The sequence below is a fragment of the Peromyscus californicus genome, unplaced genomic scaffold (genome assembly GCF_007827085.1).
Source record: "Peromyscus californicus insignis strain IS unplaced genomic scaffold, ASM782708v3 Scaffold_5__1_contigs__length_169319896, whole genome shotgun sequence".
NCBI classification, from domain to species: Eukaryota; Metazoa; Chordata; class Mammalia; order Rodentia; family Cricetidae; genus Peromyscus; species Peromyscus californicus.
Window position 1 is genome coordinate 38409627 of NW_026294573.1, and position 71743 is coordinate 38481369.

Sequence of the window (71743 nt, forward strand, 5' to 3'; positions counted from 1 at the left end):
CCCCAGCACTCACAGAGGCAGGCAGGTCTCTGAATTCCAGGCCAACCTAGTCTACATATGGAGTCTCAGGACAGCCAAAACTGCATAGAAAGACCTTGTCTCAAATAAACCTAAATAAAGCCAGGGGTAGCACAGACCTTAATCCCAGCACTCAGGAGGCAGAGGCAGGCAGATCTTTGTGAGTTCGAGGCCAGTCTGGTCTACAGAGAGGTCCCGGGATGCCAAAGCTACACAGAGAAACTCGTGTGTGTGTGTGTGTGTGTGTGTGTGTGTGTGTGTGTGTGTGTGTGTGTGTGTCTAACTAAATAAATAATATTTTAAATTATATATATATATCATGACAAAAATAATTTTAGAAGCAGGTGGTTGGGAGCTAATGTGACATCATATGCATTTATCTGGCTGTCATACAGAAATTAAGGACATTAAAGGAAATTAAGAGGCAGAGAGATGTGACTTGACCAAACATACAGCTAGAGAAAAGCCAGCATCTAAGCTCTGTTGTCCAATTCCCAATTCATGGCCCCACTCAGCACACCAGACTGTGTTGACCTTCCAGTGGTTTTGAATGTAAAAGCCCCTGGTCATAGACTGAAGACCCAGTCAAGAACTGATCCAAAGTGTGGCCCCTGTTCTGTCCCTCCTAGACTTCAGTGCCAATAAACGAAATGGAGTGTAGTCCAGTATACCTGTCTGTGCTGCCTGCTCTGGGGTCCTTTGATGAAAGTCCAGCTGCTATGTATATACAGGCAACTTGCATGGAATCTCCTAGCAAAAGGGCCACCTGCGTCCTGAGAAAAATATCCATTCCTCCCCCACCCCTCCCCACAAAGCCCTTGCCTTTGTTTGACTGTTTGGTTTAGAAAGAGTAACCGGCATGTGGCTGAGATTGAACCCATTCTGCCTGTGCTGTAGGACAAGTCACTCAACAGCTCCTAACAGGGTCGAAGGACCATTTCACAGGGGTCACCTAAGACCATTGGGAAACAGATACTTGCATTGCAATTCATAACAGTAGCAAAATTGCAGTTATGAAGTAGCAACGAACATAATTTTATGGCTTTCCCGGAGAAAGCCAGTCCTGGACCAATGGCTAAAGCCGGAGAGTTCATGTAAGAAACGGAAAACCGGTACAGTATGGGTGGAGGAACTGAAGGTTCTGTTTTTACCATTTTGTTTGTTTAAGTAAGGGCTTGGTGTCCTATGTAAGATCAGATTTGCTTTTTTAGGAAACGCTTGGGTTGAAATGGCGTCGAGGGTTGGGGGGAGGCGGGGAAGTGAAGGCTGAGTGTTTGGGAGCCAGTACAGAGACCAGAGGAGGGAGTTGGAGCTTGTTCTAATCCTTCTTAGAGGAAGAGGGTGGAAGAGAGGATGTGAGGGTGGATGTTTTGTACGTGGTATATAGACTGAGTTTGGAAAAACTGGGGTGGAGAGTAAGGTAAATGGGAGAATCCAGGCAACCTTGGGTTTCGGGACACAGACTCCGGGGCAGTTTAGTTACTTCAGGAGAGGGGGTGGGGCCGGGGATGTCTAGAGGCCTAGGGACTTGGAAAGGTTATGTATTTTGTCTTGAACTCGATGACCGATGACCGCTAGATCCTTTTCCAGGGTGTGAAACAGCGTTCTCCAGTACTTCCAAGGTCGGTTAAGGAAGGAGTAGGGTTGGATGGAAGGTACGGGGAGCGGGGAGCGCGGGTGCAGCATCTGCCCATTCCTGGTTTCTCTGGCCTATGTGGAGCTCAGTAGCCTTGCCCCTCCAGGTCCCGGGACCCCCGCCTGAGGCTGGGGGCTCGTGACGTGTGCAGGCTCCGCGTTCCCTGTTTCCGACGGTGGAAAAACGGAAATTGAACTAAGCCGGGCGCCGCCCGAAATAGCATCTGGTGCCTGTCGGTCAGCGCTTTGTCCGAACGCCCCTGAGCCAGTGACTCCGCAGCCAGGAAATGCCAGCCCTCAGCCTAGGTCGGGCAGGAAACTCAAAGCGTCTCGGTGGGGGTGGCGCGGGTGTGGGGAGGTGCAGACCCAGGGAGTGAGTCTGGAGTCTGGTCCCCGGTAGGCAAAAGCGTGTTGGGTACAGAATTCTCTGGGTTGTGTGCACTCCAAAGCCTAGGGTTTGCAATGTTTTCAGGTGTTTCTGCTACCCTATAGCTGGGTGCTGGACCATCTCTGAGCTCCCACTCCTGGAGGGATTCGGTATGCCAGCACTCTGATGGGCAGCTGGGTTTATCTCCAACAAATTTGTATCTTGAGTGCTATGGGCCAGGCCTCAAGACTTCATAATATTAATTTTGTGAATTCTGACACAGCTCGAAGAGGTAGAGAGATCCAAGACTTCCCTTTGGTAGATGGCACAGACAGTCTGAGCAACTTGCTGAGAATGCCCATCTGGTAAGTGGTGGAGGCAGAATTCCCACCCAGGGCAGTCTGGAGCCTCTAAGCAGGATGCAAACAGGGCCGTTGCACAGTACCCGAGCCCTTATTCCTGCTTCCTCATTGGTGGGCTGCATGAGTCTAGGCAAGACAGCCTCTTCCATTTTCCTCCTAGGTGATAACAGTCCAAACTGACACTGGGTTTTTATAAGGATTATTGTTGATGGTAAAAATGTCCACTTAACGAGATGTCATAACCATCCCCCCACTTCATTTCCATGAAACTGTTTTCTATTTTTGTCTTTGTCCCTTACTGGAGAAGAACCCCTTCCGTGCCAGTTTGCAGGCCTGAGTCCAGAACCCCACATGTGAAATCGTTTCCACTCTCATACCCAGCCTCACCATGGGCACTTGCAGGGATGGAAAGGGCTTTGTCTAATGTATAACTTTCAGAGGAGGGTTTGGTGTCACCTATGCTCCATACAAAAGTCGGACTCTACGATCCTCTAGAAGACAGGCCAGGAGCGTTTGAACCAGCCTCCAGGGTGGTGTCTGCAGCACACAGCTTAAGAACCAGACCAGTCTTCCACCATTTGTAACCAAGTCCAAAGCAAAATGAATGAGTGGATGCAGAAGGCAGTGGACTCTCCAGGATTTCTAGCCCCTCATCCAACCCATGCTTCTTCTAGAAGTATACATAGGACCAAAGGCATGTGCCCCCAGCTTGTGTACCCAATCTTGTCTGTCCTCAGGACATATCCTGGATAGAACATCCAGGAAAGAACATTTGCCATCAATGGTTTTCCTTCTCAGGCCATTAGGAGGGATAACGTACGCACAACCACCAACTCTCTGTAGCAAATGGTTGTTGATGGTCACCAAGACAGTGCCCAGGCTCATGATACACATCAAGACAGTAGATATGGGGGCTGGAGAGATGGCTCAGTGGTTAAGAGCACCGACTGCTCTTCCAGAGGACCGGGGTTCAATTCCCAGCACCAATATGGCAGCTCACAATTGTCTGTAATTCCAGTTCCAGGGGATCCGATACCATCACAAAACAGCAATGCACATAAAATAAAAATAAATAATTTTAAAAAAGACAGTAGCTATGACTCCAGGCACTGAGGGTGCATGCACTGAACACCTACTGTGTGTACCTGTTTTTGCACATGTCTCCTGTCATCTGACTGTGCATAATGACCCTGTCATGCTGCTGGGGTGATGTTACTTTGGAGGTGAGAAAACAGTCTCACCTTTGGTCACTTAGCTGGTATGATCTTAGGACAGCATGGACTTATTGTTCCCTCCACTCTTGTTAGCTATATGACATTTCTTCCTGTGTGAGAACTACTTTAAAATCCTCAGCTGGTCGGGTGGTGGTGGTGCAAGCCTTTAATCCCAGCACTCAGGAGGCAGAGGTAGGCGGATCTCTGTGAGTTCGAGGCCAGCCTGGTCTCCAAAGTGAGTTCCAGGAAAGGCGCAAAGCTACACAGAGAAACCCTGTCTCGAAAAACAAAAAACAAAACAAAACAAAAAAATCTTCAGCTGAACGTTGCATGTGATTGTAATGTGCCTGAGTTTAAATTCCTTGTGAATTTAGAAGACAAATTTTTTCATGAAGTTACACCAGAGAAGAAGAAATTAAGGCTACAAGGAGCTGCCATGGCACAGCCATCAAAATGACTCAAATGTGAAGGGATGACAACACCAAGTGTTGATAGGGATGGAGGTCAACTGAGATTCTTTGCTTTTTTAATACTGCACTCTTTTTAAAAGTTTTTATGTTCTATGTGCATTGGTATCTCACCTTCATGTAAGTCAGATCCCCTGGAATGGAGTTACAGACAGTTGTGAGCTGCTATGTGGGTGCTGGGAATTGAACCTGGGTCCTCTGAAAGAGCAGCCAGTGCTCTTAACTGCTGAGCCATCTCTTCAGCCCCTCAACTGGGATTCTTGTACATTGAGGGATTGTAAAAATTACTCAGCCATCTTGGAGAAGACTTTGGTAGCCCCTTATAAACTTATGGTTAATACACACATACTTACTGAGAGAAATAAAAGCATATCCACATGAAAGCCTTATTCACAGTAGCCAAAAAGAAATAAGCTGGGAGTAATGGCACACAGCTTTAATCCCAGTGCTTGGGAGGCAGCAGGTGGATCTCTGTGAGTTCAAGGCCAGCCTGGCCTATATTGTGAGTTCCAGGACAGTCAGAGCTACATAGTGAGACCTTGTCTCAAAAAACCCAAACAAAACAAAAGCAAAAAAAAAAAAAGTAGAAATAATTTAAAAGTGTATCAACAGGTGGGCACACAAATCGGTACAGGCATGAAACTGAATACTGCTAAGCAATAAAAACTTCAGATATATGTTAAAGCCTAGAACCCCCTTCCCCATGCATACTCAGTGAAAGAGGCCAGACAGCGTCTATAGTATCTGCCTAGATTTACATAAAACTCCAGAAAAAGCAAAATGAGGCTATGATGGCAGAATTCAGAAGGGTAAGAGGCAATGGTGGAGGGGTACAACCTCAAAGACACACAAGGAACATTCCATCAGAGACATAGTCTACAGGTTGACTGCGGTAATGACTATACAAGTGTGTGTTTGTCAATCCTCAGCCAACTGGATACTGAAATGGTACACCTTAAAGGCACGTCTTAACACAGCTGTTTACAAACATTCTTTGTGCCTTTTCTCAAGCTTACCTCGTCTAGAAAAACATCCCTGTCAACCTGCACTGTCTGTGCTGTCCCCTCCTCTCCCTCTTCCTGGTTGACTTGTCCAGGAGCCTTCCACCCAGTGTCACTTGTGCTGCTCAGTCCTAGTGCACAAGGACAAGAGGGAAGCTCTGGAGATAAGAGAGGACCTGAACTGATGGTGTTTGGAAGAGAGGTGTGCACGTCTGTAGGAGGTAGGGCCACTTCTTCCTCTGACCTTCAGTCCTCCTATCGGTACCAAGGATGCAGTGGGGGAACCCAGGATCCATTTCTTTCATCTCTTATCTTGTTCACTCTGCTTTTCATCTCTCCAGTCTCTATCTTGTTCGGGCAAACTCGGGATCTGCTCCTCTTTCCTGTATAAAGCCCTTGTCTCTGCATCTGTCTTTAATCTGTCATCCCTGTTTCTTTCCTCCACAGCCTCTGCTTGGGCTTTCAGTAAGAACTTCTGTTCTGCAGAGGCACCTGAGAAAGCAGCATCCATATCCCCTCTTCACATTCCTCACAGACTGAGACAGTCATCAGCTGGATGGGGTGGGGAAGAAGACCAAATGAAAAGGTGTGTAGGAGGAATGGCAGGGTTTTTTAAAAAGTATCTTTAAGGAGACTCATAGGTGCCCGGCAGACTGGACTCTGCCAGGCAGCTTTGGATCACCAGAAGTTGTGGCAGAAGACATCTATCTCCTCCACATAGCCCCGGGTACCTGGCCCTGAACCCTTAACCCCAGGACATGACCTCCTAGCATAGTTAAGGGTGAATAACTGATCACCAGGGAACCCTGAGCTAGAGATTCTCAACTACTCTGTGCCTCAGTTTCTTCATCTCTAAAAACACCATTTACAGGGCTGCTGAGAAGACTGATTGATAGTTGTGTAAAAAGCACCATGTCTAGGGCATTTAAGGAACAGATCAGTGGTCTTTTTGTTTGTTTGTTTTGTTTTGTTTTAAATGAGGCTTACTCTGTTCAGACCCTGTATTTAGGTGTAGAGACACTTTCACGGAGGAAACAAGCAGAGGCAAAGAGTAACCATGCAGCCAAATGTGTGTTCTGCTAGGGAGGGTCATTAAGAAGCACTGAGAATGCAGGAGAGGCTGTGTATCAGGCAGGGCTTCACACTGGGGCCCTTTGCTTTGGACTGTAATAGGGACAGACTATGTATTGAAGAAATCAATGGAGGATGGAGCCGCAGAGAGAAATGGAGAGGGTAAACACCCAGCAGGAACCTGGGCTTCACTTGGAGGAAGTGGAACTGTCTAGTTGTCTTGGCTCTAAAACCAGCCAAGACACAGGGCTGTCTGAAAGGGCACACTGTCTGGCCTGGAAAGACAGAGAAATGATCTCGGATTGTGGTAACACTAACCCTGAGTGGTGCCCCCACCTGGTGCAGTGGGGAAACGCAGGTTTCCATGGAGTCGCATAGCGACTTACTCCACAGTCAGTTTTGTGCAGGCCTGAAATCTGAAGTCACTCATCAGGAGTGAGTGACTCAACTGTGGCCCACTCCCAACCTCAGCTAAGGCCTGATGCCACTTTATCAAGGTAGGGCATGAGCTTTAGGGAACTCATGCCTACCTCGGCCCTCCACCCTGAGGGAGGAAGATGTTTTTACTTGTGGCTCTTCACTGGACAAGGGGTCATACACCAGAGTGCTTATAGCCTTGGGTACACATGCAAGATGGTTTAAGGGGACACGAGAATCAGAGAAAGAGCTATGGAGTTTCAACAAAGGGAAAAACAGCCCTCCCATGCGAGGTCTCCAGGTCTCCTGTAGGATGGAGAGGAGGATGCAAGGGGACCATATAAGCTGGATACAAGTCTGGAAGCGTGTGTGGGCACTGCCTTTATTCCCTTTCTGGAAAGTCAGGCTTCAGTTGGGGACCTGGGTTTGACGGCTTGATTGCTAACTTGTTCAGACCCTGAGACAGATGAAGGCATGCACCCTGCACTGTGATCCAGACCAAGTCCCTGTGCTCCTCTGGCTGTATCCTCAGGGGTACTTTTTAGGACCCCACAACCATAACTCCCATGAATGCCTGATGTCATCCTTCCTGTTGTTTTTGATAAGCACCTTGTCCTGGCCCCAGACCTCCCATGAAGAGGCAGGACACAGCTCTCTCCAATCCATCCTTTTCCTGGAGTTCAGCCTCTGGCCAGGAAATGGGAAAGCAGGATTTCCTCTGAGGATGTTCTCCCCTGACCCAGACGGCTCCGGTTAGGAGAGATGGGGATGTAGGGGGCATCACCCAGGTCCCCACACTCCCAGGCACCTTTTAGGGGGGCTTTCTTTCACTTAGAGGGTAATGTGTAAGTCAGATGTGGAAACAATATAATGGCCTTCTTTCAGCCAACACTCCTCCACAATTTCTGTTGAGGGAAACAACTCATCTTTTTCTATTGTGAAGTATACTAAACATTTTTTTTTTAAAGAGGGAAATCTTTCCTTATCTACACCTGGGGAAATCATCCAGGATCTTTCAAGTGAGGCTTGACACCAGCTTGCTCATACAGAGTCTTCCCTCCCTCAGGACCTTCATAGCTCTGCTCATGCCTTCTTTCTTTTTCTTTTCTTTTTTTTTTTTTTTTTTTTTTGAGACAGGGTCTGTCTAGTAAGTAGTTCTGGCTGTCCTGGAATTCCCTATGTAAACCAAACTGGTCTCAAACTTAGAGATCCACCTGCCTCTGCCTTCCAGAGGCTAGGGTTCAAGGAGTGCACTACCATGCCTGGCTCATGTCTTATCATTGTACCAACATTTCATGCAGTGTGTCACACAGGGTTACCTTGTCATCTCCAAAATCGGGGATCTAAAACCTCTAAGTTACCTACCTAGTGTTGAGTTTGGGCCACAGGGACAAGAACCCAGTGGCTGCAGCCTTTCCTACTGTCGGTTCCCCATCCTAAATCCTTTCCTCCTAAGCAGTGCCCCCACCTCCACACATTAGCACAGAAAATATTCTATTTTCCCCTTCTCTTTCTTATGGATACGGAAAGATTCCAGAAAAAGGTCACTTTTCGAGAATACTCTGAAAAACAGCTTCTCTCTGTTTCCTACTGTGCTGACATCTTCCTAGTTTTAGTATAAGTGCTTGCTTACCTGACTGCATCAGTCCCTCATCAGACTGAGCTCTGACAAGGCATGGTTGCCTTGTTCATTAAGTTCAACATCTCGATCAGTACCTAGCAGGATCCACATACTTGTTGAGTACTGAGGGGAAAGGTGCTGGTGTAGAGGAAGGGTAGAGGGGGTAGTTGCCACAGGGTAGAGGCTGTTAAGTTTGGCTCAGTTTTAGCTGGTACGTTTTATCTTTTGTAAAGAAGTGTTAAATATGCCTGCTGTAAGGCTTTTAATATGGGGGAAATACCTGGGAAAACACTTTGACAGTAGAAAGTCTGCAAGTTCCAGGCAGTATCCTGAGACTGTGTAGATATAAAGGCCCCTCTACCTGGGAGACTGGTAAAGGTCCTGCCTGCCCTTGTGAGAACCCCTGGAGAGCAGGGATAGTTAGTGCACAGACTCTGCTAACCTGGGGCCCCTCAACAGGTTCAGTGCTAGCTCAACACTGTGTAGTCATTAGTGGAACCCTGACCAAAGCTGGAGGTGCCTCCTTCAGGACACTCAGTAAAGGGTGGCTACTGCTCTTGGCTAAAGGGTAAGAAATCCTCTCAGAAGGAAAGTGGAGTGGGGCAGCTTGGACAGTGCAGTATTAGATAGTAGTATTTGAATCCAGCTCCAGATCCATGTCCAGTAGGAAGCTAGCTCCTCCTGGATTTCTCCGGCTTCAGGGACACTTTCTTTCTCCATGGCTTCAGAACACCTAGATCTCTGACAGTAATTTACATGGGTAAGTAAGATTATCTCATTCTTGTAACAATACGGATCGCCAGGAAGCATCAAAGAACTACTCCGTGCTGAGTGCTCTGTGCTAAGCGTTCAGTGCTGTGCCATGAGCACACAGCAAGTTCTAAAAAGACAGAAGCTATCAGCACGCCATGGTGGCACATGCCTTTAATCCCAGCACTCAGCAAGTGGATTTCTGTGAGTTCAAGGCTAGCTGGTCTACAAAGCAAGTTCCAGGACAGCTAGGGCTGTTACACAGAGAAACTTCTCGAAAAACAAAACAAGAAAAAAGCAGTCAGTGGCTTTTCATCATATACTCTTTTTCTTTAGAATCTTTGCAGCTTTGCCAGGAGGTAGTGGCGCACTCCTTTAATCCTAGTCCTTAGGAAGCAGAGGCAGGCAGAACTCTGTGAGTTCAAGGCCAGCCTGGTCTACAGAGTGAGATCCAGGACAGCCAGGCCTACAGAGAAACCCTGTCTTGAAAAAACAAAAAGAATCTTTGCAGTTTTTACAAGACGTATTTAACATGTCTATACCTACTTCCATGGGACTGAACACTGGGTAGGGTGATAAAGACAAGTTAAAAGAACAGTTTATAATCAACAAGCAGGGCTCTTGAGAGGTTGAGGGATGGACATTTCAAGAGGGACAATGGGCCAATTGGCCAGAACTCAGACTAATGGGTTTATTTTCCAGAAGCCGGATAATCTAAATTCCACCATTTTCTTATTCCAATTGAAATAGCACCCATGATCTTATAGATAGTATGCCATGGGGCTAGGAGATAGAAATTCTGAGAAATGCCACTCAATGGGCAAACATCTCCAGTCTTTTAATCCAGTTTCCCCTGTACTAATGCTTCTGCCAAATACACCCAAGGGCAACTAACTTCCCTTGCTTGCTCACAGAACTTTCTGGCATAGGCTTTATTGATGGTCCTTCTTAGCAAGCACTAAGTAGAAAGATGTTTTGTTGAATTAATCTGTGGTCGAAACTCAGTTTGAAAACGCTTAAACATCTTACCAGAAGCATTCAATCAGGTGGTGAGATTAAATTCTTCCTAACTCAGGCTGTTTGCACAGTCCTAACAAACAGCTTCTTGTTTGGCATAAAAAAGAGAGATTCACAGGAAGAGTTGTTGAGGCTGTTGGCTAGTCCATTAACATTATCTTTTCTTTTTCTTTGTTCTTTTTTTCCCTCCTTGAGACAAGGTCTCTCTTTGTAGCTCTGGCTGTCCTAAGATTTGCTCTGTAGACCAGGCTGGCTTAGAACCTGTAGAGAACCTGCCTTTGCCCCCTGAATGCTGGGATTAAAGGCATGGGCCACCATACCTGGCTTAGTATTCTGTTTTCCAAGTGTAATACAAATGGCACCCACATTCACTTTTTGGGTGAACCTTGGAGGGCTCCATTTAAAGAGAGCACCGACAATTCTACTACTCACTGGGAATGTAAGGAACACGTGGGAAACGGCGCTGTCACTTGTGTCTAACTGTGACTTCAAACTGCGGCAATGAAGGAGGGAAAGGGATGCCAACTGGTCCCCGGCTCCCTGACCCTGCTAACCAGCAATAGTTCTCTACAAGTACCGTCTCAGGAAGCCAGAGCTAGGTTAGAAAGACATTCACGAGCCAAACTTTAACACAAGACACCACATTATAACCTTAGCAGAGACCTGCATCTTTCAAGTGAATGCGGATAGTTTTATTTTATATTTAGAAATAACAATTTAAAACAACTTGAGGGGAGCGGAAGTAGAGAATTATTGACACACTCAACACCTGGACAGATCTCAGGACATTATTGAGAGAAAGGCAGTAAATTTCAAAAGGTATAATGCCAAATAAAAAAAAGACATTTTAAAAGTACAGTTCTATTTATGAAACACTTTTTTTAATGACAAAAAACATTCTGCTGATGGTAAAAAGATCATGGACTATCAAGGGTAGGGATTGGAGGGAGGATGCGTTTTAGGTTAATGGAAGCTATGTGATATAATTTCATGTCTCTATACACAAACAATGCAAATCAGCGGTACACCTCATGGAATGAAGTATGAAGTTCAGTGCTAGAACACTTGATATGAGGTCCTGGGTTCAAGCACCAGCACTGCCTCTTCCCACCAAATAACCAAAGACAACAGAGAGTTCTGTGGTTTACTCAGTATTGTGCCTATAGTAATATCTTGGTTTTGAAACTTACTATGATCATGTAAGAAATTGTCTTTGGGAGATACTAGGTAAAGTGCATACCTGAGCCAGATGTGGAAGGCAGAAGGATTCTAAGTCTGAAGCCAGCCTAGGTCTCACAAAAACCTACCTAGCTGAGGATGTAGCTCAGAGTGGGGCTCAGTAACAGAGCCCATTAGTACATGCGAGGTCCTGGGGTGTAGGGAGCACATCTGAACTTGATTTGCTGCAATACCTGATCTTGGGGTTGTTGTTTTACTTCTGCTTTAGGCTCAGTGATGCAGAACAAACCCAGCCTTCCCACTAACCAGGCATTTCACAAGTGGGTCACCTGCTGACCAAGGTTACTATAATTAGCTGCAAACAGGAAACAGATGCTTAGTTATTAGAAATCCCAAAGGTCATGGCCAGGCAATGGTGGTGCAAACCTTTAATCTTATCTAGCACTTGGCGGGTAGAGGCAGGCAGATCTCTGTGAGTTCGAGGCCAGCTTGGTCTACAGAGCAAGTTCCAGGACAGCCAGGACTACAGAGAGAAACCCTGTCTCAAAAACAAACCAAAAAAGAGATCCCAAAGGTCTGGCCTCCTTAAGTGCCGTCAGTACACACCTAGTCCTCACATCACAAAGGAGGAGTAAAGAGTTAAAACAGCTTCGGTAACTGTCTGAGACGTTTCACATCTAAGAAGGTGCCCACTGAATTCATGCTATTCATTTGTTTTAAAGTCTCAGGAGGCTGCAAGGTTCCAGGAAAAATTTCACTTTCATTTTCCTTCTCAGGATGTCGAGTAAACTCTGCTTTTCCAGTTCGGAGGTTCACTGCAGGATCTGGTTTAAGATTCCTTAAGGAAAAAGCATGGTCTTCATTCACCTGCTCTGTTGCTCTAGGCTGCACAGCCTCATTTGTGATATTTCTCAATACTGGCATATCTGTATGCATGTCCTTGGAGTCACAGTTAGTTAGAGCTTTTTCACAGGCATTCTGAGAAGGCGCTTTCTGATGACCGAGTTGCACAGCTCTGCATGCAGGGTTTCTGTTCAACACATGGCCCATCTCACTGTCTGCATGGCTGGAGGACTCCTCATCCTCACTGTTGTCATTGCTTTCCAAGAGACCATATCTCTTCATGTATTTTTTGGTTGCAAATGACATGTTGCTTGGTGAAACTAAGCTAAGCCCCACTGTGCTTCTGTCTGAATTAATATGTAGAAGGCCAAAAGATGAGTCACAGTTATTTTGGTTTGATCGAGCAAAAGACAGTTGTGACAGCTGATTTTCATTCAAGTATTTCAGAGCTATAGCATTTGCCTCCATGCTCAAATCCACACCAGTGGGACTTAAGCCGCTCATGCCAACATTAGCAAATGACATGTAGTTTAATCCAGAGACCACTGCTTCTGGGCTGATACATGCCAAAACACTGCAAGACACAAAAAAAATAAGGCAGCTTTTAACCTTATTTTAAGTAGTAAGAGTTTCGTTCTGTGAAAGTAACAAAGGTTTCAGCTTTAAGCTTACTGGGGCTTTTTAACTGACTCCTCAGACTTAAGTCCTCATGGGCAGACACACATTCAGGGTATACACTATAACTGGGAGGTAATCTGTATTCACAGACTGAATGCAGATTACTGGCTTGCCAGTTTCAATGTTTTACACTGACAGCATGCACATAAGATGGCCATCGTGAAGAAACACATTACGAGGCTGGGAGTGGTGCTGCAGGCCTGCTATCCCAGTCCTTGGGAATCTGAGGCAGGATAATCAGTTCAAGACCAACTTGGGCTACACAAGAACCTTTCAAAAAGCATAACAAAACAGAAAACAAAAAAAGAAAAGAAGGAAGGAAGGAAGGGAGGAAGGGAGGGAGGGAGGGAGGGAGGGAGGGAGGGAAGAAGGAAGAAAAGAAGGGAGAAAATACATTATTGCATTATCTAACAGTTACTCCCTAATGGGAGTCTTAATCATGTCTGTAATCAGCAAGAGGCTGAGACAAGAGAACAATGAACCTGGGCTATATAATGAGTTGCTCAAATAAACACAGTTCTGCATAGAAAGCATGGAGAACTTGTGAATTCCAACAGGTATATGTAGTTCTTTCTCATGCTTTTTTTCTTCAAGATTTGTTTTAATTTTATGTGTATGAATGTTTTGCCTGTGTGTATATATGTGCATCACATATGTGCCTGGCACCTATAGGCCAGAAGAGAGCACTGGATCTCCTACAACTGGAGAAACCATCACGTGGTCACAGATGTCACAGGGTCTCTGTCTTTCAGTTCAGAAATAAAACTGTCAGGGCCTTTGAGATGGCTCCTTGGTAAAGGTACTTGCTGCTAAAACTAATGACCCCATGGTAGAAGGAGAGAACAGACTCCAATCTTTTCCCTGATCACTTACACACCAATACCCACACACATACACACACAGAGAGAGAGAGAGAAAGAGAGAGAGAGAGAGAGAGAGAGAGAGAGAGAGAGAGAGAGAGAAGAGAGTGAAACAAGCAAATAAATAATGAGTATAAATAATAAATATTTGGCAAGCAATAGTAAAACACCTATTATAACTTTAATTTGAACAAGTACTTGTGGAATGACATTTGCTTAATATTGACTTAAATGGTACATAAGAGATTTGGCCTAAATGTTCAGTGAGAGAGGATGAGGATTCAAAACACATTATAGTGCACGGGTACAACAGAATATTATACAGCTATCAAAAACAGGAGAAGGGCTGGCTGGGAAATGGCTCAGAAGTCAAGAGCATTTGCTGCTCTTTCAGGGTCCCAGTTCAGTTCCCAGCCCTGACCCAAATAACCTTTTTAGAAGAATATGAAAGAAATGATTAAAGCAGCCATTAATGAGACAGATTGAAGAGTTTGGGGGAACAGGAGCTTTTGTATTTTATCTTATATTGCCTCATACTGTCTGTTTTTTAAAATAGGAAATTTTGTTAGGTTTCTAACAACAAAAGCAATTATCAGAAAACTTACCAGCTTAATAATTTCCAGATTTTATCTTTGTTGTGGAATATTACTTTAACTAGACAAAGATGTGTTACATTTGTTTATGCTACATTTGTTTAACTATGTGAGTATGTGCTGCTGTTTTTATCTTGCCTGCCTAAGTGTGGGGTGTTTACCCACCAACCCCACAGCTCCCCAGAGTTTTCTTGAGTGTGAGCAGCAGGAAATATTAGATAGAAGGATTTATTGCAGAGAATCTTGCGGAGATAAACAGATAGAAAATAAAGGATAGCCTCCAGAGGGCCTGGAACCTTTTCCAACAGGCCCCAACTGTCTCTGCCCCAGGGTTTTTATAGAGACGCCAAGGGGTGGAGCAAAAGACCTCCTCCCCCAGCACAGCCAAGTGCAGACCATCTCAGACACCTGCACTCAGGTCTGTGGTCCTAATCATTCTCTATGCGGACCTGCTGGGTAAAGCCACGAGGAACCCGAGAACGGGCTCCCACACCTAAGGCACCTGATGGATCTAATAAAAAGCTGAACAGCAAACAGCTAGGCAGTAGAGGGATAGGTGGGGCTGGCAGGCAAAGAGAATAAGTAGAAGAGAGCGAGAGAGAACAAGAGAGAAAGAAAGGGAGATGCCCGGGGCCAGCCAGCCAGGCAGCCCCAGCCAGCCAGACATGGAGTAGGACATACAGAATGAAAGAAAGGTAAAAAGGTATAAGGCAAAATGTAGATGAAGAGAAACAGGTTAATTTAAGTTATAAGAGCTAGTGGGACAAGCACAAGACAAGGTCAAGCATTCATAACTAATAAATCTCCATGTCATAATGGTTGGTGGCCCAAGAGAAAACATGCTGCACATTCTCTTTTTAACAGGTGTATATATGCTGAGGTCATCTTTGGCACAGAGGAATCTAAACAGAAGGGATCTAATAGTTGGCTGCACACTGCCAAAAGGAATGCCCATGCTTTCTAACAGCAGTGTGTACGACTGAACACTGGGAACTGGTGCATCTCAACTACCTCCAGAGACACTTCCAGATACTGCCAATAAAACTCATTTCTCTTTTCCAGTGTTTTGTTGGCAACTTTATCTAGGAAAGATACCAATAAAAGAATAAATCAATAGAGCAACCACCCTCAGGTGACTTTTTTATGTAGCTTCATCCCACTAGAAGACTGAAAATGTAAACATGATATTTGCTTCCATATAGAGCAGGCCCTCATAAATGACATATCTGCAGGCCTGAGGTGCAGGCACACTCCTTCAGGAGTGCTGAAACATACCTACCATTTATTCATCTTTTAAAACCAAAGTTACCTGGCATGATCCACTTTCTGTGCATTTCTCTTCACTTTAGTGGGAGAATCAATTTTCACTCCTAGGCTCCTTAGCTGTTTAATAGTTGCACTGAGTACACAGTCTTTGTCTACCAGTCCTGAATTGGGCTTTTTTTTTCTTATATGGTGAATATTTTGGGTTTTGGTGCATTCATGGTTGATAACTACTGCTTTGGTAGGTGGTTGATCAATTTCTTGGGAGGAGTTATTTAGTAGGTGGTTCACTTTACCCTATGGAAAGAAAAAGAATGCATTTAAAAATCACTAACAATCCTAAGGGTTTTTTTTGATTTGTTTTTTAAGATTTACTCATTATTTATTTATGTGTATGTTTGTGTGCATGTGGGTGCCTTTGAAGGTAGAGTGTAAGTGGTTGTGAGCCACCTGACCTGGGTGCTGGGAATCAACCTCCAGTCCTCTTAGAGAGTAAGCTTTCTGAATGGCCGAGCCCCCTTTCTAGCCCTCAACCTTAAGATTTTAGGAGAATGCCACAAGGTAGGCTAAATATTATCTTGTCAAATTCTATAAAGTATCTAGTATACTTGCAATTATACAGCTTTCTTTCTTTCTTTCCTTCTCTGCTTTGTTGGCTTTTTTTTTTTTTTGAGACAAAATTTCAAGGCCGACCTTGAGCTCACAGAGACCCACCCCCTCTGCCCACTGAGTGCTGAGATTAGAAAAATGAGCTACCACAGCAGCTAGATTATTGTTTACTTTTAAATAGGAGCCCATCTTAATGATTTCATCAGACCCTACAGGAAAGAGAAGATGTCACTTTAAAAAGCCAACAAGTAAAAAAGGCAGTGAGGGATGAACATGAACCTATATGAAGTTCTTATCTATCTATCTATCTATCTATCTATCTATCTATCTATCTATCTATTTATTTAGAGACAACTATGTAACTCTGGCTGTCCTGGAACTCACTATATAGACCAAGCTGGCCTCAAACCCACAGAGATCCACCTGACTCTGTCTCCCAAGTGCTGGGATTAAAGGTGTGCGCCACCACATTTGGTTTGTATGAAATTCTTGAAGAATAAAATAAAAGTATTATTATTAACAAATAACAGGTCTAGGCATACACACCTATAATCTCAGCCCTCAGGAGGCCGAGATAGGAGTCACAAGTTCAAGAACAGCTTGCAGTACATAGTAAAACCCTGTCCTTGCCTCAAACCTTACAATAAAACAAAAAGCAAAATTAAAAAAAATTACCAATATATTTAAATCATGCATTTGCAAGTTGGCAATATGCTTCCTCAGATTATAAAACAAACTTTGTTATTTTTGCAATTAGACTCTTTTTCACATTTTCTAAAACACCAACAATTTAAGGTACTCTGAATTCATGACATTCAGCAATATTTCACTCCCTGAGCATACAAGCTAGCACTAGTCTCGGACCTATCAGGCAAATAACAAATACTATTTGCTGATGAATACATAGAACTCCATTCATGTATGTTTAACTAATTGCCAACTGCAAATAGGGAAACAAGGCATTCCAAGTCTTCCCATTGATAGAAGTGAACCTTAAGCACCCATTCACATTCTCAGCTGGCCAAGAAGATCTAGTCTGCTCATTCTGGGTTGTTGCTTTTCTGCACCTCTCAGCCTGTCCTGTCTGTCACTGGTGCCCCCTCTTCTCAAAGGCACAGACTAGCGCAGTCATTGCTACATTATCTACTTAGCTTGGTCTCCTTTCTTAAACTAAGCTAAATCTTTATTAATTATCTGCCTACCTAAACTGAAATCAGTTCACTGTATCATAAATATTCCACTATTTTCAAATTCCTCACAAACTCAAGTTGCTTGTCTTTCCCCCCTAGTTCCAACTATAGAATGAATTTGGCAGAATAGTAACATTTTTACTTTTAAAAGAAATATTGTTTGTTCTGGCTAAGTATCTGATGACTAGAAAGCTAACAATTTAGGTTATCAAAATTTATGAAAAGCTAAAAAATTATATTGTTAAATAGTCGAAAAGTGATTCTGTTTCAAGATCTCAATCAGTTTAAACCTAGGGAAAGTTTAACTAGTATTTCCTATATTAAATAACCACCTCACAAAAGATGAAATGGTCTACACTTACTTACCAACAAGTCCTGGTAAATTTTCTGGTCATCTGCTGGCCAATTAGGCTCAACTTTTGGTCCCCCTGGTGATTCAGTGCTGTTACTGGCGCCCTCTGTTGGCTCAGCCTGTAAGCACATGCTCACACTCTCAGCCAGCAAAGCATTCGGGAAGAACACAGGCACATCAGGTTCTTTTCTCTGTTCTGAAGAGCTGCTTGAAAGGACATGCAGGGTTAGCATTAGTTATCAAGACACTTTTAACATATACTGGAAGTACAGTAATTTTGGAAGAAAGTAGTAAGACCCAAGCAGCACTTGGTTTGTATATTCAATTTTTTTTTTTTTTTTTTGATTTTTTGAGACAGGGATCAAAGGTGTGCACCACCAACCACTCCTATCACTGCCCGGCTGTACATTTAACTCTTAGCAAGGTAAATAAATACCATCTTGACAGGCTGCTCATAAACCAGACTATAGTACTGTTTTATTAAGCTATCTGTCATTAATTTATTAAGTTATCTGTTGTCCCATTTAAGACAACTTTCACTGAAGGCTAGAAACAAGGTGATATCAACTACATTCGATACAGCAAAACCTTTTAGGATATCTAAACATTTTAAATATATAATTTGCTCACTTCAAGTTTTAAAATAGAATTGATCCTTGCCAATTCAAGGTTCGCAAGCCACAATTATTAATCACATTATTTAGTTGATGGCATTTCTTCTTTATGTTTTTATTTTTTCAACTTTATTTAGAGCATTTATTACTTTCAAATTAAAAAAAAATAAAACGACTGGGAGAAGTAGCATTATAAGCTCATTTCTTGTTAGAACACTAACTCGGGGCTCTTATAGAAAAGAGAAAAGTGGCTAGATATGGTGGCACAGGACTGGAATCTTTTAGTTATTTATGTGTTTGTATGCCTGTGCAAGTTTATATGCACCAAGTGAATGCAGGGGCCCAATGAGGCCAAAGGAAGTCAGGCTCCCTGGAACTGGAATTCTAGGTGTTTGTTAGATGTCTCAGCTAGGAAAAGAACCAGGAACCTCTGCAAGAAGAGTTAGTGCTCTTAACCCCTGAGCCACCAAATTATTTTTACATTATGTGTATATGTGTGTATTGGTATGTGCATGTGTGGGGGGCACCTGCGGAGGTCAAAACCATTGGGTTCTCCTGGGGCTGGAGTTACAGGCTGTTACGAACCACCTGACCTGGGTGCTGAACCAAATTCAGATCCTCTAGAAAGCAGTAAGCATTCTTAACTGCTTAGCCATCTCTCCAACCCCACTGGCTGTAGTCTAGTCACTTAGGAGGCAGAAACAGGAGGATCTTGAGTTCTAGGCAGCTAACAACCATTCCAAGAAAAAATCAGAGTTGTTTCTGGCAGTGTTTGTCCATATTGCATCAACTGACTTCACTGAAGCCTTTGTTCTGAACACACAATGCGCGCGCGCGCGCGCACACGCACACACACACACACTGCATTGTGCATGCTCATCACACCTTGAAATTTCAAGGGAAGCTGTTGAAAATGCTGTGACTCAGATTCAAGATTACTGTATGTTATGAACTACAGTGTTTCTTTGTATACACAAAGTTTTCTGTTCTTATAGAAACATAATGGTTTAAACAAAGACTTTTAATATTTTATTATCCTTCTTCAATGTGTAAGTATTAAATTAGTTTATTAATAATTTTATAGTGTTAGAAGATTTGATTTTGAAATGACCCTAAATATACTTGTCATTTTGTATTATGTGTTTATGTGCAGTGGTGTTCTCAGTATTGACCATTAAAAATCAAAACACTCAACTCTTAAAAATGTTGAAGATAAGGCTGGGCATGGTGGTGCACACCTTAATCCCAGTGGATCTCTGAGTTTGAGGCCAGTCTGGTCTATAAACTGAGTTCCAGGACAGCCAGGGCTACATAGAGAAAACCTGCCTCAAAAAACCAAACCAAACACCAAAACTCAAAAACCATGTCATCCAAAAGCCAGGCATGTTGGCTCACACCTGCCACAAGATGAAGGATGGCCTGGCTTATGCTGTACTTTCTAGAGCATCCGGGGCCACACTGTTTTTATTCTGATGGAGAGGCCATGCCAATTATCAAACTTGTCTTATTCCATTTTTAGCTAAATGGCCAACATGATTAAATTTTGTAATGATTAATAGTCTCGCCTGCCAATTGGCCTGAAGGACCACTAGGAGATTCCTAAAGCACATTTCTAGGTGTGTCTGTGAGGGCATTTTCAGAGAGGAACAGCAACTGAGAGAAGAGCTGCCCTGAATGGGGACAGCACCATCTAGGCAGCCGGGGGTCAGGGTGCAGAAAATCAGGATAGAGTCCACTCATGAGCTCAGGTTCTCTGTGTCCCGCTGCATTCCACTTGCCATGAGGTGAGCAGCTGGGCCCTTCCATAGGTGTCAAAATGGCCCACAGCAATGGAGCCAGCTTCAAGGACTGGAACCTCTGAAGTGGTGAGCCACACAACTTCTCCTTAACGGCTTCTCAGTATTCACCTTCCACTAAACGATGGCTACAGAGCTGCAGACACTGTTCTGACCATTTACATACATCAACATTTAATTCTCATAATCATCTCAGAATAGGTGCCTTTATTATTCCCATCTTACAGATGAGAAAACAGTCAACTAGAGATTGTGAGAGCAGTCCATGGTCATACTGTCATGACTCATATTGGAAGCTTGAGCCAGAGAGTGTGCTCTTAACACTGGGCTACACTGTGTGCTCAAGAATTTAAAAAGATTTATCTGGGTGTCTAAACTAGTAAATAAGAACAAAAGCTGGAAAAGATGACATGAAAGATTTTAAACCTCAAAAAAAGTAAGATTAAAACACACATGTAAAGGATGACTCCAATATGTCAGTACATCCAAAGCATGGCTTCTTAAAATCTGCTTTAAAGAATGTCTCTACAGAAGTCTTATACCATCACTATTCATTGCAAAAGAGTAATCAATAACCAATTAAGCTGCACAGCCAATAAACTTATCTTCAGACACTGCTCCAACACCACAAAGACTGATCTAGCAGATGTCCAAGGGGGACCAGAGCATGGGGAGCTATGTGCCACCAATGGATACTCAGCAGTGAAGTCACAGCATGAGTCAGCAGTCAGCCAGGGGGCAGAGAAGTACCAACCCACCGTGCACAGATCTGGAAATGACTTTTTTTTTTTTAAGGACAGGGTCTTTCTATAGTGTTTGTGCTGGCCTCATGACTGTCCTGCCTTCATATTCTAAGTCCACATCTGGCCTAGAGATAGTATTGATTCTAAATATGCTTTAAAAAAAAGTGGGGGGAGACTAGATTTACATCTTGTTAGGTGTTACAATCAATAAAGCCGATTAATTGTTCTGAAAAAGCAATTAGCTTCATTCTGTCAGTTAAATTAGGTCCTTTTCTGAAGTTATAAACTGCCAAAGGATTGGAGATTTTCACAGATTTAAAAACCTTAATTCTAGAAAGTATTCTTTAGTTTACAGAATTAAGTCAAGGAAAAGGCTGGAGAGATGGCTCAATGGTTAAGAGCACTGGCTGCTCTTCCAGGGGACCTGGGTTTGGTTCCTATCATCAACATAACAGCTCACAATCATCTGTAATTTAAATTCCAGGGGACTCAATGCCCTCTTCTAACCTCTGCAAGTACATGGTGCACAGATATATATGCAGGTAAAATATTCACACTCATAAAAATTAATTAATTAAAAAAGAATTAATTCAGGGAAGATAAAAGGTAAATCATGGTTCTTTTTTGAGTTTCTGATATTATTCTAAATAAAATGTATAAAGACTTGGGGCTCCTTCTGTCAGTAAACATTTATTTAGACGCTAACATGAGCTGGACATGGTAGTGCATACCTATAATCCCAGCCCTCAGGAGGCTGAGGCAAGAAGATCAAGAATTCAAAGCCAGCTTGTGCTACATATCAAGTTCTAGGACAGCTGGACTGTCTAAATGAATGAATGAATGAGCTAACGTGGGGAGATACTGTGTCAAAGATAGAGAAAGAAATATGATCACCACCCTGCTCCAGGAACTCAATTTTGCTGGGGAGATGTACACATGTACACAAAAGGTTTTTAAATTAACTAGTACTCACATGAACATTTAATTGAATCTGTGATCAAAACAGTATTATAAAATAAAAGACGTGTTTCTCTTAGTTTTTTAGAGGTACAAATTCATTGTTTTAACTATTATATAATCAAATAATTTAAAATATCAGTTAGTATCACAAGGCTTTTAATCTGAAAAAAAAAAATCTACTGCTTGTCTCATGCTATTTTAAAGAACACTTGCTAAATTTTGCCAGCCAGATTTACTGAGGATCTAAATAGATCATTTGGAATCATTAATAGAAAATTTCATAATGGAAAAACTTCAAACATAAGTGTAAAGTGTTTAACAAGACATCATATGCAATGTTTCAAAATTTACCATTTTGTTAATTTTGTTTTGTTTCTATATTTAGTCAGTTCATTTATTATTTTGAAGCAAACATATAAAATGGCATTTTAAATGTGAGTAGTTGTCTCTTTCAAATATAATTGCATGGTCCCTTGGAACTCTGTACTATGAGAATCTCGAAGGTGAGGTCTGAGCACAGAGAATGCTGAAGGTTTTTTCAGATGTTGGGATTCATTCAGATTAACACATCCAACAGTTGACTGAGAGGACAGCTGAAGAGAGTTGAGAATTCTCCATTATACTGACACTTACTTTGTCAAGACATTAATGAAAATGCAGTAAGTATATCAATGTCTCAAAGAGGAAGAAAATGTGTACATTGGTGACTGTAATAAATAATAGTGCATGCTATACTTCAGAATTACAGAGCAGATTTTAAATGTTTTCACCACAAAAAGTATATGAGGTCATAATTTTGATTGCCAGATTTAATTATTCTGTACTATGTATATAAATGTAAAAATCACATTCTAAGCTGGGCAAAGGGCATGCACCTTTAATTCCAAGAGGCAGAGAAAGGTAGATCTTTGTGAGTTCAAGGCCAGTCTATACAAAGTGAGGTCCAGGACTGCCAGAACTACATAGAGCCCAGTCTCAAATAAACAACAAACAACCCCCCCACAAAACAAAACACAGCCCCCAAATATAAAATATATTCAATTCTTAGCACAGCAAAGAAAGAAAATGTTAAAAAACAAAAACAAAAAAAAAAAGGTAGGTGAAACAATGAATGGAAGACTCTTACTTGGATTCAGGAAGTGGATGATTAAATTCTTCCACAGCAAGATTGCTTTCTTCAAAACTGGGAATGTCAACTGCTTTTAATGAAGATGCACTACCTGGTGGACTTGTCACTTCGTTATTAATATCAACAGAAAAATTCATGTCTTCACTGGAAATCTTGGTGTCATCTTGCTTTTGCTGTGGGTCAGGCTCTTGGTCATTACCCGCTGCATTCCAAAACAAGCTAGCACCTAGAGGTTAAATGAATTCAGATACTAAAACAAAGAGTCAACTAGAGAAAGGACAAGTGTAAAAGCTTGTAAAGACCATCTACATGGTCTTAACAAAATTACACTGTTTCAAATGACCTTAAGAAAATGTCACAAAGAGAAATAGATGAAAGAGAGAAAACCAGTGGCAAGGAAAGGGGACATCCTGTGTCCTGCTTGCTCAAGAGCAGTCTCTGCTCCTCCAATTAAGGTACAGTGGCATGCCTGTAATTCAGCACTCAAGAAGCTGAGGATATGTATTGAGTTTAAGGCCAATCTGGGTTACATCAGTGGGAGTCTGTCTCAAAATAAATTGGAAATACCCCAGGAGAAAAATATACATGAAAAAAAAATCAAAGATCTGTAAATTCATAGGTTCTCTGGTTTTGATCCTTAAGTAGAGTGTTCTAGGAAACTGTCCACAAGGCACACACACTATCAGGTGGGTATTTAAAAATTCAAGTGCTCTGGGGATAAGGAGATAGCTCAGTGTGCGAACTGCTTGCACAAGGACCTGAATTTGGGTCCCTAGCACCTATTTAAATGCCACCCGCTGGCCAGCAGCCTAGCTGAAACAGCAAGTTCCAGGTTTAAGAAAGACTCTGTCTCAAAAAATAAAGCAGAGATGCAAATGAGAAGGCAGACTGATATCAACTTCTGGCATCTATTCATACCTACAAGGTTCAGCACACCTGAACACACATGTGCACACATGCATATAAAACACATACACATTTAAAAAAAAACAACAAAAATCCAGTGCTTCTCTAATGTCATGAGCCATTTGTACATGCTTTCAGAGCCAATCTACATCCTATTTATTTATACTTTCTGTTACATAAACTCACTTTATTTTTACCTAGCTTCACCACTTCTGTGAAGTCACCAGTTTGATAGGCTAGTCTGACCTTTTCCATTACACATAAGAAAAATTAATTGGGCTGGAAAGAAGTCTCACTGGTTAAGAGCAATTGTTCTTGCAGAAGACCTGGGATTGGCTGCCAACACTCATATGGTTATTCACAACCATCCTTAACTCCAGTTCCACAGGATCTAACGACCTCTTCTGACCTCTGCTAGCATCAAACATACAGCTGGTGGACATACATACATATACGCAGGTAAAAAACTCATACACATAAAGCTAGAAGAAAAACAGATTTACAAAAACAAGACACTCATCTGTATACTACCTCAAATAATCTCTTGTACCACAACCCATGTATATTTTCCACCCTGGGCAACACTGTTAACGTAATGGTTTGAAGAAGCAAAGAATATAAGTTGAAATGGTTTTTTCTTCCTTTCCTTTTATTTTTTATTTATTTATTTATTTTTTTTTTGGTGTTTTTCGAGACAGGGTTTCTCTGTGCAGTTTTGGCGCCTGTCCTGGATCTCGTTCTGTAGACCAGGCTGGCCTTGAACTTATAGAGATTCACTTGCTTTTGCCTCCCGAGTGCTGGGATTAAAGGCGTGCACCTGCACCACCACCACCACCACCACCACCACCCAGCTTTTTATTTGTTTTTGAGACAAGGTATAGAGCCCAACTTGGCCGCAAACTCAAGACGCTCCAGAGCACTGGGACTACAGACATGCACCACATGAAAAAATTTTGTTTTGAGTGATTTTATGATAATAAATCAATAACATCAAGGTTTAACTTTGCATTCATATTTTTTTAGGAAAAAAAAGAATTTAAAAAGTTGTAATAGGTCCTGCCTACTCTATACCTTTAGAGAAAGTTAAGTATATATAAAATAAATATGCTTCTAAAAGTTTCTTAGTTCAAATGACTATTAATAATTTGCTTTGGAACTTGGCAGTGGTGGTGCATGCCTTTAATCCCAGCACTCGAGAGGCAGAAGCAGGCAGCTCTCTGTGAGTTCGAGGCCAAAGTGGTCTACTGAGTGTTCCAGGATAGCTAGGGATACACAAAACCAAAACCAAACCAACCAACCAATCAACCAAACACAACTACAATATAGTAAATACAGAATTTTATAAGACAGAAAACCACTATACTTCCCCTCACTTTGTGTGTGTTCTGTATGAGTGTGTACATGTGTGTATGCTGGTGTGAACACACACGTACATACACATATGGATAGCAGAGGTCACTGTCAGGTGTCTTTCTCTACCACTCTCCACCCTATATTTTGAGAACTGAACCCACAGCTCACTGGCTGGGCAAGACGTGATAGCCAGACTGTCTCATTCTTCCCAGGATTATATATAGATGCTCATTACTGCACCTGGCTTTTCACATGGGTGCTGCAGATCTGAACTTGGATCCTTAAGTTGTGTGGCAGGCACTGTACTAAACCATCTCCTCATCCCCTCCTCCATTCCTTTCTTTTAAAAGGCAAACATGAGAAGCATTAAAAACTAATTTCTTACAGTTGAAATCAAGTTACCTGTGCTCACTGCAATGCTTACACTTTTTCTCATGTGCAAGCCGGGCGAAGGCTGGACTTCCATGGAAACCAGCTCCACTTGTCTTGCTGTTTTCCCAGTGTCTTCCACAGTGCTTGTCTTAGGGGAGCCAGGATTTAGAGACTGTGCTTCCAATAAGCGCTGAATCTGTATCAATTAAAAACATGCATTAAGCAGACAAAGGCAATCAACAAGACTGGTAGCAGAGTTTAGTAACAAATTACAAATACTCCAGTTATTAGAGATGACTTTTAACTTGTGTTTTCTCACAATATAATTAAATCATACCATGAGACTTAGTGCAGACAGCCGTTACCCTTAGTTACTAAGACCCACTTTCATTAAGTATAAATTTAAAAGTGAAGCATACAGGTGGTTAGATTAGGATCCATAAATTGACACTTATGCAGAAAAGTCTGAATGGCTTCAAATCATACTTTTTATTCAAATACTTCAAATCAATGCATTTTATTCCTACTTCACTTGTAAGTCAAATACCAATGGAGATGGAGGTACACCCTGAGCTTCATTTACCAAATATTGAACATTTTACACAAGATTCTTTTTATAAAGGTTAGTCAAAACTGCTCGTGTTTGGCCACATTGAAATAAAATCCTAACAAACAACAGCTAACACTGTCTGGTTCTTTCTTGTCTGCGAGACACTTGTACCACAGTTATTTATTTTAGGTGTATGAGTGTGCTGTCTGCATATATGTCTGAACACCTACATGCCTGATGTCCATGGAGGCCAGAAGAGAGCACTGGATTCCCTGCGGCTTGAGTTACAAGCAGTTAACACGGCTGTGCGCCACCATGTGGATGCTGGGAACTGAACCTGGGTCCTTTAGGAGAGCAGCCAGTGCTCTTAACCACTGAGCCATCTCTCCAGCCCTATGCCACAGGGTTGTGACAATTCCATGAAGAGGACACTAATAAAATTCATTTTACGGGTTAGAAACTTGAAACATGACAGTTACCTGTTGAGATTGTATGACAAGTAGCAACACTGAGGTCTCAACATTAAGAGCCTTCCCTCCCGCCTTTTCAAACAGAGATGTAATTTATAAACATCAGAATTCACCAGTTCTGAAGTTTATAGTATATTCACAAAATGTGAAACAATAATCACTATTAATTTAAGATCATTTTTTCAAATTATAAAAATCTCAGTATGATTCATTCCATTCCTTACCACTACCCTCTCCTGCCCTTTGTACCCACTAACACACCTAGCTCTCTAGTATGTTGATTCTGGACATTTCATGTAGACAGAACTAACTAAGCCTTGCGTCTAGCTTCTTTCTCTTTACATAAAGCTTTTAAGATTAACTGCAGCATTTATCAATGCTTTTGACTGTTGAATATTCCACTGTGTGGATATGCTCACTGAGTTAATCCATCGAGCAAGCTGATGGACAACCAGGCTGTTTATAATTTGGCCTATTGTGAATGATGATGCTATGGACATTTATACACAGGGTTTTTTGTTTTATTTTGATTTTTGTCCTGTTGTTTTAAGATGGGGTCTTGCTAAGTAGTCCCAGTGACCTAAGCCTCACTCTATTGCTCAGGCTGGCTCCAGCTTGATTCCTCTCTCTCTGCATCTCCTGGCTGTCCCACCACAGCAGTGTATGTACAGGGTTTTAATTTTTCTTGAATATATACTGGAGTGAGGGACATCCCCCTTTATTTGTTGTATTGTTGATTATTTTTGTTTTTTTTTCCCTAAAAAATGGTACTATATGGTAATAATTTTAGGATTCATGCAACAGTACTATTATGATTGACTAGTCTATTTCATTTTAGTGAACTAATATAATTTCAATAAGGTTGCTTTTCCATGGCTACACAACCTATATTGGCTGGAAACTGAATTATAATCTAAGGAATCTGTCTGTTCAATTCATTTGCCCATTCCATTAAGTATCATACCAAAAACTACTGTGAATACTAGAGGAGGAGCAACCTTGGGGACCCTTTTGTAAACTGGGAAAGTGCTCCACCTCTGAGCTACAGCTCTATCTACCCAAGGCTGGGTATCTCTGAACTTTTTAGATAAACATTTCCTTTGACTTCACAATTTACTTCTGCCAAGCCCCAGGACCTGAGTCTGGTCTCCGGGACCCATATGGTGAAAGGAGAGAACTGGATCCTGTAAACTCTTGACTTCCACATGCATACCATGGTTAACATGAACACGAACACACACACACACACACACACACACACACACACACACACACACACAAAACGTAATAAAAAATTTTTAAGTTTACTTCTAGAGATCTATGGCACATTGATATTAGCATATATGCAGCTGAAAATGTGAATAAAAGATGCAAGTCAGTGGGCTGGAAAGACAGTTCAGCTGCTAAAGTATTACAACTGAAAGATGCAAAAATGTAAAAAAAATACATAAAATTAAATGCACTGAAACAAAACAAAACAAAACAAAATTAAAAAAAACCCTACAAGTACAGGGACGTCCACTGATTGCAATAGAAGAAAGTTCAAAGTATTGACAGAACAGAACAAAACAATTAATTAGAAAGCTCATGTGTACATACTCTTAGAAAATGACCCAAAGCCGGCCGGTGGTGGTGCATGCCTTCAATCCCAGTACTCGGGAGGCAGAGGCAGGAAGATTTCTGTGAGTTCCAGGCCAGCCTGGGCTACAGAGTGAGTTCCAGGACAGGCTCCAAAGCTACACAGAGAAACTCTGTCTTGAAAAAAAAACAACAACAACAACGCCTGTGCGCCTGTCATGGGAGCATCGGGGAGGTGGGGACACCGGGGAGGTGGGGACAGGTTGATCCCTCAGGCTCACTGAGCAGACTAAGTCCCAGGTCCCACTGAGAGACTGTCTCCAAAACATTTTTAAACACACAAAGAACCACTGGGTTGTACACTTTAAACAGGTAAATTGCGTTATATGTGAATTACGCATCAATAACATCAAAATATACCTATTTGCCATCTCATTATCCTGAGATCTCTCAAATCCTCTATCTGGAACTACTATCAGTAGTTCCATGTTTCTTTTGTATGTTTCCTGTTCTTTCAATGCATATGTAGATATCTGTATATTTAATCCACTCAAATATGTATTACTCTGAAATTGCTATCATCTACAAAATATTTCTTGTTCTTCTTGGTCAATAATAAGAATAATAGTAATAATTAATAATAATGATAAACACAAGGTGAACAACTCCTGAGGAACAACATGTAAGGCTGACCCTAGGCCCCCAGATGCACGCACACACATGTGCACCCATGCCTAGAGTTCCTTAAAAAAGGAAAAAAATTATGAGGAAAATATAGTGTTTACAGAAAAAAATTTCTATGTCATATTTTATGTAATGCTAATCTAGATGAGAACTCACAGTCTATAAATACACATTATAAGTAGCTAATATTTTTAAATAGCTTAACAAATCTCTTTAGGTTGATTAGCCTTTTCTCAAACAAGACAGAAAATAAATGATAATTCTTTTCAATGTAAATAGTTTATTACTTAACTATATTAACATTTTTGGTTTAAGTATTTAATGATTTATTAAAATCCAAATTTATGTAAATCTCAAAGAACGGACCTCTATTTAAAAAATGGAAAAGCTGGGGCTGGAGAGATGGCTCCCAGCACCTGCACCAGGTGGCACACAACCACCTCTAACTCTAGTTCCAGGGGACATAGTGCCCTCTGCCGCCTCTGGCACAGGCATGCAGATGGTGCACATAAACTCATGCAGGTACACACATACACTTACAAAGTCACTTAAAAATGAAATGAAGGCCGGGCGGTGGTGGCGCACGCCTTTAATCCCAGCACTCGGGAGGCAGAGCCAGGCGGATCTCTGTGAGTTCGAGGCCAGCCTGGACTACAGAGTGAGTTCCAGGAAAGGCGCAACACTACACAGAGAAACCCTGTCTCGAAAAACCAAAAAAAAAAAAAAAAAAAAAAATGAAATGAAGCAGAATTTTCTCAGGTGTTCCTACCCAAAGAATTTAAAGCAGAATTTGAAAATCTTTGTCTTTTTTGGTAAAATGCAATTTTATTAAAGATTTTAAAATGTTATTTATTTTTACTTTAACCACTGAACCATCTCTCCATCCACCCTCCTTTTTTAAAAGATAGGGTATTATAGAGCCTGGGATGGCCTCAAAAAAAACTTTAAAACAAAGATTTTTCTAAATAACACATTACACAGAGTAGTCACCTATTTGTATAGTTATAGGACAAGAAAAACATGAGCCCACATTGCAAGTTATTTTCACTAGCATTGGTCGCAAAGAGAACAACGGGTTTGGTTTATGCATGTGGAAAAAGGATGTTGATGAAATGAGGGGAAAGGCAAACCCAGACTAAACTTTGAATGAGGCTATATTAAAAGATTAAGAACCCTGCAATAAAAGTCCTGAAGAAAGGTAACACTGCGGAATAAAATGAGTGGAACGAGACTTACACAGACACAGAGACAGCTAAATATGGTGATGCACATCTGTAATTCCAGTCTAGGCCCCATGAGACCATGTCTCAAAAACCAACACAAATAAAAACAAGCAGATACAGAGGTTCTTAACTGGTCTCTTATGTAGTAACTGGTCTCAAATACAGTAGCAATAAAGACTCACTGGCTAAAGTGAGTATACATAAAGACTGACAAACTAGAGACATGCCAGCCTTTGTATTCAGCTGTATAAAAAGGCTTATAGACGCCGGGCGGTGGTGGCGCACGCCTTTAATCCCAGCACTCGGGAGGCAGAGCCAGGCGGATCTCTGTGAGTTCGAGGCCAGCCTGGACTACCAAGTGAGTTCCAGGAAAGGCGCAAAGCTACACAGAGAAACCCTGTCTCGAAAAACCAAAAAAAAAAAAAAAAAAAAAACCAAAAAAAAAAAAAAAAAAAAAGGCTTATAGACAATGGAAAGAAAATGCAGTTTTGTTATAGGTTAGGAGCCACAGAGAGAAGGCTTGCTCTCTTGTCCTAGCCCTACTAACCAGCAAAATGGAGCAGGGTTAAATTATTCTCTCTGATCCTCACTTTATCTGTAAAACAAGAGGGACTAGAATTCAGCTTCTAAGGCCTCTCTGGTTCTAGAATTCTATAGTGCTATAAAGCACAATCACTGTAGAGTCGCCAGATATTAAGGAAATATATTAAGAATTTAAGAGTATCAAGAAAGTTTCACACAAACCTGTGCCTGAAGTAGTCTCAGCTGCCTGTCCTGCTCTGTGACAAAGCGATATGCATCAGGAGACAGTCCCATCATGCCATTGTCTGGCACCTTGCTGGGTGTGTGCATGCACATGGCACAAGTCTGTGGTACACATGAGTCCATATGTGAAGGTCCTGCTATAGGGGACGGCTCTGCATTGTTGTGGGGAGAATAGCCAGCCATGCCTCCCTGAGGTTTCATGGCCACAGGGCTACTCGAAGAGTAGATGGCATTATGACACAGAGATGGACATCCACTTGAATGAAATAATGCATGTTTTGGAAGGGCTTCATTTCGGAGGTCTTGAATGGACCCTGCTGTATTTCCCTGCCAAGAATTTATTGTATTATACTGAATATGGCCATGATGTTGACAACAGTTGCAGATATTTGTGGGATAGTAAGATGGTAGCGAAGGAGTAGGTACTTGAAGCTCCATTGGTCTTGCTGAATTATGAGGTGAAAAAACAAAATTGTGTGGGTGGGCTTGTGGAGCAAGTGAGGGCTGCCTAGAATTCATTGTGGAAGGTCTCATAGGACAGTCTTCTTTCTGCATGCTCCCAGCAGAAACTGCTTGAAGTTTCTCAGATACAGCAGGAGAAGGTGCATTAAGAAATGGTTTAGCATTAGTGTTCCTGAAATGGGGCCTTTCTTTCTTACAGGTAGGTGACTGCTTCCCTCTGCATTGTCTCAGAGCGGAGTCCTGGCTTAACTGATTAGGTGTTCCCTTCAGGGACGGCTCCCCAGCGTCAGCCTCTGAGCTGTGTTTGTCATCACAAAGCTCAGGCTGCAGCGGCTTCATCAACAAAGGATTCTCCACAGTCATCATTTCCAACGGGTCAGACTGATGACTTGAGTCTGTGAAGTTGCTGTCTAACACAAGCGAAAGTTCAGGGACGGACGGCTGGATCTGAGAAATCTACAAATGGAAGCACAGAGGAAATTCTTAGGAAACTTGCTTGCTCTATTTTCCTTAGACAAGTATTTCCCAAGTAATGTCCAGTTACATATTAAGATTTGGGCCGGGCGGTGGTGGCGCACGCCTTTAATCCCAGCACTCGGGAGGCAGAGCCAGGTGGATCTCTGTGAGTTCGAGGCCAGCCTGAGCTACCAAGTGAGTTCCAGAGAGGCGCAAAGCTACACAGAGAAACCCTGTCTCGAAAAACCAAAAAAATAAAAAAAAAATAAAAAAAAAAATAAAAAAAAAAAAGATTTGTCCATTATTTAGACTATCAACAAATATTTTCTGGGTCCATAGCAGGCAGCAGAAATATCATTGTGAGCACAGTAAATGAGGTTGTTGCCCTCAAATATAGGTAATTATCCCCCAACTTATTTAGTTTTTTGAGAGTAGGTGTGGTAGTTTGAGGGTATTTGGCCCCCAAAGTCTCATAGGGAGTGGCACTATTAGGAGGTGTGACTTTGTTGGAGTGGGTATGGCCTTGTTGGAGGAAGTGTTTCACTGTGGAGGCCAGATCTGAGGTCTCCTATGCTCAGGATACCACCCAGTATCAGTCAACTTCCTGTTCCCTGAAAGCCAAGACACAGCCAGCCCAAAGTCAGCCTGCATGCCGCCATGCTCCCTGCCATGATGATAATGGACTGAACCTCTGAAACTTATAAGTGAGCCGCCCCAATTAAATGTTTTCCTTTTAAGAGCTGCCATAGTCATGGTATCTCTTCACAGCAATAAAAACCCTGATTAAGACACTAGGTTTCTCTACATAGCCTTGGCTGTCCTCAAACTCACTGTGTAGACCAGTCTGGCCTCTAACTCAGAGATCCGCCTGCCTTTGCCTCCCGCTGGAATTAAAGGTGTGTAGCTACCCCCCACTACTCCACCCCAGGATCCCAGATTTATTTAAAATGGAAGTCCTTTTATTATGACATGATTAACATTGTCTAGATTACAGAACAAAAAAATGGGAAAGTGTATTATACTATAGTTTCTTACCCTCACTGCCAAAAAAATTTACCAGGTAGGATGCTTCAACAATTGCAACTGCCCATGTTAATGTTCCTCTAAGAAATAACACTCTGCCAGGTGGTAGTGGCATATGCCTGTAATCCCAGCACTTGGGAGTTAGAAGCCAGCCTAGTCTACAGAGTGAGTTCCAGGATAGCCAAGGCTACACAGAGAAACCCTATCTTGAAAAACCAAACCAAAAAAAAAACCAAAAAACAAACAACAACAACAACAACAAAAAACCCACTTCAATAAACACTTCAAAATATTTTTCCACTAATGTCACCCAGCTATTTCTTTTACTTATATTAAATAAAAGAGATGGCGGGCGGTGGTGGCACACGCCTTTAATCCCAGCACTCGGGAGGCAGAGCCAGGCAGATTTCTGTGAGTTCAAGGCCAGCCTGGTCTCCAAAGCGAGTTCCAGGAAAGGCGCAAAGCTACACAGAGAAACCCTGCCTCGAAAAACCAAAAAAAAAAAAAATAAAAAAAATAAAAATAAAATAAAAGAGATGGGAATGAACATAAAATCCATTGTACTATACTACACTCTATAGTATTGTATAATATAGTTCCAGGGGATCTGACATAATACAGGCAAAATATCAGTGTACATTAAATAAATAAATCTTAGAAAAAGAGAGAGAGAGAGAGAAAGATGCTCGGGAAATTTAAAATACCCAACACAAACAGACTTTTCAAGGGAAAGTTGCCAACCATACTAATTTTTAAAAGTCTTCCGTTGGTTTTCCTTTCAATTAAGTCCAATTAAGGTAAACATTTCTCAAATTATTTACTAGTTGGTAGCAATTTTTAAAAAAGCATGACAAGCAAAGGTCATTGGCAACTAACCTCTAATGCAAGCAGGATGTTTTCTGAGTACAGTACCAAAACTAATGTCAGGCGCGGGTGACAGAACGCTGAGTCCATGTGAGTGCTGGAACCACCAAATTCTGAAGCCAAAGCCCCAGGACTGGAGTCCCACAACTGTTTACTAGTTGTGTGATCGCAAACAGCTAAGCAACTGAAACCTTGGTTTCCTTATACCTCTGTATACATTCCTACCTATATGTGAACTACGCATATACTGTTACTTCATTATATGCACCTGTGAGATATATACATATATTCCTACATAGAGATATAATCTTATAATAGCTAGAATGACTTATCCAAGCATGAGGTGGTGCTTTACTATATAAGATTTCTAGCTGAAGGTGAGTTCATTTTTTAGAGCACTACCTTCTCACTCACTGGGTGAGGACTGGGCATCGGTCTTGGAGAAAAATCTTCATCTTCAAAGTCAGCGTCATGTTTATTTATTGGTGTTTTCCCAGGAGATACTTTTTGGGGAGATCTAAAGAGTAGAAGAAGAGACAAGAAAAACCTTCAGTAAACCAGGGTTTTTTCCTATTTGAAATGTGCTGATGTCATTTAGTAAATACTGAAACATATAATTTAGTACCTGACAGCTACAGATGATTTTCTTAGGTCAGTTTAGTTTACCAGGAAAGGTGGTCTATTCAGGTTTAGTTAAGTAACTGCCCCATTTACCCAATCACTCAAAGTTTAACCCTACTTTATGAAATGCTACAGTCCATCAATAGTCACTGAACACCTTCTGGTTGACCACACTGACCAATGCAGAAAGAAAGCTTAGCACTTATGGGAAATGTGTTATAGTGTGACAGATACGCACTCTGCAATGGTTAAACTCTGAAATGTGTTCCATAGGCTCAGGTTTTGAAAACTCAAAACCTGACCCCAGCTTGTAGCAGTCTTTTGAAGGTCATGGAACCTTCAGGAGGTAGGGCCTGGCTGTTGGAAGTAGGTCAGTTAGAGCGGATCTTTAAATGTTACATTTGCTCCTGACTCCATCCTGCTGTATTCGTCCTGGCTCCCACATGTGAAGAGGCTACCGCCACTCAAGTCCCATCACTGCTGGGTGGAACAGCTTCTGTCACCATGCCTTCCCACCAAGAACTGCAATCATTCTGAAACAGTGAGCCATGCTAGCCTTTTCCTCCTTAGGATGTTCTGTCGGCTATTTTATCTGTTATAGCAATAACAGATGTAAAACTAAGACACATTCCAACAATACTCAACACTAAATACTAAATACCTGTATACTAAAAATAAACCTTGGCCGGGCGGTGGTGGCGCACGCCTTTAATCCCAGCACTCGGGAGGCAGAGCCAGGCGGATCTCTGTGAGTTCGAGGCCAGCCTGGGCTACCAAGTGAGTTCCAGGAAAAGGCGCAAAGCTACACAGAGAAACCCTGTCTCGAAAAACCAAAAAAAAAAAAAATAAATAAACCTTAAAAAAATATATCTGTGGTTGGTATGTAAAAATGAATAAAAACTTCTTAATAATAAAAAAATATAGTGACAATTAAAAAAATACTTAAAAATGGGCTGGAGAGATGGCTCAGAGGTTAAGAGCACTGACTGCTCTTCCAGAGGTCCTGAGTTCAATTCCCAGCAACCACATGATGGCTCACAACCATCTGTAATGATATCTGGTGCCCTCTTCTGGCCTGCAGACAGAACATTGTATACTAAATAAATAAATCTTTAAAAAAAAAAAAAAAAAAAAACTTAAAAAAATAACTTACATCAACTTGTCAAAGATTAGCTATAAATGGACACATCTCAGCCAACAGCACCACAAACAGATGAGAATTATGCTGCCTTTTATTACCAGTAATGATACACCATCAATCTCCTCTACATAAAATCTCAGAGGAAAGGAGATAAAAAGATGGTGAATTAACCGTAATCCTGAACAGAATAAAAGAACAAGTAGAGGCTTAAGGTAGACAAGTCAGTTCAATTATGGAGGAAAAATGGTACATAGCTTTGCACACTTGAGTTACTCTGTGGAATACTGGCTATTACTACATTTCTTTTCTCTCTCTCTCTCTCTCTCTCTCTCTTTTTGGTTTTTTGAGACAGGGTTTTACTGTGTAGCCCTGGCTGTCCTGGAACTCACTCTGTAGACCAGGATGGCCTCAGACTCAGAGATCTGCCTGCCTAAATCTGATGTCCTCTGACCTCTGAAGGCACTGCATGCACATGGTGCACATAAATACATGCACACAAAACACTCATACACATACAATAAATAAATCTTTTAAATTAAAAAAAAGTTAAAAAAAAAAAAAAGCTTAGGGATGTAGCTCAATAGTGGACCACTTGCCTAGCATCTAAGAGGCCCAGGGTTTGATCTCTGGCACTGCATCATCATCATCACCACCACCATCATCATCATCATCATCATCATCATCATCATCAAAACCAAAACCAAAACTTATTGTAGCAATATTAACAACAGTCAAGATATGAAGCAACCTAAATGTCTATCAACAGAAGAATGAATAAAGAAAATGAGTTTACTCAGCCACAAAGAGTGGGGTAATGAAATTTTCAGGAAAATGGATAGAACAGAGGATAATTTAACTGAAATAAACCAGATTCAAAATGATTAATGCTATATATGTTCTCTGATATGTGTGTGTGTGCCTGAAAACCAAGTAGGAACTATTTAAGGGCAAGAGAGAAGGGAGGAAGAAAGTGAAGTGTAAATATGAGCAAAGCACACTATGTATTTGTGAAAATACCATAGCAAATCTCATTATTTTGTATTCCTTCTAAACAAATGAATATAAAACCCGAAAAACAGACAAGACAGCGTTAGGATGATTTAAAAATAAAAATAATCTAACTAAAGAGTCAATGGGCAAACTTAAGATTTCAACAAACAAACAACCCCAGCATTCAAAGGCAGCTTTGAACTGAGTTTATCAAATAAGTTTACCAAAAATAATTGGAGGTCTTTAAAGAAAGCTATGCTTCTTTAATTTGGGGTGGGAGGGATGCATGCCTCCACATGTAGAGGTCAGAGGAACAACTCTGGGGTCGCTTCTCTCCTTCCACCTACACTTGGGATCCAGGGATCAAACTCAGGTCAACAGCAAGTGACTTTACCCAGTGAGTAAATAATATTTTAATCACTCAATAAAAACTAATAAGGAGTAAAGAAAATATACATGGTAATAAAGATTATCTTTTACCTCTTAACGGAAAGATTCTTGGAAATCTTGCTGAAAAACTCTGCTTCTGCATCTTGACTTTCGGCACTCAGTTCGAAATGGATTAGATTTTTGTCAGAAGGTTCAACGTTCTGAAATGAAGTAGGCTATAGTTTGAGATCTGACTTCCAATACCAAAGAATTCTATTTATCCAAACAGTGGCTCTGGATCATGCCAGAAGGAGCAGTTCTGACTTTTGTAACCTGCTTCTGTAGAATGCCTAGTTCCCTGCTTTGTATGTGAAAATGAAAACCTGACCCTGTATTAAGAAACTCACTCAGTAACCAGGGATTCAGTGAACATAACAATTATGTAAAAACACTTAAAAAAAAAAACATACTCATGAAATGATACAATCCATAAATGGATTCAAAGAAAACAAGTTGAGCTGAGTGAAACCTCACAGTTATGTGGAGCTATTCAGTACTCTTATAATAAAATAATGAATATATATTTTTATTACTTATCTTGAGACCTAGGATAAATAGTAATTAATGAAAAAGTAGTGTTTAAACCAGAAACAATGCAGACACATGTAGTCCTAGGTACTCAAGGAGGCTGAGATAGGAGGATTATTTGAGCCAAGGAGTTTGAAGCCAACCTGGGCAAAAAGAAGAGGGTGTCCTTTACCTTTTATTTCATTTATTTATTTGTTTGTTTGCTTGTTTAGTTAGTTTGTTAGTTGTTTTTTTTTGTTTTGTTTTGTTTTTTTAGATAGGGACCCTCTACATAGTCCTGGCTACCCTAGAACTCACTATGTAGACCAGGCTGGCCTATAACTCATAGAGATCCTTCTGCCTCTGCCAAGTGCTAGGATTAAAGGCATGTGTCACCACACCTGGCTTATCCTTAAAATTTAGTTTATATATGACAGTTTCAAAGACCTGCTTTCTCTGTAATGACCACCTAGATGCATCATTTATTTTTAGAAACAAGGTCTTAAAATGCAGGCCTGGCTCTTCTGGAACTCACTATGTAGACCAGGCTAGCTGCTGAACTCACAGATAACCACCTGCCTCTGTCTACTGAGTACTGGGATCAAAAGCCTGTGCCACTAGGCTTGGCTCCTAGATGCATTTTTATGTACTTCGTTGGATCTTCTGAGATTGGAGTTACAGATGGTTGTGAGTCACCGTGGGGATGCTGGGAACTGAACACAGGTCCTCTGGAAAAGCAGCCAGTGTTCTTAACCACTAAGTCATGTTTCCAGCTCCCATGAAAAATCTTTTATATAATATTAATTATATCCACATATTTTAAAAATAAGTGGTAACAAGGAAAACATTAACAAAATTAATCCTCAACACTACAGAATAATACAATGTATAAGCTACTGACAAAATGACTAGAAAAACAGGAAATGATGGTTAATCTTCACTATCAACTTGACTAGACTTACATTCACCTACATGGTCAAGGCATGTCTACATATTATTGGTGAAGGTGTTTTGGGAGAGGGCTAACTGATGAAGACACACCCAGAATGTGGATGGTACCATCCATGGGGTGAACCCTGACTGAAGCAAGGGTGTAAAAAAGATACAGTGGAGTGTCTGTATCCTGCGGCCCTGTTTCCAGGTTAGAAGAGGAGCTCTCTTCTCCCATAGTCCTACCTCCAGGATGGTCTGCTCTAGCACATGAGGACAACCTACCGTGGCCCGAACTCTGAAACTGCCAGCCCTAAGAAATCTCTCATTCCCTGTTTATCTCAGACACTTTGGTCAGAGTGATGAGCAAAATAACACACACACAGGCAAGTCTAAGCACTTACATTGAAAAGATGTAAAGTCTCCTTGTTGGTTAGTAACTGAAACTGAAGGCCAGGCGTCTTACTGTCACATGGAAGGCACTCATAAAATTCAGGTTCCTTATGCGTCAATGAATAAAGAACTACGATGAAATTTCCAGATTCTGAAAAAACCCTGAACAAAAAAATGGCATTGAATTAAAACTTAGTGCTAATAAGATTATATGGCACTGGGCGGGGGTGGTGCACACCTTTAATCCCAGCAGATCTCTGTGAGTTCAAGGCCAGCCTGGTCTACAGGGCAAGTTCCAGGACAGACTTCAAAGCTACACAGAGAAACTCTGCCTTGAAAACAACAACAACAACAACAACAACAACAACAACAACAACAAAAATTATATGGAAAGATCTTCCAGGTAAGTTTCTCAATCTAGTCAACAGACTGTTTAAAGTATGCATGTTTACTTTGTTATTTTTTAAAAAATTTGTTTATTTCTACTTTTAAAATAATTTATTTAATTTTATGTGCATTGGTATGAAGGTGTCAGATCCTCTAGAACTGGAGTTGTGAGACAGACAGTTGTGAGCTGCCATGTGGGTGCTGGAAATTGAAACCAGGTCCTCTGGAAGAACAGCCAGTGCTCTTAACTGCTAAGCCATCTCTCCAGTCCCCAAAGATTTATTTTTGTTTTATGTGAGTAAGTGTTTGTGTGCATGTATGTATCTGCACAATGTGCATGTCTGGTGCCCTTGGAGGCACAGAGCCAGTATGTGAGTCCTGGGAATCAAACCCGGGTCCTCTGCAAGTGCACTCAGTGCTCTTAACCCTGAGCCATCTTCCCAAAGTTCTTAACTTTCAATTAAGAAATATATTCTATAATAAATATATAAACACTCCTTATAAAGCATCAAAACAGGAATGTATAAAATGGAAAATGAAAGCTTCCATTTCAAAAATGAATATCTATACATATACAGATACACACACACACACACACACACACACACACACACACACACACAGAGAATATGCACACAATGGTATACACCTGTAGCTAAGTGGAAGCGTGAAAAAGGATCATTTGAGTCCCGGAGTTCAACACCCACCTGAGCTTTCACTGAACATTTACTGTCTATAGAAACTTAAAACAAGGTGAGTAATTGATAGCAGGGTCATGGTGGTGCACACCTTTAATCCTAGCACTAGAGAGGCAGAGGCAGGTAGATCTTGAGGCCAGCCTGGTCTACAGAGTTAGTCCAAGTTAGCCAGGACTACACAGAGAAACCCTGTCTTGAAAACCTGGAGGGGAAAAAAAAAAAAGACGAGTAATTGATAATAAAGCTTAACTGTACTAAACTACAGAAATGAACAACAATGAATATTCAGCACCCTGCGACTAAAGGGATAGTTTGGTAGTTGAACAGCCCTTCCTCCTCTTCCAGAAGACCAGGTTCAATTCCCAGCACCCACATGGTGCCTCACAACCATCTGTAACTCCAGTCCCATGGGACAGCATGTCCTCTTCTAGCCTCCATGAATAGTGGGAATGCACGTGATGTATAGACATACATGTAGATCAAACACCCATACACATAAAATTAGTAATAATACAAATTTTAAAAAGAAAAAAACACTTAGCACCCTTCCTCTCTTTTTGTTTGTTTGTCTGTGACAAGAACTCACATAATGTAGGCTGGCTTGGAACTCGCTCTGTAGCCCAGGCTGGCCTCAACAAACTGGTCCTCCTGCCTTAGCCTTCCAGTGCTAGGATTATAGGTAAGGTAGGCCTTATTATGTCTGGCTTGTTCACTTGGAAAGGTGAATAAAATATAAAGAGTATAACTATAAAAGCATCTAAAAAAAATTACAGGGATTCTTCTATTTTAGTAATACTCCCAGAGTGGGAAAAGCCTAAGCAAGAAAGAAAAATGATAAATTTGACTTAAAATAAAATATCTTGGGGTTGGGGCTAGAAAGATGGCTCAGCCATTAAGAGCACCTGCTGTTCTTCTAGAGGACCTGAGCTTGATTCCCAGCACCCACTTGTTATAAGCACCTGTAACTCCAGTTCTGCTATGGGATGTCTTTCTGTATGCTGTGAATGTGTGTTGCTCTGATTGGTTAATAAATAAAGCCATTTGCCTATGGCAGGGCAGGATGGAGCCGGACAGAAAAATCCAAGGGAGATAATAAAGGAGAAAGGAGAGGAGACGGAGAGGAGGAGGAGACGCCATCCCGCTGTCAGGGAGCAGCATGTAATGACTCACAGGTGAAGCCACAGAGCACGAGGGGACATATAGATTAATAGAAATGGGCTGAGTTTAGTTATAAGAGCTAGCTAGCAAGAAAATTGAGCCATAGGCCATGGCCATGCAATTCATAATTGATATAAGCCTCCATGTGTTTATTTGGGACTGAGCAGCTGCAGGACTGGGTGGAACACAGGAAAACTTCCAGCTACACAGTTCTGGGGCTTTCTTCTGGCCTCTCCGGGCACCAAGTATGCAAATAGTACACAGACATACCTGCAGGCAAAACACACTTAGAACAAAATAAACAACACAACACAACAAAATAAAATAATTTTTTTTTTAAAAGCTTGGGGTGTAGGTCAGAGACATACAAAGCTTTGACTTGGAGACCCAGCACCATCAGGAAATAGAATACAGTCTAGGAAAAATATTGTAACTAAAATTAAATGAAGTAACAATCCCAGTGAAGAAAGTTTTGTTCTAAGTATGTATTATATGGGCAAAGAGAAATAGGGAAAGAGAAAAAGGAGGGAAGTGCATGGCCTTACAAATTAATATGAGAAAGATGCACAATCCAAGAGAAAATAGCCAAAGACAGCACCCAGAAGAGGTCATAGATGCTGCAAAAGACCATGCTGCTTCTATTAGATTAGCAAAGATTATCAAAGGCATTTGTAACCCAAAACAGCAGCTCATGCCTATAGTTCTAACACTCAGAGGCTAGGGCAGCAAGATTGCCCCTGAGTTCAAATTCAATCTGGGCTACACAGTGAGTTCAAGGCCATTTTGGCTAGAGATTAAGACCTTGTCTCAAAAGACTGTAGAGAAAGCAAACAAAGGCTTTCCACTCACCTGTTTTGAGCTTATATCCTTCTTCTCTGCCTTTCTGTCTAGCCACACTAGCATCCTTACTGTGTGATCTTTCACTCAGAGCCTATGCCTACCCATGATAGCTACACAGCTTACCTTCTTAAGGATTCTTTTTCTTTTAAAGATCTATTTATTGATTATGTATACAGTGTTCTGTCTGCATGTTTGCCTGTATACCAGAAGAAGAAATCAGATCTTATTATAGATGGTTGTGAGCCACCATGTGGTTGCTGGGAATTGAACTCAGGACCTCTGGAAGAACAGTTAATGCTCTTAACCTCTGAGCCATCTCTCCAGTCCAAGGTTTATTTTTCTTAAAGTATGCATTTATTAAGTATTGTAAGATATTAAAACAGTATATGTATTATACAATTCACTATATTATAAACCAATACAATATAAACAGGGAAACAATCAAACTAAAATACTATAGAGTGAAATATCACTTGCCTTTCCTGAATAGAAGAACTGAACACGTATCTCAAGCAGCAAGCCCATACCTGAGGGCTATAGATATGTATAATTCCAGAGAGCCAACTAAAAGAAGAAGACAGAAAGTATATAATAATCAGCCAAGTATGGTGGCACATCTGTGGTCCCAACACCTGGAAGCTGAGACAAATTCTAGGGTAGCATGGGCTATAATAGGGAGATTTTACCTCAAAATAAAAACAAAAATAAAAGGAAAACCCCTACAGTTAATTAGAAATCACATTGATAATTCAGAGGCAGACTACATCAATATCTACGTTTATATAAATATATCACATCTACAGACAGAAAGATAAGTGCATGCCCTTTGTTCTCTTTCACTTGGATGTAGGAGAGAAAAATGGTTTGTGGAGATAAAAGTAGGATATCCAAATAAATTAGCCTGGACTGGAAATGAGCTGAATTAGAGGAAACTAAAGCTTGTGGCTTAAAACTAGAATTGTGAAAAGAATCAAATGCTATAATATATACATATAGGTAGCCCAAAATATAGAGATACTTTATAAAAAACAAACAAATGCCACCATCATTTTTTTCTTTCTTTCTTTCTTTTTTAAAGACAGGATTTCTCTGTGTAGCCTTGGCTGTCCTGGAACTCTATAGACTAGGCTGGCCTTGAATTCACAGAGATTCGCCTGCCTCTGCCTCCCAAGTGCTGGGATTAAAGGTTTGCCGCTGCCGCCGCCGCCGCCGCCGCCGCCACCACCACCACCACCCAGCCACAATTACTTCTTTTTCACTGTGTTTATTTTTTATAGTGCCCATTTCACAGGTAAGTCATATATTTCATTATTGTCTATTTTTTCTACTTGTAAATATCATAGCACTTCAGTTTGAGTATAAATTCCTTGAGAAGGGATTTTAAGCCCTAACACAGAACTAAACATGCTATACATATAGAAAGCATGTGATAGATAGAAATATTGAGTTTCTGAATCATCTTCTCAATGTCACTAACCACTAACTATAAAGAAAAAACCATTAACACTAAAGGGAACGTCTGTACAAGTGCATGTCAAGAGATTTTAATTCTATTATGTTGAGCCCTAGATTCTAGACACCATAAAGACAAAGGTAATGAGAGGGCTGGAGACCTTCAACTTCAGCTAGGATTCAGAAATCGTATTTTAGCTGACTGTTCTAATAGTAAAACACAGAAGCTTAAGAATCACCAGCTTTTGTGGCTTTATAAAATGAGCTAAGCCAGGCATGGTGGCACACTGCTTTAGGTCCAGAACTCTGGAAACAGAGGCAGGAGGATCTCCATGAATTCCAGGCCAGCCTGGGCTATATAGAAAGGTCCTGCCTCAAAAAGAAAAAAACCAACCAAACAAACACAAAAAAACAACAACAAAAGATGAGCTCAGTACTCATATCTAATTTTCTTGATTATCTGGATACACACTAGGCTGAAAGGATTTCTTAAGTAGAATAATACTTACATTCCCACTAATGGTAGAGAATAAACTTTGGGATCAGATTCCAGCAAAAGTAACAATTTTCGTGTTTCATCCATGGTAATATATCTAAATAGAAGAAACTTACATAAGAATAATTTTAAGTATGTGCTTTTAACCCAAAAAAGGCAAACTGAGTCTTGAAACAGATTTTAGGTAGTAGATGCAAAGGAGACCACAGAGACAATATGTAAAACTTTTCATCTATTAAAGGTCTTTTATGATTACATACTTAAAATATTTTACTCCTCAACTTTACTTACATGCTACTTTTAAACAATGTTAACATTAAAGAGGAGAATTTCAGAACCAATTAAGTTACTGGAAAAAGTGAATTTCCTGTTACTGGAAGTGTGCAAATATCCAGCAACTCGTTAAGACAAAAGTGACTTAGAGACAGCACTAAGGACGGTATAATTAATCCTCCATACACACTCCTCCAACCTCTACCAAAGAGTATGATAACAAAACCCAAACACCATTTTCTCTAAAAGGACATTATAAAACCTTGGGCTGGATACGACACTAAGCGAGGGGCTGATGAGAAGGCTCAGTGATTAAGAGCTGATACTGCTCTTGCAGAGGGCCCAAGTTTGGTTCCCAGCACCCATGTTGGGCAGCTCATAACCACCTGGAACTTCAGAGGATCCAACATCTTTGGCTTCTTCAAGCACCCCCACTGACTTGTACAAACCTATTCTTAGATACACATACATACACAATTAAAAACAAAAACAAAAACCAACAAACTAAAACCGAATATCCCCATGTCTTGCTCACTACCAGAACACCAAAGGATCACAGATAGATAATACAAAGACAATTCATTCTGTGTGAGCAAATGGGCATGAACACAAATAAATCATTTGTTGGTTAATTTTAAAAGAAAAAAAAATCTCATGTCCCAGTTAAGGAACACTTTATTATTCCAAAAGATATAAATGCTTCATTCAAATAGTTTTTGGTCATTGTGGCTTTTGATCATTTGTAATATAATAAATACATTTCCTTCTCTGTCATTTTAACCAGCAGGCATCACTCTGGTCAGAGTGTGAAATTCAAAATGGGGCTTCCTTGCTACTCCAAGGAAAAAGTCCTTTTTTGCTTCTCTTTCTGTTTGAGTACGGCATACCATGGCAAATGTTTTTGGCTCTAGAGACCTAACAGGAACTAGGGTGGAGTCAGTGGGAAATGAAGCCAAAAGTGTAATGCTTACAGCCCCTTCTGCTGAAACTTTCAAGATGGGTACTTCCACTGTTAAACCCAGTCCAGTAGATGTAAAGTAAGTGACAAGCCAGGGAAGCAGTCCTGTGGTAGATCAGAAAGCACGCATCTTGACCTGAGAAACTCAGGGAAGGTGAGCCGGAGATGAGTCTGCTCCTGCTACGTAAGGGAACTCCACCCTTAAGCAGTTGACCATGTGGTGAGCAAGAGCATTGCAAATCTTTAATTGGGGTCACTACGTAGTCCCAGTTATTTCTGGAGCTCACTATGTAGAACAGGTTGACCTCAAACTCACAGAACTCTGCCTGCCGCTGCTTGCTAAGTGCTGATATTAAAGGTGTCTGACATCATGCCCTGAAATCTATTTTAATATAATTTTCTACCACCAACTATTTTGCAATATGAAGCACAACTTTACAACAAAAATTAATAGGCTGTGTTATACTGCAACAGCTGAGTGTATGCTTAGCATGTGCAAGACCATGGGTTCAATCCCCAGCAACAAATATTTAGAAATAAGTAATTTCATCTCCCCTGATTACTGATCAAATGGCCAGATCTCTGACATAAAACTGACCATATAGTATTTGGTACTATGAGGGTATCCTGAAAAATATATTAATTCAACCAATATTTATGAGCTTAGACTAATGGATCTTTTACTTACCCATGTTTATAGGTTCCTTGAACTTGAGAAATATTCAGATTACTACTTAAGTTTCTTGCCAGAGCTGTAGGAATAATGGGAATAGGCTTCACAGGTACACATTTGAAAGAATTTGCTAGAGTTATTGCTGCCCAATGGAAGTCAAAATCCACACCATCCAAACTCTCCCTGGGGGTGATTTGAGCTTGTAGGGAAAGCAGCTTTCCACAGTCCAAGAAATCTTTGCTACACACATGGTACTGTAAAGCCTGAGGAACCAATGTTACACAATTATAACTTTGAAATGCATCCATAGCTTTAAAGTTCATTTAACATTGTTACAGATATTTCTATAATATCTTACAATGACAAAATTAAATTAGTTCTAATTCACAATATTTCAATTTTTATTTATTCCACATGATCAAAAGAGTATGTGAGCCGGGCAGTGGTGGTGCACGCCTTTAATCCCAGCACTCGGGAGGCAGAGTCAGGTGGAGCTCTGTGAGTTCGAGGCCAGCCTGGGCTACCAAGTGAGTTCCAGGAAAGGCGCAAAGCTACACAGAGAAACCCTGTCTCGAAAAAACCAAAAAAAAAAAAAAAAAGAGTATGTGAATAATTTAATCAACAGTCCTAAGCTCCATTACAAGCTTCCAACATGGATGTCCTAGAAGTTCTTCAAAATCTTTTTTTTTTTGGTTTTTGAGACAGGGTTTCTCTGTGTAGTCCTGGCTGTCCTGGAACTCATTCTGTAGATCAGGCTGGCCTCGAACACAGAGATCTGGCTACCTCTGCCTCTCAAGTGCTGGGATGAAAGGCATGTGTCAATACTGCCCAGCTACTCTTCAAATTCTTGCTGGGCAATTATCACCCCTAATGAGTTTTACTATACTGGGGTTGGGTGGTGGTGGAGCATGTAAATCAATTATAACTCAGCCTTAGAGAATCTCAATTATTCCTTTTTGGTTCCTTTCTCATTATCTAAATTGTTAGGGTAACTCTTCTTCCATATTTATGCATATCTACTGTGTCTTTTCTATTCTTATGTGAGATATACGTATATATGTATGTACACACACACACACACACACACACACCTCCCTAATACACATCCAATCTAGTGGACCATTCTCTCTGACTTCAGTCAGCCTGCTTGATCAGATTTGACAGAATTGTTTCTTTTCAGAAATCTCTACAAACTAAACACACAAAAGAAATTTCTTTACCTAATAAAGCTCTCTATAATCTGACTAAACTAATATTCCAGTCTAAAAGCCCTTAGCAAAAGTTTATATACTACTAGCAACCTTGAGCACTTCCTGAACTTTCCTGTCTTGGTCACACCAATTCTTCTGGAATATTACCCATATCCCCAACCTATAATCTGGCCTCAGAAACCACATCACCTTGGATTTTTACGTCCACAATAATCCAATCACAGATCATTATAAATAATTCTCAAATACAGGCTTATTAAAATACTACAAACTACACACAGTATGACTCTTTTATTTCTTATTTATTTATTTATTTATTTTTTGGTTTTCCAAGACAGGGTTTCTCTGTGTAGTTTTGGTGCCTGTCCTGGAACTTACTCTGTAGCCCAGGCTGGTCTCGAACTCACAGAGATCTGCCTGCCTCTGCCTCCCCAGTGCTGGGATTAAAGGCATGTGCCAACACTGCCCAGCACACATGGTATGACTCTTATATGTAATTAAAAATGTCATCTGCACTTCAGACACAGGACTCAGACGATCTGAGTTGGATCTGACCAAAGCCTCCTCCCTGAGGACTAGCTCTCACACTAGAAGGTGCCATGCAAACTTCCAAGGGAGGCGAGCAATTAGTCCTAGCCAGGTATAACACCTATGAACCTAAACAAGGACCAGTATGGCACAATAACCCTAAGGGAGCAACAGCGAACACATACCTTGGTGGTAACCAACAGCTTTCTAATTGAACTTCAGGCCCACTCAAGAGGGAAATCATGCCTGGTACTAGAAACCTGGCTAACTACCCAGGGCTCGAACAGTCATCGATTCTGGAAAACCTTCAACTGCAAGTTTACTGAACTGCGTAATTCCTAAGTACAATCTAAATATTTATCCTTCTACACACAGATAAGTGTAGTTCTCACCCTCATCAAACAAACTTCTCTTTGTAACAGAAGACCATTACAGAAAACCACAACCAATCAAAAGAGAGTAAGTCCCAACTGTACACCTATAACCCAACTCCTGAACTTAAGGCCTAGGAATCATTGCTGAAGAGGACAGAAAGATTGCAAGAGTCAGATAATAGGATGTTTGCTGTTGAGACTGTCTCTACTAGAAATGTCAGAGAGGCTACTCAAATGAAGTCTCATCAACAAGGCTGCCTAAATAAGCCCCAAAGAATGATAACACCATCAATGAACATGCTAACATGGAAAGGGGGATTCTTGTGAGTCTTCAACCTTAGACAAAGAGCTATGGGCAACTGAGAAATGTTGAGAAAGGGAGAAAGTCTTCCCCGGGAAGAGCACACTACTGGGTTGGCCCTGAGATAACATACAGACTGAGTATGCTGAAGTTATGTGTGTATATGTGTATCTATACCAACTTTTTTTTTAATGCCATAAATTTGGGAGAGTTAAGAGGTGTATCAGGCGGTGGTGACACACACCTTTAATCCCATCACTCGGGAGGCAGAGGCAGGCAGATCTCTGTGAGTTCTAGGCCAACCTGGTCTACAGAGTGAGTTCCAGAACAGCAGGATTGCTTCACAGAGAAACCCTGTCTCGAAAAACCAAAAAACAAAACAAAACAAGAAACAAAAAACAACACCCCCCCCCCCGAAAAAAAAAAAAAAAAAAAACAAGAAAGAAGGGGAGGGAGGAAAGGAGGAGATGATGCAATTATAATTTCAAAAAATAAAAATTGTTATAAAAAAGAATGTTAATAATGAATTTCACCTTTAAAGTTGAACTGAAATCATCTGCATTATGAACTATCATATCTCTTGAACCAAGTCCTTGAGTATGAACTTTACAGGGGATCAAAAAATCTCCAGGAAGAGAAGCAGTGGGGGTTCTTTCTAAGCATTCGGGGACTTCTCGACCACGATCAAAGCGATCTACTGTCAATGTCACACCTTCTTCATCTGCAGAACAAAAGTATCAACTATTATGTACCGTACTAATTAAAAACATAAACCACCACACAAAACTACATTTTAGCAAAGTATTTTGATCATAATGGTAGTATACTAAAATCTTACATTAAAAAAATGATTTGTTTATAGTCTATAGATGACTACACCGTGAATTCTGTAATGGGTAGTTTTACTCATATTCATATCTATGGTGTAGAGCAAAGAAATTAGCAAAAGCACATACAATAGCTGGCTGAAACAAATGTACATTCTACAACAGCCATACACCATTTTTTACAACATATTACCTTCATCCACTGTGAGAGAACCAAGTAAGAAGCATGGCACATTTCTTTTATTCTGCTTAGCATGACGATAAGCAAGTCGGATGGCCTTTTCAGTTACCACAAGCTTTGGCTTTCTGAAAAATAAGAAAGTCTTTTATGAATGTGATATACCTGATGTCCTAAAAAGAAAAGCCTTCTATAGAAGGACTAAGATATAACACAGAATTTAAAAAATATACACAAAGATTACCATTAGGAGATCCCTAGTTATTGTAAAGTAACTCCGTAAAAGACAAGGCCACCTGGAAACCATATTGGCCATAAGCTGACAAGAAAGGTACAAATATCCTCCAGACTCTGGCCTAACCTGGACCAGAGCAAAAACTGACAAACTAGGAGGCCAACATGATCCTGTAAATAAAGTTTGATAGAAATAGTCACATTCACTTGTTTACATATCACTTATGTCCAATAACAGCATTCCTGAACACAAAACATAAATAAATATATTTAAAACAAAAGAGCTGGTCATGGTGGCATGCACCCTTAATCTCAGAGCTCAGGAGGTGCAGGCAGATCTCTGTGAGTTTGAGGCCAACCTGGTCTACATAGTGAGTTCAAGCCAGTCAGAGCTATGTAGTGAGTCCCCATTTTAAAAAAGGTGGGGTGGGGTAATGGCTCACAGGTAAGAGCTCATACTGCTCTTCCAGAGGTTCTGCATTCAATCCCAGCACTGTCAGGTGGCTAACAATCACTTGTAATTCCAGTTCCCGGGGGATCTGGATTCTTTTGGCAACAGCACTAACATGATTAAAAATAAACACTAACATGATTAAAAATAAAATAAATCTCCAGGCGGTATTGGTGCACACCTTTGATCACAACACTAGGGAGACAAAGGCAGGCAGATCTCTGAATTCAAGGATAGCCTGGTCTACAGAGAGAGTTCTAGGATAGCTAGGGCTACACAGAGAAACCCTATCTCAAACAAACATACTCTAGTGTTTATTTTACTTTCTCCGTCTCACTTTTCAATTTTTTGAGATAGGTTATCTACACCTCCGGCTGGCCTCAAACTCCCTGTGTAGCCAAGGGTGACCTTAAACTTCTGGTCCTGCCTCTACCTCCTGAGATTAAGGCATGAACCAGCAGGTGGTTCATGTGGTGCTACAGAAAGACCACAGAGCTTCATGTAGCAAGGAAAGCACCCTACCAATGAGCAACACCCTAGCCAAGGTTAGACCTGCTTGAAAGAGAATCATTCAGAACTTACAGGAATAGAAGATCAAATCGATTAAAAATTCAATGGATTACATAATCAACTGGAAATGAGCATACATTATTATCTGATAAACTGTTTATTATCTGATAAACTATACATATACATCACAAACATTCTTTCATCTATCTGGTATGTCTATTTCCATATTTAAAAAGCAACCTAAATGGATGGTATAACCCAATGGTGGAACACTTGCTTAGCCTGTGCAGGCTCTGGGTTGGATACTCAAGATGCCAAGAAAAACAAAACAAAAACTAAAACACAAAAACCCATGAATATATAAGCACAGCTAAGGAGAAAAATCAGGAGAACTAAAAAACAAATTATTCAAAATACATTAGCAAAGAAAGCCGACAAAAGAAAGGTTAAGAAATGCGGGGAGCTGGGCCGGGCGGTGGTGACACACCTTTAATCCCAGCACTCAGGGGCAGAGGCAGGCGGATTTCTGTGAGTTCGAGGCCAGCCTGGTCTACAGAGTGAGTTCCAGGACAGCCAGGGCTACACAGAGAAACCCTGTCTTGAAAAGACAAAAAGAAACAGAAATTGGGAAAAAATGAACAAGCATAACAAATACTTAAACTTCTACAGGTCGTTTTCATGTATGTGTGGGAGTGCCTGTGTGTATATGTGAGCCATGTGTGCTTGGTACCCATGGCGGCCAGAATAAGGCAACAGATGCCCTGGAACTGAAGCTATGGATGGCTATCAACTGCCAATATGAGTACTAGGGATCAAACAGGGTCCTCTGTAAGAGCAGCAAGTACTCTTAACCACTGAGCTATCTTTCAAGCCCCAAGACTCTCCTTAAATTTTTTATTACACTTATTTATTTGTGGAGTTGGAGAAGGGGTGGTCCTGCATATCTAACATAATGTGTGAGGAGGGGAAAAGAAAGACAATTTGCAGGAATTGGCTCTCTCCCATCACCATGTGGGTCCAAGGGATCTAACTTAGGTCATCAGGCTTGGTGGCAAAAGCCCTTATATTGAGCCATCCCACTGGATCAAAACTCTTCTTTTCTTGTCAATGGTAGCATTCTTCTCTGCAAACTACTTTAGAATTTGAATATTTCGACTTGTATATCTTCTTCCGTTCTCTATTTAATCAATCATCAAATGCCATAAAATGTTTTCAAAATACCTGGTTTTAGCCAGGTATGGTGACATATGCCTGTCCCAGCATTTGGCAGACAGACAGGAGACTCCTAAGTTCAAAGCCATCCTACCTACATAGAAAATTTGAGGGCAACCTGGGCTGCACAAGACCCTGTCTCAGAAAACAAACAATAACAACAACAACAACAAAAAAAAAACCAAACCAACAAAACCTTTGTTTTGTTCTTTTTTCTGATCTGAACACTGCTGAATATTCTTATTACACATAATAAACACTATTTAGTAAATAATTTATACTCCAGGTCCTATGCTATTTTACAAAGCCTTTCTCATTTAATCTTTTGAAGTCTATGAGGCCAAGAATGGTGGTGCATGTTATAATACTAGCACTCAAGAGGCCAAGACAAGAGGATCAGAAAGTTTAAAGTCAGCCTGGACTACATAGTAAGTTCAACTAGGCTTAATAGTAAGATCCTGTCTCATAAAAACAAAAAAGACCGCCAGGCGGTGGTGGCGCATGCCTTTAATCCCAGCACTCGGTAGGCAGAGCCAGGCGGATCTCTGTGAGTTCGAGGCCAGCCTGGGTTATCAAGTGAGTTCCAGGAAAAGGCGCAAAGCTACACAGAGAAACCGTCTCGAAAAACCAAAAAAAAAAAGGACCAGGATGGTGGCACACACCCAGACACAGGCAGATCTTTGTGAGTTTAATTAATAATTAAGGCCAGTCTGGTCTACATAGTAAGTTCCAGGCCACCCAGAGCTATGTAGAAAGATCTTGTCTGGAAAAAATTTAAAAGTACCAGGAAAGGATCATGTGTTGACCCTATAGTGGAGTGTTTACTTAGCATGCTCAAGTATATGAAACACTCCAGAGGCTACACATGATCCTCTCATGGTACTTTTAAATTTATTTTATAATTAAGTAAACTGATCTTTGACTACTTTATTGAAGTCATTTAAATAAGAATTGGTTAGGATCAACCCTGTCTTGAAAAACCAAAAAAGAAAAAACAAAAAAAACAAAAGAATTGATAGGATCAGGAATTGAGGGTCTAGACAGCCTGATTCCAGTTAAGAGTACCTTAAATCACCAAGGCAAAAATCTAAGTTGGGTGATGGTGGTGGTGGCACATGACTTTAATCCCAGCACTCTGGAGGCAGAGGCCAGCCTGGTCTTTATATTGAGAGCCAGGATACAGAGAAACCCTGTCCCGAAAAAACAAAGCAAAACAAAACAAATCCATGATTACTGACAAGTACCTACAAACAGACTGACTTGGCTCTCTATACTACAACCTAGCCTCTGTAGAATACTTCTTTTAGCAAGTAAGTCCTTAGACACAACAGCTCAAATGATTACTATTACTTTAATCTAAACTTCCTTCAAAAGGTCCTATAGAGAACTACATTATAGGCCTTCTAACTTGATCAATTCCATCTCAGTTCTATCTTCTCAGGGTTCCACACAGACACCATGCTGAAGTACAAGAGACATTTCCTACAATATTCAGAACCTTAGACTTGCAGAATATTTTAACTATGAAACTGGGATTATTTCTCAAAAGCATATGGAAGATTTAACAAACAGATGGAATTTTTATCTGATAGAAACTTTTAGTGAAAAAGTAAAAAAAAAAAAAAAATGAATACAGGTTGAGAGTAGCTTACCTGAAATACTAGAGACCACAAGTACTTCAGGTTTGAGACTATTTGCATATACAAAATCTTAGAGATGGAACTCAAATCTAAATATGAAATTCATTTATGTTTATAAACACCTATAGTCTGAAGGTAATTTTTATATAACTGTATTTTGTATGTGGGTAAGATGTAGAATGTAGCTCTTTATAGTATCTTGTTGACAGTCAACAAGTTTCAGATTTTGAGGGCAGGTGCCTTTGCCTGCTCAGTCATTTTATCAGTGCAAGCTTCAGATTTTAGAGTCTGGGGTACTGGCTCCTCCTGCCAGGCAAGCACAAGGACCTGAGTTTGGATCTTCAATATCCATATAAAAGATGGGAACAGTGGCATCTGTATCACCCCAGAGTTTGGTGGAGTGGAGTGGGGGGAAGCTGGCCAGCAATCTAGCTGAAAAGGTAAGCTCCAGATTCAGTGAGATCCTGCTTCAAAAGATAAAGTAGAGAGCAATACAGGAAAACAATAGACATCAACCTCTGGCTTCCACAAGTGGACACACATACACACACAAATCAAAGGGAAAAAAAATGGACTTTGGGATTTAGGCAGCCCAAATTATAGTAATAACAATTAAGTCTGTAACTAGTTATAACAATTAAGTCTGTCTTACGTATTCTTTTATGATTCATGTTTATACTGGTTTGATTTCAAAAGAGAAACATACCTGTAGTAACTGAGATGCAAGCAGATGAAATCTCCAATCGGCATTGGGTTCCAAAGTGCCAATTTTGATGGGGGAAAGTGGAAAGGTACCATCTTGGTTGAAGCAAACCTTTAAAAAAATTATAGTATGAGGAATAGCAAACAGTATAAATTTTATAACAAACAGTTAATTCTCTTTGTCAGGCATTCCAAGTCCTTAGGAGGCCAAGACTAGGAATTCCAGGCCTGCCTAAAAACAGTTGAGGGGAGCCATAGGAAGGACTTGAATAAGACAAAAAAATAAATAAATAAATAACAGCAGTGATTCCATGAAGTTACGTTGAACACATATATAAAATGCTTTAAAATAATTTCTAACTCATTGCAAAGTGTTCAATGTTGTCTTTTTTTCTTTCATTTTCCACAGTCTACAGTACCTTTAAAGATCAATCTACAATATGGTGCTAAGGCACCATAAAGAAAGGGTCATGTCAGCTGAAATCTTAACTATAACTTATTAACTACATGACAATATTTTGATCAATACCTCTTTGTTGTACTTTATTAATGAAAAAATACTGCATGGGGCCAGGCATGGTGGCACACACCTTTAGTCCTAGCACTTGGGAGGCAGAAGCAAGCCTGTCTCTGAGTTTGAGGTCAACCAACCTTGTCTACATAGTGAGTTCCAGGAAAGCCAGGGCTATGAGGAAGACCTTGTCTATAGATAGATAGATAGATAGATAGATAGATAGATAGATAGAAAGGAAGGAAGAGAGAAAGAAAGAAAATAGTGCAGTAGTATGATACAACAGAAGGCTCAAGATTAAAGTAAAAGAAATATGATCGCCTCCCTGATCATGTTTCCTATTGTCTTTATCAAGAACATCTGGCACAAAGGAAGCAGCAGAGAATATAAAAGCTTCCCATGGGCATAACTGCAGTGTAGAAGAGAAGGAAAATCCATATGCCAGCATTAATTGTTCCTCTCTAGGGGCAATAAAATGGTCCAAAGAACTAAATCACCCAAGCCAGTTTGCCAGGTCCTCCATGGAATAACAGACTAAGAAAAGCAGGGACAGGTGGCCAGCTCCTCCTTCCTGCTCCACATAAAAGGAAAGACTTAGGGAAACACGGAGAAACTTGGGATGACCAATGTGAGATGACTACCGGCAAGGACTCAGTGCTTAGAAAGAAGGGGCCCCAACACTTTTCCATTCCTCTAGGATGGAAGTAAGCAATCTTCTAATTTACAACCTTAGTTTAGGTAATTTCTCACCAACGAAACATCTGTCATTAAGTGAGAGAGAAAAGGGAGCTAATATTTGCTAAGTACCTACTATATGCCTGTTCCTTTAGTTCAGTAAGCATATTTAATACCTGCCCGGTAATCGATTAGAAAGTGATCACCAGCCGGGCGGTGGTGGCTCATGCCTTTAATCCCAGCACTTGGGAGGCAGAGGCATGTGAATCTCTGTGAGTTTGAGGCCAGCCTGGTCTCCTGGTCTACAGAGTGAGTACCAGGACAGGCTCCAAAGCTACACAGAGAAACCCTGTCTCAAAAAAGAAAAGAAGAAGAAGGAGGAGGAGGAGGAGGAGGAGGAGGAGGAAGTGATCACCATCCTCATCTTATAGTGAATGAACTAGGTCAAGGAATCCACCTAATTAAATGTGGAGCCAGAGATTCCTGATTCCAAAGACTGTGTTTTTTCTCTTCCAGTATGCTGTCTCAAGTTAATGTGGGTAGCTGCAATAAAACACTGCGTGAAAAAATATTTTGAAGCCAGGCATAGTAGCTACTTGAGGTCCCAAAGCTTGAGAGGCTGAGGAAAGAGTATTTAAATGAGTCCCACGTTTCAAGATCAGTCTCAGCAACATAGAAAGACCTCCATCTCAAATAACTAAACAGCCAGGCACAGTGGAATATGCATATAATCCTAGCATCTGGGAGGATGAGGGAGAAGAATTGGGTGAGTGTGAGGCCAGTCAGGGCTACATAACAAGACCTTGACTCAAAAAAATAAAATAGGACCTGGAGAGATGGTTCAGTGATTAAGAGTACTTGCTTCTCTATCAGAGAACCCAGATTTATCCTCAGCACATGCACAGCAGCTCACAACCATCTGTAGCTCCAATTCCAAGGGATCAGACACTTTCTTCTGGCCTCCTTGGGCACCAGGAATGTATTTGGTATAAATACATACATACAAGCAAAACACTCATACACATAAATAAAAAGAAATATTTAATATATAATCCATAAAAGAAAGTTTCTGTACCTGGTATTCATCTGGGACTTTTTCTGGAGAACTACAGGCTCTATATTTGATGAGTGATTTATTCAGTTCCTGGTCCTTGGTACTCTACAGAAATAAAAGAATATTGTTAAACAGAGAAAAAGAAACATTACCTAACCACATAACAAAACTAAGCTGCTTATATGAAAAGTAACTATGGATTAGTAAAATTAAATATTGTAAATCTCGGGATGTAGCGCACTTGCCTACAAGTGCAAGGTCCTATGTTCAATGTCCAATATACAGAAAAATAAAAGATTAAATGTTAATAGTTATAGGTTTTGATTTCTTTAATACTTAAGTCATTCAACCTATAAACTGCAATATTTAATTTAGTATACCTATTCATTAAAGGATGCACATATTTTGCCCCAAAATATTTTTCTTTCCTTTTTTAAGACAAGGTCTCATGGCACAGGACTTTAATCCCAGTACTTGGGAGGCAGAAATAGATGGTTCTCTGTGAGTTTGAGGCCAGCTTGGTCTACATAGTGAGTTCCAGGACAGCCAACATTATGTCAAAAGACCCTGCTCAAAAAACAAAATAGTAAATGCTAACCTATAGAGAAAGGAGTATACAGTCTTTATTTTGCATCATTAGTATTGAATGAAATTAGACATATAGATTTGAAACTCAAGAGAGGTGGAGACTAAAGGTTTGCTGTGTGGATGAGTGGGTACAAAATATTAGTAAGAATACCCAGCAAGTGTGTATTTGTATCCAAACCATGAACACAGATTATTTCACAAGTTAGTTTGTGGGGACAAAGAATTTCCTGTTTATTGCCACAAGAGTGAGTTTGTTGATGAGTTCATTATAGTTGTTTATAAAATTTCTTCATAGATTTTCCTGTTTGATATTTGTGTGTGGTTTTCTGAGGATTATGAGGCTTGCCTCTCAAGTTGTGGGATACAGGTTATACACCACCAAGCCAGCCATCATTTACTGTATTTTTTAAGTCTTAAGTTTTAACTTTTTGTGCACTGTTTCAGTTTTAGCAAAAAGATATTGTCTGAGGCAGCTGAGACAGCTGAGCACTAGCTGTGTAAGGATAGTGACCTGAGTTCAATTCCCAGAATGCACGGTGACAAAGAACAGACTCTGGGAAGTTGTACTCTGACCCCCACAAATGCTCAGTGGGACACAGATTCCTGCACTCATTCACATACACATATCATACACACACACACACACACACACACACACACACACACACACACACACAATAACAGTAATAATACAAGACATAAAAATCTAGGGCTAATAAGATGGCTCAGAGTTAGGTGCTTGCTGCCAAAACAACTAGCAAACTGAGTTTGATTCCTAGGACCTACAGTGGATGGAGAGAACCAACTCCTGAAAGTCATCCTCAGACCTCCACACGTGCAATGTAGTGTGTGTATGTATGTGTGCACATGCACACATACATACACACACAGAATAAATTTTAAACTTTAAACAGAATGTTTAAAAGGAATTATCTGACTCAAGATAATTTCTAAAGGATTACTAACACAGGTGTAAGTCACTTAGAAGAGACCTTTTCCATAATGTCCAAGGCTGAAAATATTTGCATGAACAAAATTCTGCAGTATATGACCTTTAAAGATCAACTAAAAGTCCCCCATAGAGATATCTGACCTTCTTGAAATACAGGCTTAAAAAGAAAAAGCGCCTTTCTTTAGCATTTGGTTGTCATGGTAACAGTAATCACACTGATAACTACCTCTACAAAGTATATAAAGTGCCATTTTTCTTCACTAACAGGAGTGTATTAAATGCCTTGTCTGTCTTTTCTTTTATGCATTAGGCCTTTCTCATTTGAAAACAATCAATGAGATTTGATGACTAGTTTACGCTGACAGTATTACATAAAACTAATGGCCAAAACTGTACAAAACGTGTACCTAGCAAAAATACTCTCCCCAGGTAATGTTATCATCATGTAGCAAACAAGAACCAGTAAGTCATCCTCACCTCTTCTCCCTCTTACCCCTAGAAAGTTCTTTCCATCCTCCCACCTTAGCTGACCACATCGGCCTCCTCTAGTGCAGACACAAATGCGTCTATGAACAAGTTTTTCTCCTGCTTAGAAAGTCAATGGCTTTTCTTCATACACAGAATAAAACAAAAAACCCTTCATAGTTAAGTCATACCCAATCGCTGCAACAGTAATTCCTAGTCATTCACCCACCATCTATCAGCAGTCTCCGAGAGGACTGCACAGGTTGTCTTCCCCTTTTACTTCGAATTTCCTACTAAACCAACTCCAACTCGAATGTTAAGTCTCTCGTGGTAACATTACTGACTCTATGTCCTGACACAGTATTTCACACCTCGCTTTTGACATGTAGACCACCGACTATAAACACTAACTGATCCCTCTCCCAGTCTGGGCTAGATCGCGTAAAGAATGCAAGAAGAGCAAGGATGAGAATTTCAGTCCCCAAGAAATTTTTACAGTCAAAGCAATCTGAGGCGTGTCACAAACGTAAACCTCTTTTACGTTCTTTAGCAGATAGCAGGCAAGGTTCTGAGGTCCGCTTTCTTTCTCCCCTGGCAGCTCTAACTAACTCAGCGCGCTAACTCAGACCCTCCTAGGCCGCTTGTTACTCACCGCGCTTCCCGGGCCCGGAGGGAACCAGGGGGAACCAGGAGCACGAAGATCCACGGTCGCTTCGTCACGGCCGCCGCCAAGCTGGGAATTGTTTGTTGGGCACCCAAAGGCCGGCTTCAAGAAGCATCCCAGATGACTGTGGCCCCGCCTCTGGGACGTTGGGGTCGCGGGAACCCAGGCGGCAAACTCCGGCTGGAGGAAACCGAAGGGCGCGCCACGCCTGCTGATTGGCCAGAAGCCCGGCCAGTCCCGCGACAGGGGCGGTACTAATAGCGTCACGCAACGTCTCACGGCGTACTGTTGTGACAGCCAATCGGATCCCGGTCTTGGATTAGTTTGCCCAATCCCAAGGTTCTTTGGAGAACCCAGGGCGCCACGAAAGCTCCGGATCACAACTCGGAGGATTTAAACCTTCATTTCAGCAACGGTTAAGTTCCGGGATGGTTTGGCCAAACGCATGCGCAATTAAAAAAAAAAAAAAAAAAAAAAATCCCAGCTGACTAGCCGGAAGTGTTCACCGCACAGATTGCGCTCTAAGGTCTAGGGCTCTCTCGTTCGAGTTAGTGGTTCTCTCCTGTAATCCTTGCACTCTACCGAAGCAAGTGCTGAGACAGGAGGATGCCGTGAGTTCCAGACAAGCTGGGATTGTTTATAGACCCTGTCTCAAAAAGACTAGAGTCGGGTGTAGTAATGCACCGCCGTAATCCCAGCCTTCAAGAGGTGGGTGGAGGCAGAAGGATCTGCAGTTCAAGGCATCTAAGCTACCGAGCAAATCCAGGAACGACCTGGTTTACATGAGACCCTGTCTCAGGATAAAAAAAAAAAAAATGTTTTCAACCCCTTTACTTTAATGGGCAGAGATAAAGAAGGTTGTTTGTTCCTAAGTAGGATCTTACCAATTAGGGAAAATTCTTTCTGGTTTAACCTCTTGCATTTATACTTATTCCCAGTGCTAATAATATTGGGGACAGTTGTGGTGTGTGATTTGTGTGCGTGTACCTTTGCATTCGCACGTGGAAGCCAGAGGTCCATGTTAGGTATCTTTAAGAGATGATCAGGCATTGTACTAAAAAACCTTAAAAATCAAAAAGGCGAAAGTACATCTATAATGTTAGGGGAAGGTAGCAAACGTGTACTTACGATTAGTTCGTGTAACATTAAACTTTAGATTTGTGTATTTTTTAAAAGGCAGGTGAAAACTAATCTAAATACATTAAAGACTGTAGGTAATAATGTATCGATGCTGGATTAACTGAAACAAATGTACATACTAATATAGGATGCTAAAAATAAGGGAAAGTAGGTGGGAGGTGCTGTGTTCTCTCTCTCTCTCTCTCTCTCTCTCTCTCTCTCTCTCTGTCTGTCTCTCTCTCTCTTTGAATCTGAGGCTGTTCTGGGATGCAGACTGGCTAGGTTGCAGCTTAGTAGTAGAGCACCTGCTCAGCATGTGCAGGGGTCCTTGGTTGAGGCACTAGCACCACACAATAAGTAAATACTTTAAAAAGTAAAATCTGGGGCTGGAGAGATAGCTCAGTGGTTAAGAGCACTTGCTGCTCTTGCAGAGGACCTGAGCTTGGCTGGGTGGATCACAGTTGTCTTTAGCTCCAGGGGACCCAATACCCTCTTCTGGTCTCCTTGGGCACCCCCACCCTTGGCTGCCACAAACACACATACACATGAATAAATCTTTAAAACAGAAAAGCCCGTCGGTGGTGGCGCATGCCTTTAATCCCAGCACTTGGGAGGCAGAGGCAGGTGGATCGAGGCCAGCTCGGTCTACAGAGCAAGGCCACACAAAGAAATCCTGTCTCGAAAAAACAAAAAACAAAATGAAAAAAGGGGGGGGGGCAACAAAGGAAGCGCTGAAGAATATATTATCTTTTGAGCAACTAAAACAGCATGACACATCAAATGTCAGCAAGTTATGAATTAAACATTTTATTGACACGGGATTTCTAAGCAGAATGTGTATTTAATGTTATGTATAAATAATTGTTTTTGAGACAGGGTCCCATATAGCCCAAGTTGAACTTGAACTCACTGTGTAGTCAAGGATGACCCAGATCCTCCTGCCTCTACCTCTCAAGTGTCGGGATTATAGGCATGGGCCCCCATGCCTGGTTTATGCCATTCTGCGACACAATGTACATACTATTGTGTATGTTATGTAAGCATCTCACCTGCTGAGCTACATCCCCACCCTCAATGCACAAATACTTTGACCAAGATAAAGAATGATCATCCTTGGCAAACAAGAAGACTGCCCTGAAGACAGCCTGGCTGTTCATTTTTATTTACTTATTTTTCTTTGAAGTACTGGGGATGGACCTCAGAACCCTGTACATGTTTAAGTAAGTGCTCTGTGACTGAGCTATGTCCTCAGCCCTTTTTTCTTTTGAGACAAGGTCTTGGTAAATTACTTAGGCTGGCCAGGAACTTGCAATCTCCACCCAGCCACCTGAGTAGCTGGGGTTATAGGCATATCCATCATACCCAACAGGCCCACCTCTTTTAGATTCTTTACAGCCACTCTGGGTTTTTTTGTTTGTTTGTTTTTCGAGACAGGGTTTCTCTGTGTAGTTTTGGTGCCTGTCCTGGATCTTGCTCTGTAGACCAGGCTGGCCTTGAACTCACAGAGATCCGCCTGGCTCTGCCTCCTGAGTGCTGGGATTAAAGGCGTGCGCCACCACTGCCCAGCTCTTTACAGCCATTCTGAACAACACTTCACAGAGAGGTTTTCTCCAGCATGACCTCACCAGAGAACCTGCACCAGCCCTGGAGGATGCCATTTAAGACAAACCTCAGAGAATATCAGAGGACCTGGCTCACCTAGGTCATCTGGGTCATATGGGGAGGCGTTTCCCCTATGGTGCAGCAGAAAGTTTATATTTGGTGCAAAATGAGGCCTGTGATTGGTGGAACTTGAAATACTGCTGTTACTGGTACAAATACAATTCTTCATTGGCATGTCACATCTGCACCCTCCTCCTTGCTATATAACCAGGCTATTCCCTCACTTTTTGAATCAGCTGGGAAGGCACTCTTCTGTGCTGCCCCCTTGTGTTGCAATACGAGGCTCAATAAAAGGCTTCTGAAAAATGAATTTTTTTTTTTTTTTTTTTTTTTTTGGTTTTTCCAGACAGGGTTTCTCTGTGTAGCTTTGCGCCTTTCCTGGAACTCACTCTGTAGCCCAGGCTGGCCTCAAACTCACAGAGATCCACCTGGCTCTGCCTCCCGAGTGCTGGGACTAAAGGCGGGCGCCACCACCGCCCGGCGAAAAATGAAAATTTTAATGGCTTTGTTTTAGAAGTGGAATGACTTGGCTTATGTTTAGGAAAGCTTTAATTCCAGTATTTTAAACATTTTCTTTGAGTAATGGTATAGTGCGACGAGCCCCAATTGTGCCATTTAGTCTTTCTGAAATTCATTCTCTTTATCTTGATATCGTACACTATTATGAAAGAGTGCGTGTGTGTATGTCTTTTAAACAGCTGTCAAACATTATTACTCTAGGTATACTGTAGTAACATTACTAATAAAGGAGCAGCACCATCCTATGTTTGAAGAGACTAAGGGAACTGATTTGTTAAGTTAGAAAAGGCAGAAGTTTAATGAAATCAGTTACAAATGCTGCCAAGGACCTGTTATGCACTAAGCTCTCTGTTAAATGATAGGGGGAAGTTTAAATGATGTGGCAAGAATAAAACAAGGAAAGTACTGTTTATAGGCTAGGTGATAAGGGGTAATTATCCAAAACCAATATGAATTATTGGTAGGTTCCCTGCCAGGTCAAATAGACTGACTTCATACTGTGCTGTCCTTTGATCCTTGTTTATATATATTGTACATCAAGGCACTGAAATTCCTATGGTTACTGACCTTTACAGAGAAAGACTGCTATTATGCTTTAATTTGCTTCATAGAGAACCATTTCAAGTGTATCACACTTTAAAAAATGTATTAATTTCGTATGTGGGTATAGTTTAGTGGTACTGTACTTGCTTAGCATGCATGAGGCCAGAAACGCTGAAGCACTGGATAAAAACAAAACGCAACAAAATTGTGAGTTTTAAATTGTATACATAATGTATTACAATTATACAATGTACAAGGCTAATTATAAAGGGCGAAAATTCGTCCACAGTTCTATATCCCAACTGCTGCAGAGTAACCAAGTCTTAGCCAAAATTCATATGTTGATAAAAATTTTTGAGCAGTGTTTCTCTGTGTAGGTCTGGCTGGCCTGAAATACACAGATTTTGCCTGCTACTGCATCCTAAGTGCTGGGATGAAAGGCTGGTGGTGTGGTGGCAGGAAGCAGATGATTAGATGACTAGGCCATGAATGACAGTACTTGTGAGGAGTCCTGCTCTTATAAAAGATCCTCAGAGTACTTCCTTTCTCCTCTCTACCCTGTGAAGGCACAAGAAGATGGAAGCAGGCCCTTACCTGATACTGAATTGGCCAGTGCCTTCATCTCAGGTTCTATCACCTCCATAACTATGAGAACTGTTTGTTGTTTAAAAGCTACCCAGTCTGTGGTATTCTGTTATAATGGCCCAAATGGACAAAGACACTAACATCAATTAGTTTGGGTTTTGGAGAATGGATTTCTTCTCAGGCTGTCCTCAAACAGATGTAGGTAAGGATGACCTCAAACACCTGATCCTTCCGCCTCCTTATGGGCATGTATTATATATCCAGTTTGGGAATTCTTTTTTCTTTTTTGAGACAGAGTCTCTCTATGTAGCCCTGGCTCTCCTGAAACTCACTGTGTAGACCAGGCTGACCCCAAACTCACAGAGAACCTCCTGAGGGCTGGAATTAAAAGCATGAAAATCACCATGCCTAGCTAGGAATTTTTTCTTATTCTCTTTTCATCCTGCCATAGTTAGTTTCAGCTGTTAACTTGACACAAAACTATGGAAAGAAGGAAACTCAAATAATTGCCCAGATCAGTTTGGCCAGAAGCCATGTCTGTGAGGAATTTTATTAATTCCTAACTGATGTAGGAGGTCCCAGCCTATGAGGGGTGGTGTGCCATCCCTAGGCAGGTTGACCTGGTCTGGAAGAAAGGGAACTGAGCAAGCCAATAAGCAGCATCCCAAAATGAGCATTCCGCCATGGTCTCTGCTTTATTTCCTGCCCAAGTTCTTCCTCTGGCTTCACTTGATCATGGCTGTATCCTGTAAGTCTTGAAATCCATTTATTTATTTATTTGGTTTTTCAAGACAGAGTTTCCTTGTGTTGCCCTGGCTGTCCTGGAACTCACTCTGTAGACCAGGCTGGCTTCGAACTCACAGAGATCTGCCTACTCTGCCACCACTGTCTGTTTTATTGATTTGGAACTCAGATATCCATCTGCCTCTGCCTTCTGGGATTGAAGGCATGGGCCACCACACCTAACCCTCTCCTCCCCATGTTGCTTTTGGTTCTGGTGTTTATCACAGCAACAGAGAAGCAAACTAGAACTGGTACCAGTTCCAAGTGGTCAGCCTTAAACATATACATATATCTGTAACATGGTCTCCATGATTAGACCAGGGAAGTCTTCAATGTTCTATCTGGTGGTATCTGTTAACAATCTTACCAGTAGAATCAAAGACTACTGCTCAGGAACAAGAAGTTGGAATCAGTTGTTTTTCTTCTTCCGTGTTCTCTTATGCACTGTTCTAAAACCTCCAAACACCCAACTTTCCCCTTTCAGTTTTGACTTCTAAGTTTAACTACTGCTTTTTGAAAATAACTACTTGTGCTTTGGAGATGGCTCAGTGGGCAGACACCTGCAACTTGAGTGTGATCCCTGGGCTCCAGATGTTGGGAGGAGAGAAATGACTCCTGAAAGTTGTCCTGTGACCATACCTGCACTATGGCATGTGCACCCATGCGTGTACACACACAAATACACACACACACACACACACACACACACACACACACACTGTAATAAAATAAAAAGGCAGTGGGGGTGAACACCTTTAATCCCAGCACTCAAGAGGCAGAGACAGGTGGATCTCTGAGTTCGAGGCTAGCCTGGTCTACAGAATGAGTTTTAGGACAGCCAGAGCTACACAGAGAAACCATGTCTTGAAAAACAACAAACAAAAAAAAAAAAAATAAAAACAACTGCTATATTGCTCTTTTAAAGTGTTATTTTATGAGACAGTCTTCCTGGCTTGGCCTGCTCTCTTCATCCTCCTGCCTCGGCCTCCTTCCCAGAATCTCTGATAAAACCTTTCAATAGGAAGTTCTCCTTTCCTGAACCAATATACTTTCTAACTGCATTCTAAATACTTTTTATTATATCCATATGTGAGTGTAGATCTCACTCCTCATCCAAGAAACTTTTCTCAGCAGATCAAGACAGTTACAGGAATCCCTAACTGGTCAGCATACAGAGAAAACTGACTGGGATGCCCAACACTAACTGACATACCCACAACACACCCCTTACACAAGACTCAGAGCACTAGGGAAGCAGGGCTGGGAGACAGACTGTAAAAGCCAGAAGATGGTCTGCTGTGAGACAATGTCTTGTATATTACAGGAAAGGTGAACTCAAATCTCAAAATATACAGTCATCTAAACAAGAACTGCACAGTGATGACGCCAGTTGATAAGCCAACAGAAGAAATCTCACAGGACCCCATCCTGAGATGAAGAGTGTGGTGGTCTGAATGAAAATTACCCCCCCCACACACACAGGCTCATATGTTTGAATGCTTAGTCATCAGGGAGTGACACTACATGGGAGGGATTGGGATTACATGTGGCCTTGTTGGAGGATATGTCACTAGGGGTGGGCTTTGAGGTTTCAGAAGCCCAAGTCAGGCCTACAGGCCTGATCTCTTCCTGCTGCCCGAGGATCCAGATGTAGAACTCATGGCTACTTCTGCAACACCATGTCTGCCTGCATGCTGCCATGCTCCCTGCCATTATGACAGTGGACTAAGCCTCTGGAAATGTAAGCAAGCTCCAATTAAATGCTTTCCTTTATAAGAGTTGCTGTGGTCATTGTGTCTCTTCACAGCAATAGAACACTGACTAAGACAAAGAGCTACAGGCAATTAATGGCTGCTGAGAGGGGGAGAATCAGTCTTCTTCAGGGACAAACCCTGATAGGTTATTCAGTCCCAAGAGGCAAGTCCTAAACATACATATAAAAGCAACAGTAAGTGAACTCAGCAGGCTGTATTTACATAGACATATGTGTGTATATATGTGTGTATGTAACAATAAGCAGGGCTCATGACTTTGAGAAGTGAGGGCAAGGGAAGAACTGGAGTGTGAAGGAGAGGTGAAAATTATGTAAATATAATACACGTGAAATTAATTTTTAATGTTTTTAAAATGTCTATTTTATCTTATATGCATGGGTATTTTGTCTATGACTCACTCACATGAGTGCCTGCCAGAAGAGGGTGTCAAAACTCCTGGACCTGGAATCACAGATGGTTGTGAGCCATCATGTGGGTGCTGGGGATTGAACCTGGGTCCTCTGCAAGAACAGCAAGTGCTCTTAATCCTTGAGCCATCTCTCTAGCCCCACGAAATTCTAAAAAATGTTAAAATTTAAATTAAAGGAAACCTTTCAGCAATGGCCAACACATGCAAGGAGTAGGAAACTTGCAACAGGTTGTGGGACCTCACCAGACACCACATCTGCCAGGGCTTTCACCGCCTCCAGAGCTTTGAGTTCTCCGGGAAGATTATGCAGTGGATCAATGATCCATCCTGTGCAATATAACATACCCTCCATTCTGAGGTATGGAGCCGGCCTGCTGGGGATAGAAGCAGCCTGGGATATTAGCACTGAGTTGCTCTCCCCAGGAAAACACAGATGAAGCTGTTTCACAGCTAATTCAGCCTACTCCCTGGCTTTCATATCATGGTTCTATAAATTACAAGTTTGCCACAGGAATGGTGGAGAGAAAGCAGCAATTTTTCTGGCCTCAGTTCCACCCACGGAGTTAATAAACCCAATTTCCTTTATAAATTTTTGGTCTCCCAGTTTTTTCTTTTAGAATGTGGTAAGCAAGAAACCCGAGAGACCAGTTATATCTACAACAGAAATTCATTCAGCAACACCTCCAGGAAATAGCTTACAGTGTATTAGATGGCTATGTAAGCCTGTTTACAAAGCACACAACCTTCATTTGTAATCATGTAATGACATGTCCTAGTAACTTGTTATCACGTGACTGGTTCAATTCTGTCATCTTTCAAGGAGCTTTTGGGTCTAGAAAGAAGATACTCAATGCAGAACAGAAGTAACATGGGATTTGGTTGGGGAGCAGAGAAGCACAAAGAAGGTATAGCTAACCTAGTCTTGAGAACTCAGAGAAAGCTTCCTAACAGTGGTAAAACTTGAGCTGAATCATGAAAAATTAATAGAACACAGGCTGCCAAGTGGAGGAAAATAATGGGAATAATCATTTTCCTCTAAAGGACAATTCTTACAAGGATTTACAAATGGTGACAAACCAGTTTCTTAAGCCCTGAGATAGTATACTAGAAACAGATACACCCTGAGAATAATGTCTATACACTGAGTATGTGCCCCCAAAACAGGCTGAAGAGATGGCTCAGCTGTTAAAGAGTGCCTTCTGTGCCTCCAAAGGACCTACATCAGGCTGATCACAGCCAGCCCTTACTCCAGCTCAAGGGGATCTGTTGCCCTTTACCTCCTTTTGGATACAAGAGGTCCTGTCTCAAAACAAACAAACAAAAAAAACCAAAAAGCAAGCAAAACTCCATATCCATGTGTGCTTGCTTACTTAAACAGTTTATTGTTGTTGGTTTTTTTTTTTTTTTTTTGAGACAGGACCTCTTGTATCGCAGGTGGTCCTTGAACTCTACTCACCTTGAACTTCTGATCTTCCTGTATCCATTTCCCAGAGTGCTCAGATTACAAGCATTCACCAATATAGGTTTGGGCTGTTTTTAAGGACAGGAATTAGTACACATCTTCCTGAGATTGTCATTATCATCTGTAACTTAATTACTCTGAAGGGATTTTATTGAGTATGGATTTTATTATAGATTTAGCATTGTATAAGAATGCAGAGTTTGAAGCCATGTATATTAGTTAGGATTTGATTTTACCTACTATCTTGTAATTCTGAATGAAGTACTTCTCTTTCCTGGATTTATTCATCTATGAAATGGCAATGCTAAATTCACAGCGTTAGTAAGATTTTATAAAGCAAGGCTAATGTTAAATCAATATACAACTGTCAAGACTGAACTGGCTGTTAAAATACAGACATATTTGCCAAGTGGTAGTGTGTGCCTTTAATCTCAGCACTTGGGAGGCAGAGGCAATCAGATCTCTGAGTTCAAGGCCAGCCTGGTCTACATATCAAGTTCCAGGACAGCCAGAGCTACACAGAAACCCTGTCTTGAAAACAAAACAATTAAAATAGAGACATATTTATACATGGATTCATATACACACAGCTCTTCACAGAACATTGCCAACATCACTACACTCTGTGCACTCTGCCCCTCCCTGTGACTCAGCAGTTAAAGGGTATCTGGTAGAGGAAAATCCTGTCATAAAAACATCTACAGAATCCCGATTGTCTTAATATTTTGTTTTAATATCATCTAAAAATAGCTAACATAAGTGAAGTAGCTGATACATAACAGTCATTCAAAAAATATCCAAGTGTACCTTTGTCAACTTATGAATTATTCTATGGGTTTAGATAGGGAATGGCCCTTTATGAGTGACAATCATCTGTTCTGTATGTATTGGGTGCTAATGTTATTGAACATCTAATTGTTTGCACTTAGGTGAAACTCAGTGCTTCACCTCCAAGACACTGAGACAAAAGGGATCTGTGACTACGAGAATATGAATTCCTTGGGGACAAAATAAAACTAAGGTGCTGAGGTTGACCTTTCACTATGGGTAAGCAGGAGGCTTAAATGCTAAGCACCAGTGTACCCCAGTGTCTCATGAATTTTTTTTTTCATGGAAGGCAGGTTTTCTGAGTCTGCTTTGATCATACACTCTCTAAGCACTGCATAATCCAGCACAGCTTACCAAAGCTAGGGTACCACCCAAGAGTTTGGGAACCTGTAGCAGCTTTAATAAGCATGGCTCATGGGGAGATGGCCCAGTCAATAAGGTGCTTGCTATGCTAGTGAGGACCTGAGTCCAACTGCCACCACCCATTAAAAAAAACAACCCAGCACTGGGGAGAATCTTTGGGGCTAAATGTACTGTGGGATGGTCTAGCTGAATTGGTGAGCTCATGGTTTAGTGAGAGACTCTGTCTCAAAAAATATGGTAGCACTGGCTGTAATAACATACACCATTAGTCCCAGTAGAAGCAGAAGCAAGTGGATCTCTGTGAGTTTGAGGCCTGCCTGGTCTACATAGAGTTCCAAGACATCTAGGACTTGGTGCCTGATGTCATCTTCTGGTCTCCACATTGCACAGACACATTCATGCACATAGAGAGTAAGAAAAAGCATAGCTTAAGAATCTCTGATACTTCTTTATCAACAAGAAAGAGATCTATATGCTCTCTCTGTGAGGCTTCTGTGCCTGGTTCACTAGATATGGTAGAAGTATTACTGTGGTAGTTTCTGAGTTCAGGTTTTAGACTCTTGTAGTTTTCATTCTCCACCACTTACAATGTTTACTATCAGAACCAGCCATCATGTGGTAGGAAGAAATCCAAGCAATTCTTGGTGAAACTCATAGTTCTAGCAGAGCAACTGGACAAAAGTCAATAGAAAATTATCAGTCGTGTGAATGAGTCTTTTTGGAAGAAATTAGCTGATACCATATGGAACAAAGATGAGCTGCAACCCAAATTGCAGATCCTAAGTAGAATTTTTCTTGTAGTTTTAACCCATTAACTTTTGCTAAATAGCAATAGATAATAACATGCTCAAAGAGACAACTAGAAATGAAGTATTTTTTTCCAGACTGACCCTTCCTACAAATGACTCCTTGTAAAACCCTTGTCAGAGATACACATTGAGTTTCCTTTTTTTTTTTTTTCCAGAGCTGAGGACCGAACCCAGGGCCTTGCGCTTTCCTTTTTATTTCTTACAACATAAAATATTATTTTCCTTTGTTGCTTGGAACACTCGGCAGATGATAGGTAGGATGCAAAACATTACTCAACTTACTGTGGCCAGTGGTCCAGGGAGAAACAGAAAAATCATTATATCTTGATATATGTAAGTATTCAAGGAAGTTTTGGACCCAAACCTTTGAGTGGAATTCTTTGTTCTGGTACTCTACTATGAAAGCAACAAAGAGTGTCTTTTTGTGTTTGACTCAAGGCCTTCCTTAGAAGTTAGCCAATGGTGGCCTAGACTCTTCTCGCAGACCTCACACCCTTAAGACCTTATAGCTGGTTCCAGTTGCCAGAGGAGATGTAGCAGTCACCTAGGGGAATATGCACAAAAGAGAACAAGGCACATTCACTTTGATATGATTTTTTTATTTCTATTTCTAAATATTCTTAAAACGTTTCTTAATTGTGTGTCTTTCCACCACGTGGGCTTCACAGATTGAATTCAGGTCACCAGGTTTGGCAGCAAGTAGCTTAACTTGCTTGTAAAAAAGGCAACCCGGAGACAGAGCCAGGCAGATCTGTGTGAATTGGAGGTCAGCTTAACCTACCAGGTGTAGGCCAGCCAAGGCAATAACCAATCACTGTATTTAGTATGTGTTTGTATATGCAAGCCATAGCGTACAAGTGGAGATCAGGGGGCAACTCTCAAAATCTTTTCTCCTTCCACTGTGGGTTCCACAGGGATTGAGTTCAGATTGTCAGACTTGCATGGTTAAGGATCTTTATCCATAAGGCCATTTCGCAAGCAAGCCTTTCAGAGTCACATGTAGCCCAGGCTGGCTCAAACTCATTATTTAGCTGATAATGGCTTTGAACTTTTGATCCTTCTATTTCTATCTCTTGAGTAGTGGGATTACAGGCAGGGCTCACTATGCTCAGCTTAATACGGCCTGTTTTATACTCCTGATACCTCTTTCTAATATGACTGGTTGTCCTTATTTTCAGAAGCCTCTGTCTTAGCTGGATGGTTGGAACCTTCTGAGCTTGGAATGGACTTCACAGATTATCAGTAAATTATAACCTACAAGCTAAGAATTGTTTTTATTTACTTTTTTTTTAATTTTTTTGAGACAGGTTTTCTCTGTGCAGCCCCTAGCTATTCTGGAACTACCTCTGTAGACCAGAGTGGCCTCAAACTCAGAGATCTGCCTGCTTCTGCTTCCTGAGTGCTGAGATTAAAGGTATGTACCACCACTGCCTGGCCCCTTTTCTAATAAAAAAACAGATATGGTCTAACCCCATCTTTTTTCTTTTTTAACCTTTAAAAATTACATCTACCTGGTGTGCAGTGTCTGCGAACAGCAGCCTCCTTGAGCACGTACACAGCCTGTTGCCTATATGGTTGTTTCTAAGGGACCTTGGGGACAATTTCCGGGTGGCTACTCTCATCTCTGATCTCAAAGTTGCTCCCAATCTAGGCTCCAGACAGGTATGCAGGTTGCCTTTGAGAAGCCTCAGGGTACAGTGAACAGGGTTCACAGTGGCCAGGTCATCATGTGAATCTACACTAAGCTGCAGAATAAGGAACACGTGTTTGAAGCCCTGCCTAGAGCCAACTTCAATTTCCCGGGCTACCAGAAGACCCACATCTTAAAGAAGTGGGGCTTCACCAAGTTTAATGCAGATTAATTTGAAGACATGGCGGTGGAGAAGTCATTCTTGATAGCTATAGTGTCAAGTATATCCATAATCACGGTCCCCTGGACAAGTGGTGGACTCTGAATTGAGGGCTTCCATCCACTATACCCCACCAAATCATGTTCAGTAGTCTCATGTCCAGTCTAAAACAAGTTACATGTATTTAGTTGCTTATTTTGTGTGTAGCACATATGTAGAGTTCAGAGGACAACTTTCAGGAGTCAGTTCTCACCTTCTACCATGAGCTCCGGTGATGAAACTCAGGTTGTGAGGCTTGGTAGCAGGAACCTTTACCCACTGAACTTTATTTATTTTCCTGAGATAGGGTTTCTCTGCCTAGCCCTGGCTATCAGGCTGGCCTCAAATTCAGAGATCCACTTGCTTCTGCCTTCTGATGCTGAGATTTAAAGGCGTGTGCCACCGCTGCCTGGCTACCCACTGAGCATTCTTGATGGCCCTAGACCAGTGGTTCTTAACCTTCCTAATGCTGCGATTCTTTACTACAGTTTCTCATGTGGTGACCCCCAACCATAAAAT

At 41.2% G+C, this 71743-nt stretch overlaps 1 protein-coding gene and 1 pseudogene across 1 annotated transcript; one reads left to right on the forward strand and one right to left on the reverse strand.

Annotated features, from left to right (window-relative positions):
- Window positions 1-10658: 10658 nt before the first annotated feature.
- Stil (STIL centriolar assembly protein) lies at window positions 10659-58652 on the reverse strand. Its single transcript, XM_052718379.1, has 17 exons — window positions 58467-58652; window positions 55831-55914; window positions 53574-53681; window positions 48836-48948; window positions 48349-48536; window positions 45417-45664; window positions 43511-43594; window positions 42027-42113; window positions 38478-38628; window positions 36688-36797; window positions 33858-33972; window positions 30630-31568; window positions 25411-25576; window positions 22747-22975; window positions 17522-17711; window positions 15403-15653; window positions 10659-12536 (listed from the first exon to the last, which is right to left on the reverse strand). The coding sequence occupies exons 2-17, from the start codon at window positions 55839-55841 to the stop codon at window positions 11759-11761; spliced, it is 3768 nt and encodes a 1255-aa protein (XP_052574339.1). The 5' UTR covers window positions 55842-55914; window positions 58467-58652; the 3' UTR covers window positions 10659-11758.
- A 12184-nt stretch (window positions 58653-70836) lies between these two features.
- Window positions 70837-70938, forward strand: LOC128098056 (uncharacterized; annotated as a pseudogene).
- Window positions 70939-71743: the final 805 nt, after the last annotated feature.

What these genes read in the sequence shown, in the direction of transcription:
- Stil (XM_052718379.1), bottom strand. An exon ending in AAGAATCTTTCCGTTAAGAG is followed by an intron (nt 33,973 to 36,687) that starts GTAAAAGATAAT and finishes TCTACTCTTTAG; the next exon opens with ATCTCCCCAAAAAGTATCTC. An exon ending in CATCCACTTCCTGAATCCAA is followed by an intron (nt 17,712 to 22,746) that starts GTAAGAGTCTTC and finishes CCTTTCAAGCAG; the next exon opens with CTCTTCAGAACAGAGAAAAG.